The 72,089-nt window shown below is 40.3% G+C and overlaps 2 protein-coding genes across 2 annotated transcripts in view; both read left to right on the forward strand.

Moving 5' to 3' along the window:
- Nucleotides 1-33,556: 33,556 nt before the first annotated feature.
- LOC119013012 (transcobalamin-1-like) lies at nt 33,557-36,256 on the forward strand. Its single transcript, XM_037087313.1, has 5 exons — nt 33,557-33,713; nt 34,618-34,718; nt 34,923-35,064; nt 35,588-35,724; nt 35,852-36,256. Exons 2-5 carry the CDS (start codon nt 34,658-34,660, stop codon nt 35,911-35,913), a joined length of 402 nt encoding a protein of 133 aa, XP_036943208.1. The 5' UTR covers nt 33,557-33,713; nt 34,618-34,657; the 3' UTR covers nt 35,914-36,256.
- A 15,622-nt stretch (nt 36,257-51,878) lies between these two features.
- LOC119006625 (ATP-binding cassette sub-family G member 4-like) overlaps nt 51,879-72,089 on the forward strand; it is a 28,470-nt gene continuing 8,259 nt past the window's right edge. The window contains exons 1-6 of the mRNA XM_037075531.1: nt 51,879-52,018; nt 65,740-66,002; nt 69,042-69,159; nt 69,849-69,981; nt 70,150-70,200; nt 71,480-71,625. Coding sequence (XP_036931426.1) covers nt 65,753-66,002; nt 69,042-69,159; nt 69,849-69,981; nt 70,150-70,200; nt 71,480-71,625 — 698 coding nt within the window. The 5' untranslated portion in view covers nt 51,879-52,018; nt 65,740-65,752. The remainder of the gene's footprint in view (nt 52,019-65,739; nt 66,003-69,041; nt 69,160-69,848; nt 69,982-70,149; nt 70,201-71,479; nt 71,626-72,089) is intronic.

Consider the following 72,089-nt stretch of genomic DNA (forward strand, 5'->3'; position numbering starts at 1 on the left):
TTTACAGCCAGCATTACTGCCTGTATGTGTGCACATCCAAGTTCTACATACTGTATCGAAGCTAGCAGGCAAATAAAGAAAAGGAGCCTGAAGATAATGGACACATTCTCTATGGCGTCCGATCAGTGGATGTTAGAGAGTGCTCAGCTTGCCACTGGACTTCTGAACCAACATTTGATCTTGCATGTTTAAAGAAAGACAGTTATGTTACAACAGACACATTCCATCTTGAACTGCACTGGATAAACACATTAAGAATGAAATGAAAAAAAAAAATGTCACAAGGTGTTTGTTAGTTATTCACCTATCAAGAGTCCCTATAGGACACTGACATACACGTGAGGTGATTGTGTCATACATTAAGAAGCGTAATGAGATATTCTGACTAGAGACGCATATACACATGTTAGAGCTTTTGCGGTGTATTATCATTCAAGAGCTTTCTACACTGGGAGAATTTACCAAAGTAGTGTAATTAATGTAGCTCGCTACACTCTCTTTGCAGCACCATCAAGTGCAGCACTTAAAGTAAAGAGTCACTCACCGTAAATCATTTGTGACTGCTTGACATGCTAAATGCATACAACATAACATCCCAGGCATGTCATTAACTAACGTGTGCCTGAACTCGTACTGGCAAACTCAACTGATCCGACTTGTTTAAGTGGTATCACGGATGCACGGAAACGACATATAAGGGCATGTCTGATTTTTACATATATGTGAAATATACACTTCAAAATCATGCAGCTATTGCTCGTAAATGCACAGTATATCATTTCTACCACTAGAGGTCTCTCAATCAAAACCAAACTAAAGATTTGTGGCGTGGCCTCCGTAGGCTGTGGCGACAGGTGACCGAACGAAACACACACAAAAAAAGGTATTTCGCTGAACATCAGTGAAAACTTTTGGGAAAATGTACATGCAAAAGTCCTGTCATTCCTTCCAAAGGTCTAGTAGTTTTTAGACAGTTTAATGCAGAAACGTTACATATTATTAATCCCCAGTCCCCCAACACACACACACACACACACACACACACACACACACACACACATACAGGCAGGCACCACCTGCATCCAACCTCTCAAAAAACCTCCTGCTGTCTGCCACACCCTCCTAAACCCGTCTCCCTCCTTTCTGCCATTATGTATAAAGTCCGGGTGGAGCCCCTGCCTCCAGGATCTAAGCTCCAGGCAAGCCCCTCACATCACAGCATGGCTGCCCCACATTCCTCTCACTTATCTGGGGTAGCTGAGCACAGATGGCCCCCTGAGAGAGGTGCAGATATCGAGTTGGCAGGGAGGCTTTGGGGAGGTCTGCTGGTCGCCAAAATAATTACCTGTCACGCGGGGCGATAGTTTGTGGCGAGAAGCAGTCATTTTTTACACCATGAAATAAAGTAGTCTTGGGGATGGTCTTCTTATCCACCCACCCTAGCTTTGCTTTAATTTACTGCGCTCTCATTCGCCTATCTTTAATCATTGCACTTCCTCTTGCTGCGCTGGTCTCTCACATTTCTCCACTATTCATTACCAGCTGTCAATCATCTGTCCGACCAGGCAGGCTTACACATGAAACTCTCGAGCAACTACAGGCGAGAAGCATGGTTAACAAGACGCAACAAAGGACAGAGAATGGCCAGATAAACGCTTCCAGCCTCGTGTGTAATATGAAACAAGCCTCACACACCGCCTCCATCTGTGGAGCAGTCACACACTTTAGTTTGCATTACTGGATGTTCAGGCTTAAAGCATCATTTCGTCCAAAACGTCATCTGGCTCAGTCAGTGATATACAGTGATGCTGTTTAACAGACTGTATAAACGCTGTATGTCATTGATTCATACTTGACTGATCATCCAAACCCTGATGTCACATTTTATGTGCACATGAACGCAGTTAATAAAGTTCACTGCCAGATAGTGTTGGGGCAACTTGTAACAAAGCAAACTGTTACAGAGTACTCAAATGACTTTTTTTGTTACAGTATTTCTGCAATTCAAGTAATACATTATTTAGTTATTCTTTTTCCTTTTGTGGTCACAAAATAGAATAAAATCCCTGAAGCAGTGTCTCTGTTTCTGTTCCTGCTGCTCAGCGTGAATGCGGAAGTTAAACCTACAGTTGTGTCAGTGCGCATGTAGCTAGCATGTAGCTAGGTGGCGGCTGTAGCTCAGCAGGAAGAGCAGGTCGTCTAGTGATCAGAAGGTCACTGGTTCTTATCGCGGCTCCCCTGGGCTGGGGCTGGGCCGCGTGTCGACGTGTCCTTGAGCAAGATACTGAACCCCAAATTGGTCCTGATGTGCAGTTGGCACCTTGCATGGCAGTCGCCGCAGTGAAATCCAAGTTTAATGATTTGTATGTGAGAATTTGGTGTGAAAAGCCCATGCACTTTCATCAAATTTGGGCTCTAATATATGTGAGCACTTATAATTTGCAGTTTCATTAGTTCCATGTTTAGATATCACATACTATAAGAGCTGTGTTGTAATTGAAACAGCTGTGCCTAATATCCAGTTCATTGCTGTTAGTAGAATAAAGAGCTGTAAATGCTATATTGCATCTGTCATTTCTATTAATAGACTGCAGAGTTACTGATTGTGGGCTGTAAAGAAGCCTACGAAATGACTCAATGTAGTGTCAATACATTCTAAGGTACATGTACAGTTGGTTACACATGGTAAACAATAGGACGCACATGTGCAACGAGTCACAAAGACATTTAACCATCACTTTTGGTAACTCTAAAACACTCTAGATAATGCAGTAATGCAGCAAGTTGCATTCTAATGGCAGTAATCTTGTAACGTAATGAGATACGTCTAAAAGTGCATTATCCAATTATAAATGTGAAACAGACACATATGAACTAAGCAGCCAACATATCTAGCAATGATGACCTGCGAGCATTTACGGCATCACAAAATGAATACGCATGATTGGCAAAAGAACCAAAATATCTCCTCTGCCAAATCTCTATTTCTCTATTTCGCCCTGCTACACTAATAAGCAGCATCAAGCTTTTTACTGATGAAATGTCTCAGAAATGTCAGATTAGGTGACAAATTCTTGGTGGAACAAAGTTACCGACATATGGACTAACAAGCTCCACACACCCACACTTACAAAAAGTCAAGGTAGCATTAACATTATCCACAGCTAAACTGTTTATTTTTAGTTGGTTAGATCTTACAGTCATTTCTAAGGACATTTGGAGAGATAGATATCAATTTAGATTTCATGATCTGGGTGTTGCAGAAGGAGTGCAGGGTTAACGATGGTGACAACTGTCTAATCCCATGATGTTCGCTCAGAGACTGATACTGTGTAAATGTCACGTCACTGGACATTTTAGCTGCTCGATCAACACATGCAACAAAAAAATCGCGCTAAAATTTCTCTGATGAAAACTGATTGTCCATTTCTAATTAAAAGTGAAAGAAAATGTGCAAAAATGTACAACAATCAAATAAATGTGATTAACATACTTTTATCAAAGTACGTTACAAGCCTATAATAATCTAATATACAGAATAAGAATCATGACTATAGCTTCATTTATGCTTTTTGGTAAGGACAGTAGCATAGACATGAGATGACTTGGGACGTTGGGAGCTTACGAACTCTGTGCAGAACTCTCTTCCAGCAGACAGAAGATGAGACAGGCGAAAAGCCGCCACACGACACCGCCATGAAGCGGCGTCTGATGAGTCAGGCTTAAGACCAAATCAAAAGAAGGTGCAAAAAAAAAAAAGAGCACTAAGCAAAACACTAAACTTTCTGTTTCTGTGAAGAGTCTAGTGTGATGCATGATGTTACAGATTTTCTCTCTTGTTTTCAAAAAAATTCCAGTTGACGGAAAAATACTGATGATTGGCAGAAAATACGAGCTTTATCACAGCGCAGTCCAAAACTCTTCGCTATCACATTTCAGAACGCTCCAATCGACAAAAATCAAGATAAACGTTCTTCAGGCAGAATGTTCCAGATCAAAAGCGGCCTCCCTGAGCTGTCAGAGCGGAGTCCTGCTGACTGACGGGCTGTGGGGGGGGCGAGGGAGGGTGGAGCAGTGGAACAGGAGACGGAACGCTCATACCGGCTCACATGCACCTCTCACACGCCTCACGACAAAATAAACATTATCTGTGGTGCTTGGCCCCGCGCCAGCATTCAAAGACAAACAGCCAGCAAAAAAAGAATAAATAAATCCATCCATCTCCATCAGCCCCTGTCACGCCATTAGGCCGTGGCGATAAAGTTTCCGTCGACCGACACTTTTTACTAAACATCTCGCCTCTGATGATTACGCTGTATTTACTACAGAGCTGGGTGGCATGCTGACTTCCTGTTTTTATTGGCATGGCTTTCAGCAGCACCTGTTTCCACCACAGAAGAGTTTGACGAAACCCGCCGTTCACTGCCCGCCATGTTTTTTTAAAATAATTTTCCAGGACTCTGAACATTGAAATATAAAATGACTTTTTAGTCAAAAACATCGATTTTGACTAAAAATCGATGATTAAACTTCGATTTCATAGGAATTTTTATTTTCATCGGCCATCTAATAAATATAAATCTTGTATCCACCCACCTTTCAGCTCAGCTTGTGCTCACTGCCAAGGGAAATACTTCGTTAGGTTTTAGCTGTCTAATGCTTCTTCACTAACTGGCTGCAAATTTTGTCTGCTGTTTGGTTTGAGTACGCATTTTCTGTCCAATAATCACCTTCTTAATTTTATGAGGATACCAGGAAGCATCATAAAACTCCTTGCTGTGAAGTATAAAGAGCACACTGTCGGAGCATAATCTAAAGTAACTGCTATCTACTGCTAATCAGGGCTGGGAGCTGAACCCAGCAAGAAAACCTTGGTGCTGTATTCCCTGTCATCAGATTGGCCTCCAACTTGTTGGTTGTTCTGTCACAGTCTGTCCACGCTTACTGAGAGCTGTCAATCCAGGTGAACCTCTAGCTCCATGGGGGGGGGGCGACTGTAAATAACAAATAAATATTCACAGCAAGTCCCTCTCTAGCTGCCTGTTGTTGCAGAAAGTCTGTGTAACTTTGCAGAAGCAAATAGAGCTTCTGTAAGCACAGTGAAAGCACAGTGTGTGTGTGTGTGTGTGTGTGTGTTCCATGTGTATATTTGCCATTGTTTCCCTAAAACGGTCACCACAACAACTTTATAGGGTGGTAACATGCTCACGTCGATGCAGCGATAAACGTGATCACGATATGTTTTACCACTTTCTCATAACGTATCAGTATCATATGTAAAAGCATCAGTTTTCAAAGACCCATACTGATCAAACCAGGTGCAGGTGGCTGGCCAGCAGCTCAGACCTCTGCAGTCCCAGGGGATCAAGCCTTGGGCCTCCCCAGCCCACACAGCCCTCCACCCGCACCACCTTTGGGATTCCAGCTAGTTTAATCATATTTAACAATACTGCTGGTTTACTTTCTTTTCCGCCAGGAGCCAAATGTGACCGGCCTGTAATTGCTTCCATACCCCCACCCCCCCCACCCCACCCCCGCACTGTGCGAGTGTAAATAGGTTAGAATGGCAGGTAGCTGGGGCTCCTCCTATAGAAAACACAGGCTCCTACTGTAAACAGGATTTTTTTGTTTGAACCCCATGCTCCCTTCAAACTCCCTGCCTGACACCTAATATATAACGTGTGTGCGTGTGTGTGTGTGTGTGTGTGTGTCTGTCTGTCAGTCTCTGAGGAATGCTTTAAGAGACTTGATGGATTCTACCCAGAACATAACTCCCTTCACTAAGAAATACACAAATTTGATTGAATTACGATGTAAGGTGCCTATGAATTTTTCCTACACACTTTGGTCTTCTGTTCTTTTTTTTTTTTTTTATCAATCTGAGGGCATGTTGCTGCTCTCTCTGGGGCCTTCAACAACATTAGTTTGGCTGGAAATAGCCGTCTCCTATTTCCCAGAATTACCGCCGTGGGTGGATGTTGAAAGCAGTTTGAAAAACAGCACCTCTCATGTCTTTGTCTTTCCTGAAACAAGACACTGAACAGGAAAATGTGGCAAAGTTAAGCAGGGTAACTGCTTTTGAGATGTGTACACTTCACCCAACACCTTTCACTGCTAATAAATTATTGAAATTCTGTCATTATGTATTTCAATTTCCTGCAGCTGCAATGACATTCTCATTAAAATCCACATTCCTTTACCACACTACTTATCAATAGGGTTTTTTTTTACTTAACAACATGTTTTATTAATGTGACAGATTCGTGCTTGTAGGAGGCCCCAAGGACAGAAATCTATGATTCTGAGGGGGGAAGGCAAAGGGCTGAATCCACCTCTCTGAAGAACAAATGCTCTCGCTGCCGGCACACACGGAATGGAGTCTATTCATAAAAATCCACCTCTTCCTTACCGAAGTCATGCTCCAAATAACCTTTAAGTTATCTACCCACAACCCTCTGTATCTGATTACTCCTGCATGGTCACTTGGTTTGAGATTTCACATGTGATTTGTCTTGTTTCTTGCATGAGAGCAAGTTGTATATCTTGCTGTGAACACCGTTTGATAAACACTTCAAGGCTGGTTGAAAACAGTAGAATTGTTCACAACAAGATCTAGAGATTATTATCATAACCATGTTGTTATATTTGAGAATTTAGTTATTTAAATTTAGTTATTTAAGTTTTTTTCAATGCAAGCATTACAGACCAAATCTCCTCCAGCTTGGTAGCTTTCAGCTTTCTGTTGGGTTTATTTTCTTTTCAGAGATCCTTTATTGATTTATTTGGAAAGCTGGTTTACTCTGAAGAGGTTTCAGAAACTAAACCTCGTAAGAAACTCAATTTCTATCTTTTGTTGTGTTTTTGTTAATACCCAGAGGGTGGAATTTTTTTTGTTGAACTCTGGATTCATTATTTTTGGTGAGTATTATTCTGAACCTGGCTAAAGCCTACAGTGGAGCTGCTGTTGTAAAATACCCCTACCTTTTCAAAAAAAGAAATTGAAAATGTAAATGACAGGCCATCAAAATCTGCTGATGTTTACAAATCCATATGAGAGTCTAACAGAGGCATTAAATTGAAATTAATCAAATTGAATTGGGGGATTGGGGAATCATGACACCTCTGTTTTGTGAAATTAGCCTTAGGAAATCACTTAAAATGGAAACATTAAATGACCCAAATAAAGACTAGACAGCCCTCTAGAGAGGAGGCTTTTTTGAGGATCTGTTCCTTTTTAATACTCCTCAGTAGACCCAGTGGTGGCGTCAGAGCTTGGGGTCAGCCAAAATCTCACAATATATTGGTTTGTCAATAGAAACCAGGACTTTTTTTCCCCTCAAAGGGCGCAAGTGTGTAAAACCTGCAGTGAAGCTGTCACACCAGGAGACTTTCATTGGTCTGCTTTTAAATCAGAGTGCGATCCCAAGGAAATAAGTTCATAGTGGACAATTCAATACTTCGCACTTAACACTGAGTGCCAAATAAAAAGCAGTGTAAAGCAGTTCTAAAGCATTGTGGCTATGTAGAGTTTACAGATCAGGCAGCGGGCAGAAATGAAGGTGTTGAGGTCGGCTTAGCATTAATATTAATATTAGTCTTCTTTGTTGGCCCAGTTAGCACCATGCCTGTAAGGTTGGCAATGTCATGTCAAGGTTTTCCACTTAAGCCCAGAATGAAATGTCTCAATTACTCGACAAATTGACGTTACATTTTGAACACACATTCAAAATTGACATTAGAGTCATAAGTCGTAGTGAACCCCTTTGTCATTATTTGATCTGTGTAACTTATGTGCAAGTGCGTCCACTGTCTTGTTAGGTACAGCATCACCACTTGGACAAACACACAGAGTCCTGGAGTAAACTGGCAGTTTGTTTAGTTGGCTTATGATGCTTTTTTCCCAATTCTATTCAAAGGACAGTACACAATAACAGCAATGTGAATGTAGACAAATATGCAATGCAATGACCAGAAACCACCACTGTCTGAGAGAATCATTAGCAGATCTACTCATGATCATGACTAAAAATAACAAATAGTTCCACATGTGGTTTGTCCGGGTGTTGCCATAGCTAGCTTTCCAAGCTTGCGAGCAATTTAAATTGGACGATGACTCACATCTGGGAGTGGCACTCTTCAGAGAGAACCGCCATGAGGCTGACGTTCTTGGAGAAATATTTCAACAACAATCAAATGGACTGCAACGAAATGTGGTACAGCCCCTTTAACATGATGTGTAACAAACCCTTAAATTCAGCTTAACCCATACTCCGTCCAAGGTCCACATTTTAATTTGTCCTTTGCTTTATGACCAAATTCCTGAAAAACTAACAGCATTCCCATCAGCTTCAGCAGTGCTCCAACTGTAGACTCTCCATCTTGTCTTGACAGAAGTCACTCTATAATCGCAATCTTTCCCTAACCCCAACAACTACTCATTGTCCAGATGTTGTAGGAAGGAAGTGAAAAAGTCTTTCTATTGAATGTAATCTGCATTCTTTTTCCATTACAAATGTTCTTGTCTGGCAGCTGTTTTTGTCTGCTTTAGTTCCCGGACAGGTTTAGATAACTTAAAACTCTAACTGTTCTGGCAAAAACACTGAGTGATCAGAGAATTAGTGTCCTGGGAACAGCAAGGTTTAAGTTAGAGACAGTGATACCAGTGCAACAGACCAAGGACTGGCATCTTCAAATTCTTTGTGGTATTTGTTCCAATCAAATCTTAATGACAAGCTGGAGATGGCATAGCTCCCTTCATCCCTGGCTCAGCTTCAGCCTAACCAAGCCAACATCCTCCCAACACCAGGAACTCTGGCCAAACACAGCACCGCGGCTTGCACCCTGCACCAAGGCCAGTCCAGCGCAGTCTAGCACAGTCCAGTCCAAGGCCAGACTCACTGGGGAATTTCAGCTGAATTCAATTTCACCTCTGGCCTCCGTCGCAGCAGCTTGAGCCGTGGCTACACAAAAGGCCAAGTTTCACATTGAACGTGAGAACCCCCTCATCTCCTGACCCCTATTACCATATGAATGGAGCAGAAATCCAAATGGAACTGGGAGCACAGAGGGAGCCACAGGAGTGAGTCTGTCCAGGCAAAATGGCTCATTTTGAGAGTGCTTGGTTTACCTTTTAACGTTCGCTGAGAGTACAAATTTGTCTCTACATGGCTCTTTGAGATGAGCATACATGCGCGGATGTCACCCAAAGGTCATCTGGAGGGGATGTTACAGCTGTTCATTGTTTTGAAGCTTTGAAACCAACCCTGCGACATTATTGATAAGTCTCCCCCCAACGCTTGGGCTGAGCACTCTGAGCATTCTTGGCCATTAGCTCATAACATCACCCGCACTAAATCCACAACAGGAAAACCTCCAACTGATCAATGCAAGAATCAACACCTTTGTGTCTGCTTAGAGGCCTCTGACTCTTCGCATCACCTCAGCACTTCTTTCTCTTTGACTATAGAGTAGATCCATTTAGGTTTTGCCAGAACTCACAGTGTTTAACCTTGGTTGTGCTTCTCTATTCACCCATAATGTGCTCCAATGGCACGAGAGACTGGAGAGCAAAAAAAAAATACGCCACAGCAAAAACAGAAAAAAAAAAAACACAGGACAAAGTGTTACAGAGTGAAGTCTCTGCCAAACTGTACAAACACATCATTAGAGTTCAATATCATACAACAGCAACACTGTTACTTGTCATTTTGACCAAGTAAAGTACGTCTCTGCTCAGTTAGTGCATCAGTTCACTGGTGTGGTAATTGGCCTAAAACATATGGCCTGGTATGGAAACAGCCCATCACACATTTTATGCAAGACAATATCATTCTGAATAAGGGCTGAGTGATATAGCTTTACAAAAATATACACCACACAGTATCTATCTCAATATTGTGAAATCGCCTCAAAAGCACTTCACAGGAAGCATATCAGCATACAGTAATCCTCACTAGGTATTTAATAATGTTAAACACTCCATGCATCTTTTTCTGCATTACAATTTTAAAAAAAATAATCTCTCTCTTTCTATATATATATGTGTGTGTGTGTGTGTAAATATAATATCTATATTGGTTCATGTAGAACAAAATACACAGATATTGATGTATCTGTGATTTGCCTATATTGGCAGATAAGATTGGCCAGCTGATATATCGGTCAGGCTCTACTTTTGGTAATTTTCACGAAATATGAACACAATAACACATTTGATCAATGATCATCAGTAATGTGGATACGTTGACTCAGTGGGTAGAGACAAGTACAAGTTCAGAAAATGAAATCACTTTACTGTGATGAGCTTTTAACACCAGGAAATCTTATGACATATCACCATTTAACAATATCCATAATCTAACACTGTACAGTCTCATATCACGCTAATGTATATATCGTACTGATAAACTGGGGTGTTGTAATAAAATGTATGATATTATAATAAAATGACTTACCTGTTGTAAAGGTTTAGGGCTTTGTGTTTTATTTTTCATCTTAATGACCAGAGTTTATCCAAAAATGTTAAGGTTCTTTGATCCACCAAATGTGCAACTGCCTTTCCTTTGTCAAAATGTCACTTTGTATTTTTTCCTTTCTTTTTTTTTTTGTTACTGACTCAGTGTCATTGCAAATAAGGATTACCCCTCAATGATCAACTCTGTCTAAATTCTGGTTGAATGAATGAATGAATGAATGAATGAATGAATGAATGAAAATATATTTTTTGAATCAGCTTCTGCCATGAGCAATTAAAATCAACACAACATCTTCACAGAGTTTTGACTGATTTCTGTATTCCTTTACTTTTGTGCTCTTCCGACAGGTTTTGAAAGGTGTTTCTGTACTTCAGTGCAACAGTCAGGATTTAGCATCATTTGAATCAGAACATGTTCACAGTTGTTGGGTTGTTTGGTCTCAATCATACAAATCTGATCAAGCCACACCCACACAGTAGTGAATGTTCCTTTTTTTTTGTCTTGACTTGACTGTTACTAATTGTGTCATGAGTACTTACTGTTAGAGATACTTATCAACACTTAAGATTTGAATCCCAGTTTTTTTTTCTGAGCTTCAAAGCCATAATGTAAAACAGTCATAAAATAATATATAAAATATAATTCTGCTGCCAACTGTTAAGGAATTTCTTTTAGTTTTTTCACACAGATTACTCAAAATCACATACGTGCTGTTAATACTGATGGACAGAATAAATAACGTCACAGCCTTAGTAAAAAATATTACTTGTCGACCCTTCCAAGAAAAACATTTTTTCAAAGAAGTTGTCTTTTATTTTAAACTGCCAGCTTTAATCCGAACGCAGCAGTTGGATGCTGTTAGCATCAGTGTTGTCCTCCTTTAACCCCGCACCGCAGATGGGGGAGAGACGAGGAGAGGTGAATATGAAGGCGGGGTGGGGGCAGCAGAGCCGGCTGTGCTGGTGGGGTTTAGGCCGAGGACGAGCAAGAAGGCAAACAGCAGAGCGAGTCTGACAGAAGCTGCAGCCACACCCAGGGAAGAACTGAGCATGCTCTGTAACCTCACCACTGCAGCATCGGGGGTGCTTACTGTTATATAAAAAAGAATAGACTGCACATACAGGCCAAACACCAGTGTGTTGTCCAATGCATCAGGATTTGTCCATACATTTTTAAAGAGCAATATGAATATCATTTTATTTCAACTAGAAAAATGTCAAAAAACATACAGAGAGGTGGCTAGTCAGAGCTAACATTTGACCACCAACAAAAGTCAAACTGATAAAAAATAATGGTAAATGGATACCAACTGAATACTTCTACAATATGTTCAGTATGTATTCACTTGTGTTCAATAAAAGACTAAGCTCTGAGCCACGTGGTAAACCGTTATCCAAACAACATGAGCTGCTTGTCTTTGTCCTTCAGCGTGAGGCCATGACTGTGGCAGCCCCGGGAGGGACACTTGATCTATAACTGGGATAAACGACCAGGAACACAGGTCACAGAACAGCACCACCAACACCATGGACCCATGTTCTTTTACTTCTGATCTGCAACACAGGCCCGTTTCTCACCTGTGTCAATTCAAGTCTTCTTCTCACTTTTATGTGCTCTGCTGAGCAGCCGACTGCCAGGATTCAGTCCAGATAAGCACACGTACGTTCAGCGTCTTTCACTAAGCAAGAATAATCAAAATGGCTGCTGAGCACAGGGATGTAAATTTGGGGTTTACCATTTTAAACTGTACAAAATTATACTTCCTCCTCTGCTCTAAAGGCTGAAGCAAAATGTTTTTAACTTGAATCCACACACATACAGTGAGCAGTTTCACACTAATGGGGCAACATATTTTCACTTCAGCTCGCACAGATCACTCACAAACCACAAGTATTCCTATCACACCCAGTAAAAAAAAAAATTCCCAGTTTTTGAGACTAGTCCAGAAAAGTCCACCTAAATGAAATAATGACAAAAATTGCTGCAGCATCTATTTACGTTTAGACATTAGGATAATGTGATAAAGTTCTGACAGATACACTTTTCCTGTGAATAAATTCAGATTTCTTGCTTTCAAGTGTACACACATACTCGCAGGCCTCCTCCTGTTTATATTATAAAAAAAAAAATGAAAAAAGTGAATCAAAAGTGAACATCCAATTTCAATTATCGAAATCAAAAGCAGAATCACAGATTCTCCCAAATACTTATTTTTCTCTCCACTCTCACCTACTTGTTTCACAAAAGAGAATAAGCTTTTAAATTTGACCCTGTGGCCCTGGTGTAGTACATTCCCAATGAAAGTATTACAAAATTACAGCAGACGTGACACTGTACTATTCTGTTCTATTTTTATGGATTATGAAAATGTAATCGACAGTTGTCAGGGTTTAAAATCGAGGATCTGTTGATCTTTACATATTGAGATTCGACCGTCGGAACAAAGGCAGGACAGGAAAGTGTTTAGTCAAATATGTTATCCAAATGTTATCTTAGGATTCAAAGTCAAATTGAATTGAGGATTTGAAAATATATATTAAAAAAAAAAAATTAAAAATGTGTAAATATACTGTAATTACTAGTTTATTAAACTCATTTAAATCATAGCATAATAATATGTTTTATTACCACTGCTTGTAAGTAGGACACTACAGAGAAACCACAGCTGAAATATGAAGACAAAGCTCCAATACACATCAGCTCAACTACATACCATGTAGTTTTGATCAGTCTGTGTTGGTAATAACTCAGATGTAAGTGTGTATGTCCTAGGAAAGTAGACAAGCAATGCAAGCAATTAAGCACCAGAATGAAACTCATCACTTGAGGTCACAGCTGCGATACCCAAGGTTTATGTGGGTAAGTGTCAAACTTTAATTACGGACTACATAGGAATCAGGATAGTATTTTCCAGTGAAAGTGTTCAGGACATAAGAGCTCAGATCAGCTTCTACTTCTTTATTTTTTTTTTAAGCAAGAAAATTGGGGATTATATGTGGCCAGAGTATAATAACAGTGGGGGAACACTAACATCAGATAAAAGTTCCTGGGTCTGGCTCAACCAATCATGACATGAGGTTAAAATACCATTATGAGGGGTCAGGGATTACATTTTATTTACATATCCATATCAATCTTATTACAAATTCAAACTGCTCGCTTAATTTTTTACAAATTCTTTTAAATTCCATTCAATAAATTCATACAGTTCATTCAATTAAAGTCAAATACGTCCCCTGTCTCTCTCTTCCACTCCGGGCTCAGAGAATACACTTCAGCAATCAAGCAGCAATGGACTGTCCATAACTATCTTATCATTTATTTAAAAATCCAGCCAATGAGACAAAAGGATCTTAATCTGTTTGCAAACCACAGCCAGTTCATCAGTCCATCTGATTCATTCTGATTGAACAGTTAATGCTGATCACATCTATCGTCTAATGACTAACAACACTCATCCTCCATACTCCATGTTGAAGCTGCTCCTTCTTATACAAGTTACTTTTCATAGCGATTTTAACCAATCATGCGAATCGCTTAAGCGATGGAGACAAAATCATCCATCCCCAGTCCCAGAGGTCCCCAGCGTAAATGACACCTACAGAGCCACCCGTTTATAAAAGAGTTATATCAGAGTAAAACTCTCTAGGATCGTATGTCAAAAACACTGGGTCGTTACTGCAGATGATACTATATCTATGCAGTAAGTAAACTGAACCTGGACGTGAATGACGGTTTGGCGGCTGAATTCATGCTGTTGACTGCCTGGAGGTCATACATAAATAAAAAAAATATGTGTTGAATGTTATGTGTTATTAATGTATAAATATACGAGTATACTGACCAGTCCAAATTGAAGCCAACTGTTTCTGTTCTAACTGCTATATCGTAGGCAACTGGACATGTTCGAGTTTTCCAGTTGCCTACGATATGGCCCTTAGAGTTACCACGACCTGGATGACTGAGAGCCTTCATCAGCCGTTTCTGTTGTTTCATTTCGTGTGAGCATTTAGGCAAGTGATCAGAGGCGGAGTGAGTAGCCAGACAGGGCCCTGCCTCTCCTCCTCCTCCTCCTCCTCCTCCTCCTCCTCCTCCTTCTCGTGCATCAGAGCCTGTGGTCATTATTGCCCTCCAGACTGCTTTTATCATCTCTATAAATCTCTGCTGGCTCAGACACGGCGTAATGAGGAGACCTGCGAGGCTGTCAACCCGCGACTCTCACCCCCGCTGAGAGCCGACGGAGGGGTGCGAATAAAGGTGGAGGGAGGCTGAGAGATGGACATAGATGAAGAGCGGGAGAGAGTTAAAAAGAGAGGGCAGGAGTCACACACCCACCGCCGCCACCCACCCACACACACACACACACACACACACACACACACACATACACACTCAGACAATACCTTATGCTTAGAGGCTTGAATCTGGAGAAGAGTCACAGTGGTCAGCTTGAGAATAATTGTCTTCCAAATAAAAAGCTTTCAGCACTTAAAGAAAGAATCTCTGACATTTCCATATAGCTGTCTGTTTCTCTCCTCTCGATCACTGATTCACCTGAGTCGACCTGCAGCCAGTTCATCCACGTTCTTTTATATTTGCTGCTCAAAGGCCGTTCCTGGCCTAAAATTCGGTGCTGCACAGGAAGTGACGCATTCTACATTACTGCTTTGTTTACAAGAATCAGAAAAGGACCTGGGCATTTTGTATGAGCAGCAATGACCCCAATACCAGAGCAAAGATCTGAATGCCACTTACAGGAGGAGGTGTTGTGCCAGCTCTGGGATTGACTGACTGAAGTGTTGACTGGGCATCAGAAATGTGACATGAATGTATTGGTTAAAAAAAACCTGCACATTTCAGTTTTGAATCCTTTCACTTTAACATTCACTAAACATGACTAAATGAGCAACAATCAAAGTGTCATTTCAGTATGAAACACAGTTAAATAAGATTAATTCAGCATTGGCAGAAATCAATTACAACTGAAATCAAATACTGCTGAATTATGATTGGTGCACATTAGTACGTTTTTTTATCTTTTTTTTTTTTTTTTTTTTTAACAAACCTCTGTCTACTTCAAGCCAGTGAAAAGAGCAAACAAAATACAAAAATATGAGGCATTTTCAAGTGAAGGAACCAAACATTTCACTTTATCGTTGCGTAATGACAAGCTAATCAACATTTTTTTTTTTTTTTTTTTTGCCAACAAGAACCATTGTGGCCAGCAGTGACAGCTACAGGTTAGTGCTGGATGCTATATTGCAGTGTTTTATAATATAATTATAGCAGAGTCACCATGTCAGCAAAGTCGCAATATCTAGCTTACGTTAGCTAAAGTTAGCCAACATAAGCTGCTGGTCATACCAGACCAAGTAAGGCTGCAACAAAGGTATGTACTGCAGTGTGTTTTTTATTGCTCTTGAGTAACTTTTCTTTTCTAGGAGAAATGTTTTTTTTTTTCTTTTTAAAGTCTTTAAAGCTGTCAGATGGGTGCTGCTGCAGCCTGGCGGGTGGGCCTAACGGGCCTGACCCCTCTCACTAGTACAAGTGGCCCATCCTACATGACCAGGAGAACATAGACTTGTTTTATCATTAACATTACCATGTAGACATACAATTAAAACATAAAACTCATATTTCGGGCAGATTTGCAGTGAAAGTGAAGTGCTGAACAACCAGTCAACACATTTTCAAATTAGTTGATTTTATCAGCAATATGACAGAAAAATCACAGATACTGATAAATGGAAAAACGGTAACCCTATCTGAAAGTGTCATAGTCAACCAGGCGCTCCTTCCTTGAGACTGTAAACTGTCAAAGGAAGGCAAACAGAATTAACATCTGGAATTAAAAGGACCAGCCAAAACTAAACTCCTAGCCCCGAGTCCAGCCTCAAACATGAGTAAACTTCCGCTACAGGCTCCAAAGTAAACAGTGTTTTGTTTGCACATTTTTTTTAAAATTCATTTATTTATTCATTTTTAAATGTTGGATTTTCTATGCCACTGTTATTTTTAATATTGATTGTAGTATTGCTATGAATCATGTTGTGCAATGAAAATAAGAAGAAAACTGTACCAACCAGATTTAATTGAACCTTTTCATGGGTAATTTGTTTCGTCTTTTCATTGATTTGTTCTGCATCGCTTAAAAACTTTACGACTTACATATCGGTGTTTGTGCCTTTTTCCTTTACACGTCTTTTGTTATTTTTCAGCACTCCATCATACCCATCACACCTGCCAGTAACAGATATTCTGTAGCAATAATCTAAAGCACCGTCTTCAGTATGTCTTACTGTAGTGCTCACACTGTGTCTGCATAATAAACAATTAATTCATCATCATACAGTATGATCAAGATTATCAATATTATTCAGAGAAGTATATGATGCTTGGCAGTGTGGGGGGGTCTGGAGGGTCCAGTTCTACCCTGGGCCTCTAAAAGATTTGGGCCGGCCCAGCAAATAGTAATTCTGCAACCTTTTTATGTTTTTTTGTTTTGATTCCTATGTTCTGCTGCCACAAGGCCCACGTCACCAAATGTTGACTGTTTTGAATTTCTGACAAATTGTTTTGAGGTTATGATTATAATCTACATCCTATACACAACCTGCCAACCTGCCAAAAATCCTTTCAAGGATGAACTGTCCGTCTACTGAGAACATCTTTTTTTTTTTTTCTTTTTTCTTTTTTTTTTCTAGGAACTGCGTGTACACAGCAGGTGGCTGGTACAACAGCTCGGGGGAAAAGTAACAAACAGCTCTGGAGAGATAGACCAGCGCTGACCTCAGTGACAGGGTCGTTTTGTGTTTGTGTGTGTGTGTGTGTGTGTGTGTGTGTGTGCGTGTGCGCGAGAGAGAGAGAGAGACTGAGTGAGGCAGCTGAACTCCTCTACCTCTGCCGCTCCGAGTGCTGTTTCTGATGTCAGACAGGAGAGCCTTACGTCGCTGCTGACGCCCGTGCAGCCGGCAAACCAAACACACTCTCTGACAGCTGATACATAGTATGGACTTTGACCTGCGCCGAACCTCACAACAACAGCCCCGTCATCCAGCGTCAGCTTGGCGCATCCCCCGGTCCAGTCTGATGCCCTCCCACACTGTCAGGAGCCGTCTCCAAACCTCCCACTCTTGCTTATGTAAGGGGATAATCCTGTGCAGTCGTTAAAGTGATGCACGGCTCTGGAGGTGCAGAGGCACATACGTAACTATTCGCTTGCCTATGGTGACATCAGTGCATTAACGTTTGATAATCATAATACCTCACTTAGGATTATACCTCCCACAACCTTGACTGTCTCTAAAAATGAGGCGGAATATTTGAAGAGCTCCTCTGACATTTTAATGACCCCTGCTTCTCCAGACTCCCTGGCTCTTTCTCAGACATCTCAATCACCTTCCCCTCTGGTTAAAAAAAAAAAAAAAAAAAAAAAAAAAACCTCATTTCACATGAACGCTCGCTGTGTGGCTCCTCCAACAGAAACAAAAAGACAGCCTCTCCATCATCCGGCAAACCATAAGCTTCCCTTTATCTTCCCTCCCTCATTAAACTCTGAATAACTCAGCAGAGAGGCAGAAAAGAGGAGAGAGAAAAGTGATTGAATTCTGCTGGAGGAATAAAAGCCCCTTGAGGTTGCCATTTTGAATGTGTGCCATGTCGAGCAGGCTGGATCCAGAGATCACCGAGACAACGGAGCAGGGAAGAATGGTCTATAGACAGAGCTCCAGGCCAGCTGACCCACTGTAGATAATGTACCATGGATGTCATGTCATTGTACTGAGACGCTAGAGTCATGATGATGACCCATCGTGACCTCGGAGGGGAGGTGGACAGGGGCAGAGGGGGGGCTCTGAAAGGGAGGTCAGAGGGAAATCGTGGCACCAGACTTGATATCTCTATTCAAAAGCTGCACTGGCAACCTGGTCGGACTGAATGCAGCCCAATTATTTGAATACAGCAGCGATCCTGGGAAGGGGAAGGACGCAGAAAGGGGACACAAAAAAAAAAGAAAAATGGGTTTGACATTCAGGCAGGCGAGGCTGAGGGAGGTAACAAGTTCACGGCCCTTTCAGAGAACATGGCCGCCTGCTGTGTGATGGATCACGGAGCCTCAGATGGGCCATCGGGGGTGGGACCCAGGCTGGAACGCATGGGAACCCAACTTTCCCCCCGGGAAGAAGGGAGTCATCCTGACGGTTAACTAAATGAACTCCTGGTGGTTCCGATAGAGGCAGCTCTAACAGCTTTCACCATATGGAGTAACAATACTGCTGCTGGTAAACAACAAGACTGATGCATCTGACAACGCCTCCATGCACACGGATTGATACACTACATGTATTTATTCCTAAATACAACAGACAGAAGAAGAAAAATATGACCTGAATCATGCTTAAAAATGAGTGCAGATGAGCTGAAAAATAAAAACACAAAGCCATCACAATAGGAGAGATAACAGGACAGATCCTTTAATTAGAACGGCACTAGAGTACATACCTCGCCCAGTTTAATTTAATCAAGGCCCAATATTGTACTTGATAGCCCTGAATCACTCTAAATTTGAAACTATGTACTTAACCATAATTTAATCCATATGATCCATATCAAATTATACCCACTCATAGATACCAGCTAACTAAACCTTAAGATGTGTTGTTATATCTTAAAGAGAATATTTGTTGAGATCTGCACCAAAAGTTAACAGGGTCTATTCTGGGCTGAGATCCATCCTCCATCCCAGTTTTGTGGAATCCTGTTGACAATCCAACCAACCGACTAACAGCTATGGGTGAAAACATGACCTCCTTGGTGGTGGTAATTAAAATGAGACACACCTGATTAGTGAAGGTTTAAAGGGGTACTACAGTAATTAAGTAATGGTGTTTTAGGGATTTTAGGGGAGACATGTTGAGATATTCTGACTTTTAGCTTTTAGCCTTTTGAGTTTAGGGTTAACAAAAGATGGATCCTCCATTTCCAGTAATCCAACACATCAGTATCTTCATCATCAACTTCATGCTGGTAGTCCAGATTTTCTGTCAAGTGTAGCTGTGATGTGTTTGCTTTAGTTCTCAGAAAATATTGGGGCAAAAAAAAAACAAAAAAAAAACAGACTACTTCAAAAAAAGAAAAGTCAAAATTAGTGTTACACAATTATTCATACTATTATCGGATTTGCAAAATGCTCAGATGCAATTTATACGATAAAGGTAAAATGTGTGACAAATCAGCATTATATTGAAGTACAGCAGTACTTTGGCTGGTCTACAAACTCATTTTCCAGATATAAATGACTCGTTTGCTTGGTACAGAATCCGACAAATGTCACATGAAATGCCATTGAAAGTAAAAATTATGATACAAATGGAAGCTAAACGTAAAATAATATTGCAATAAATCTGTTAGAATAAGTGCAATATGATTGTGTTTTTACACATCATGCAGCCGATTTTAACACTTTTACATCTTTTTCACCAAGCATGTTTTCAAAATTTCCATTCTAGAAGTTCTGCTGTACCCAGCGCGCACTCACAAGATACCAAATAACTGTTTCAGTGATCAAACAGTTCAACTCAAGTGTAATCCATCCTCATTTACTGCATGTACAGACAGTTTTGTGAGCACAAGTGCGTACGCAACGGAGGTATTCCGAGAAGAACCCATTGAAACCATTGCGAGCATGAGGATGGAGCAGAGGGGATCAGCTGCAGTATGTCTGGTATGCCAGAGATGACGACAACATCCCTTCTACTGTAAACATGTGTAAGTACCGCTGGAGGTGGCAGGAATGTAATACTGACAAAACATCCATCATTTTTACTTTCAATAATAACTGCGACAGACGTGATGAAAACTACCCACAAATCTGAAGTTAGCCATCGCACTTTTTGAAATTATTTAGTGGTCAAAGCACATAGTGTAGATAGAAGTATGGATGTGTATCAATTGTGGCTATCAATAAATTGTTATTTTTTTTCGAGCTAAACATTTATTATTTCCAGCTACTCAGGTGTGAACAATGACAAAGCTATTGGTTTTGAATTGTTGGTCAGGTTAGAAGCTGTGTGGTTTATGTCACGTGTGTTCCTCTGGGCTGTCTAGAACATCAAACTGGACTGGAAATTAAAATAGGACATAAAAAGAGCTGCAACAGTTCGTCCATTTAAATCAAATAGTTGCCAATTATAAAATGAAGAGTTTATTTTGACAGTTTGAGTATTTTTTTTTCACCTTCTTAGATGTGAATATTTTCCGCGTTGTTTTCTCCTCTGACAGTGAGCTGAATATGTCCGGGTTACAGACAAAACAAGACAATTAAGGACATCATATCAGGATCTTTATCCATTTTCCGAATTTAATAGATTGAAGCAATTAATTGAGAAAATAATTGACTGCTGAAATAATGAAAATATGATAAAAAAAATAATCCTAGGTTGCAGCCCTGAAACATTTATCAGTTAGCTGAGAAAAAAATCACCACATTTATGAATAATGAACATATAGTTTAGTTGTAAGAGTGTCACGATATACCGATATTCACGATAATTGTGTTGAAAAATAGTACGTTACTGAATATATACATATATGCATATTATAAAAATGTAGGAATAAAAAAGTGCCTCTTAAATCCTATCCTTTTTTTTCTCTCCTCGTTTGTTAGAGATGAGGCACATAATGCACGTTAAATACACATTAATGCAGCCATGAAAAATTCTTCCAAGCAATTTTTGTTCAGTTATGGTTACAGACTCTCTAACCCCCCCGCACCACATCTATAGAGTGTTGAGTCTATTTCTTTTTCTTTTTCTCTACAGATATTGCGATCTTATTGTTATCGTCAATCGTCAATCCAGGCCTCAATAATCATGTATATAAAATCTGATATAGTGAACCTACAACTAACATGACTCAGTAAAGCCATATGACACAAAAAAATTACTACAATTAATATAATAACAATCTCAACCATAATAATAATAATAATAATAATAATAATAATAATAATAATAATAATAATAATAATAATAATAATAATAACCTGCAACTAAAAAGTCACTCTTCTCTCCCCTATAGTACCATAGTATCTGTGGTGCACCTGGAAATAATAAACCTGTCAACTACACGTCTCCTGGGAAGTCACAGCTGACACTTCGTTGTCAGTGGCAAGGCATGCTGGGATAGCTAATGGGACAGGCCCTCAGGGGTGCCTCAGAGAGAGGACAGCACTAGACAGGTGAGCTGTCTGACAGCTCTCGTATGAAATAAACAGTCATCAGTAATAACCTCACTGCCTGCGCTGACTTAAAACCACACACTGATCTCAGCAGTTGAAATCACAAATGACTAAATGTTATTAGATGGTATAATTCCCCCCAAATCCAATAACATTATTGGATTTGGGGAATTTAAGGTAAGGCCAAGTTGATCAGTTGAAGGGAATAAATGTCATGTAATCAAACATCGTTACGTGCGTGGTTTTGAAAATGTTAGATAGGAAATCCTCTTTGATAGGACAATTAAAAATGAAAGTTTTATGGTAAAAAAAACAATTGAGCAACCATACCTGACAACTTAAAAGACCTTTCTATCCACTTGTCACCCTTTCACACACACCTCATTCCTTACGCACCCTATTAGTGAGCATATGTGGACACTAGAGACATATACATTCAAAACTCCCCTCACAAAACTACAAAATGAAGCACGTCTGCCGCAACCCCCCCCCCCCACCTCCTCGAGAGAGAGTGAGCACCTATCCTTCGGTACATCTCTGTGATTTCTCCCTGACTGTGACCACGTGGCCGCATTCGGCGAGTTTTGTCCTCAACACGTGTACGCATGTGAACATCTGAGCTGGTCAACTCAACACTTCCCATATGTAGTGCTGAAGGGAGCAGGTGGGGTTTCAGTACTTTCACTCCACTGTGGGTGACATCGGTCGGATGGAGCTGACAGTCTGTCATGCAGTCTGTCAGTCAGTCTTGTTACACAATCCCTCACCAGATCACCCACTATTTTTAAATTCCAAGTACAAGCAGATGTAAACGCACTATGTGCACAATGTACATTACACAGACAGGAGTTTGGCAGCAGAAAAGGCAGGTAAAGGAAAGAAGTTGTTTGGTGTTTCCTGGGCACTGACCTGGACAGCATAGCAAACACAGCGCCGGTCAGCCTCTCATCTTGCTTCTCTTCTCAGATTTCACACTCCAGCTCCTTCCTCACTGCCTTTTGAAGTTCGTCCCTCCGCTGCTTCTGAGGTAAAAGTCGTTGGCAGAGAGGAGGGAATGAGGGAGAGGAAGAGGAAGATGGGAGTGAAGTCTTTCTCTCTTTTCTTCTTCTTCTTTTTCTTCTTCTTCTTCTTCTTCTTCTTCTTCTTCTTCATAATTTCTTTACTTCCCCCTTGTTCTATTTTGCACCAGCTGAAATCTGCACCTCCTCTTGCTCTTCCATAGCAAAAAATCTCTCCACACACTCACTAGTGGGAGAGGAGGGGAAAAATAACATTGCGAGAGAGAGAGAGAGAGAGAGAGAGAGAGAGAGAGAGAGAGAGAGAGAGAGAGGGAGAGAGAGGGAGCGAGGGAGAGAGAGAGAGCGAGAGCGAGAGAGAGAGCAGCAACAAAAGTCTGCTCAGTCACCTCGTCTCCCTCCTGTTCAAATTTAGAGGCTGGATCTCAGGCTGCAAGGCGAACTCTACTGGGCATGCCCACAACCGTGAGGCACACTTTGTAATGAACACTCACTTCCTCTCTTGGTCTTGCCTTCCCCCTCCTCCCTCACAGCTCGTCTCTCCCTCCCCTCCCCTTCACTCCCCTCACCTCTCCCTATAGCTCTCGGTTCAAGCAAGGATCAGGAATACTGCTCGGGCCAAAGTCCACTCAGCTCCAAGGAGTGAGCCCACGTTCTCACACTTTAAACACAACAGTCTGAAAAGCAGACTATATTGTTACATAACAAAAATGTGACAAAAATGTACACATATGAAGCAAATGTACAGCTGAAAAACAGATGAAATCATGAACTTCCCCGCCTGCCACAAAAGAACTATATTGTCGCCCAGCTGCGTATTTCTAATCCATGTAACTCAATCATGTGCACATCAGATGGCTGTCTAGACTGCAGTGATGTAACACCTAATCCAAAACTAAGGGACACGTCGCTCAAAATGGCAAGGCAATCAAACACAGTCAATCCTGATAATGAAATGTGCTCGTGTCAACAATTTCCTGCATCCCTCCTGCCTGATAATAAAAATATTATCTGGGCATCCTGTTGTAAGTCTGGGTTCCCGTGTGCACTGTTACTGATTCCCCTGAGGCACACAGCAAACACTGATGAAACTCAAGCAGACACATCTGACAGGTATGCTCGGTATGTGGAGTCTGACGTTTTTAAAGCAGCGGCGTGTACAGCGATGTGTGACGTATCTCATTCGCTAGTCAGCCTCCTGCGTGTGTTATCTCAGGCTCCACACGCTGACCCAGATTCTCCCCAACAAACTATCAGGACACTGTGTATCCAAACCAGGCTATGGAATGAGGACAGTGAGTTCAGAGAGTGACAGACAGGGAGGGAGAGAGAGACAGGCAGAGAAAGTTCCCCCGGCATTTTGTATGATGAAAAAAAAAAAAACTTAACGCCATCTAAAGTGACAAGGGGCAATTCAAATAAAAAATGCTTTGGAGCAATATAAAGCCAGCCAGATTGAGGCTTGATGGAAACATAATGACTAAATGATTCTGCTGTGGATCCTCTGTCGAGACAACACAGCAAGTAATCCCTTAGATGTCCTGAGCAGCGAGTAATCCATCTGGAGCATCTGAAGGGTGGAGATAGGGGCCAGGTGGAGGAGGAGGACGTCCAGACGGCTGTAGGCTTGACCCTGAGAGGTCAGAGTTCATGGGAAACAGCGGGTCAATATGAAGATGAGAGTTCAATGTCACGGCTGGGTAAGCCAGAGCCGCATGTGTCCTGGTCGAAGGCTGCTGATAGAGTGATGGGGGGCGAAAGTGTAAAGGGATCAAAATTAAAAGCTACGAAGTCTCAAACAAAGGGAGAGAGGGGCCAGTCAAGCCCGGAGGAGTCAGAGTCAAGCTTCATGCACAGATATATTGTCAGTGTTGATTTAACGGTGGGAGTGTAAACATGGAGGGAATGCCATGTCCATAGAATTTACTCAGCAGGATTTAAGGGTCTGACTTATTGAAGTGGAGTAGTGTGTGTCGCTCAAACGCATCTAAAGGCAGAAGTCTTTATACCTGTTCAGAAGGCCACTTAAGGTGGGTAATCCACACACTCTCAGACGGTCTGCTTTTCAAACATTTACCGAGATTGTAAAAGACTCTTTTTTTTCCTTACAGTAACAAATAGTAGTTTTGTTAAGAATGAAACAAAAAGACAGCGTTTACCATCTCACGTATTTAAAAAAAATACAATGGCACTCAGCAGAACACATACCTCTGCCAAGGCCCAACAGTCCCTTTCAATGCATTCATTCATTCCAGGCAAATCTAATATCACTTCACAAAAAATCTGTTATGTAATCTGCTAGATTTGGATTTTTATTTTGATCAGCATCAAATTCTACTCATAGATACCAGCTTGATTATTTCCCCCCCAAAATGCATGCATTATCCTCTGAGAAATTAGCTAAAATATTGACAAGTGCCTCGCAATGTTAAAAAAAATCAGAAAATACATTACTGGATCTGCACCAAAAGTCAGGTGGGTCTGTTCTGGACCAAGAACCATCCTCCATCGAAGGTTCACGTAAAGACGCTCTGCAGATTTTGTGCAATCATGCTTACAAACCAACCAACCAACAAACCTACCAACGGACACGGGTGAAGACATAACCTCCTTGGCGAAGGCAAATGACTAAACTGATCAATACAATGTGAAAAAAATGGATCTACATCTGGTACATCTGGGGTGTTATATTACCGAAAACACAAGTCATGGATGGTAGGAACAGAGAGGCAGAGATTTCCCAAACAACACGTTGTGTAGCTCTGTGTTTCAAAGAAGCAGACCAATCCAACTTCCTCTTTTGAGTCAGGTTCAAAACATTGAACTTACATTGGCTTTGTCACAAAAATTCGTAACAAGTATTCAAGTAAACAGTCACTTGCCCAAACGATAACCATGCATGTCCACTTGGTCTGAGGAGGGCTGCACAGTTTATCGAAAAATAAGAAAAATCATGATAAGGCTAGGTTAGTTTGTAAGATTAGTCTGACTGAGACATGAGTTCAACATCATCATACACATCAAAAAAATTTTAAGTAAAAATGAAAATGTTGATGCAAAAATGATCATACCCACTGATCGTGAATCAAATCACGATCACAAAATCTGTCAATATAACAGCATTATGGGTTGGTTGTTTTTACATTTCCCATACTTGACCAATTCAAGCTTAGTCTAAACTATTCTCAGTCTAACTTGGTCGGCTAAGGCCTCCGTTTGACGTCGGGTCAGTGTCAAAGTCTGATACCTAAGTTTATCCAGGTGGACTAGCTATCAGCTCTGATCACATGGTACATCATAACTTACATTTTTTGAACCAGGATACACAATTAGTTTTCACATGTCCTTTTCCAATCTGGCTAAACTGCTCCACTGCAACAAATAAAATCCCCTTTTTCAACACAGAACAATTTATGTTATGTACCAAATGCTTGCTGGTCTGCAAGCCCCTGTCAGAGCCATCTGAGCCTGTGGCTGCAGACCACACTGGCCTGCTCCTCTCAGCTCAATACTGACTCATTAGCCCTCTCACCCTGGGTCTCTGAGGACCTGTGACCCCCACTATTGTCTGGCTCGGGCCTAACCTGATGAGAGCCCAAGCCCCAAACAAAGCCCTGTCATTAAGTCAGACTCGGCTGCCCCCTCGGCCACAACCTGCAGCCCCTGCTGCCTGTCTGGGATGAAATGAAGTGGGTCAGACAAACACAACGCACCGTTCATCAACCTTAACCCCCCTCACTCCCCCCCCCAACAAGCACCAGCCGGACGCCCCCCCCCCACCATATGAAAGGGCAGGGAGTGACAAGCTGTTTACAGGCAATAGAGGAACAGTGTCCATCCACCTGCTCCTGTGCAAACACAGATGCGTTGAGGTGTATTGGTGAAATACAGCGAGCCAACACTAAGTGCTCAGTGACGGGAGGTGAAAAGCAATAATGGTGGAAAGTCAGTTGTTTGTTCTCGTTCCCTCGGTCAATAAACCAATAACAAGTAGCTGAAGAACACACAGACATGTTGAACTGGCTAAGCAGTGTGCTGCCTGTATTTAAATATGATACCGCCTTGCATTGATCCTATGTTATGAGTGCAACAAAAGAAATAAATCCATATACAGCACAACGTTGAGACAATGATTTCATTTCTAATGGATATGAAAATATTAAGCAATCAAAATCAATTAAAATATCTTACCATTATCATAACATCGCAGCACCATTCACCACTCCATTTTATATGTTTGACTAGAAGCTGCCGTAGTAATGAAAAAGGAAATTGTTCTTTTAATATTTACAATTAAACACATTAAAAACAACCAATACATAATCTCTTTAAGCACTTAGGATCAATTTTGGCAGAACAGGAGATATGTGGATTAAAATCTCCATTGCCACAGCCACTGAAAATAAAATATATTTTCAAATATAGCTGAACACTTAATATGATGCAGTCAACTGTTCCTTTAAAGTTGCAGTATCTAAGAATTGGCCACCTGTGTAATTCATACTCCCAACAAACACAGGTTAGCATACCACCAAAGTGGGTGCTCGCTACTTCTAACTGTAGCTGCATTTAGGCAGTTAGCTCGTTAGCCGTGCATCTAGCGGTCCACACTGGGAGCTTGGGGACGGGGGTTGTTAGTACTGACACCACATGTGAGTGTAAAGTTCTAAAATGTAAATCCTTCTCAGGCTTTACGAAACCTCTCTTTAACAGACTCAAACTGCGGAAGGACAAAGAGCAATGACACTGTTCAAGCTGGACCAATCGTGACTGGATGTGAAACTTGAACAATCCTGCACAAACATTATCACCCACTCATTAAACAACTGATGTGCTGAACGGGGTTAAACGCTATCATAATGACAAAACACCCGAGGCACCATTAGCAACGTCTGAACACATTCCTCCACAGCACACTATCGATCAGTCTTCTCTTTACAGTACGTGATTTAATGGCTGACGAGACACGTGGTGTAAGCTGAGGCAGTGCACGGGACAGTACGATGACGGTGACTCTGGTCAAACTTTGAAACAAGTTTAAAATTGTAGACTTTTATAACTTCTGAGACAGGAGGGTGATCCAGACGTTGATTCCTCTTGTGTTATGCACTGACTGTTTAACAGCATGTGCAGGAGTAAACCCACACATGGAGCACTAGCATCACCCTTTGGACTGATGTCATACTGCAGCCGGCCTATCAAGAGAATGTTTCAAAATCCCAAGGTTATGTGTGGCTGTGTGGTGGCAGTAAACAGCATCTCTGTGTCCCCTGCTCTATATTACATAGTGACTCCAAGCAGGTTTTTTATGTGTTAGGTGTTCATAAAATGAAAATTAAGTATTAACTTCAGTTTTGGGTGTGCAGTTGATGTGCACTTTTCTCCCACAATGCACAGCACAAGGTAATGAATGGGGCTGTGCACGGGTCTGCCACGTGTCGGCGTGAAAATTCTTCAACTACAATAAGAATTTAAACTAGAAACCGTACCTGTCATACCTGTCTGAACTCCTTATTCCAACCCGCACCCTCAGCTCTCAGAATATACAATCCTCCTGTCTGTCCCCACATGTTAAAAGAAGTCAGCAGGCTCCCTTCTTCCTGGACAACCTTCCTGTGGACATCAGACACACGGGACACTGCTGAGGCCTTCACATCCAAACCTAAAACACACTTAGTTGTTTATTCTTTGAACCACCCAGGTCTTGACGCGACAGTATCACCTTCAGGCAGGTTGGTCTCAGTGAATGTTATTTCATTGTCTACTGTTATTGCTGTCCTGAATGAATCTGTAGAGCCTGGTTAGTGTTGCTGTTTGAGCTGCAGTTATTCGTCAGACTGCTGCTGTTGTCACTATACAGCCCCACTGATGCTGGCCAATAAAATCAGCTGATATTGGCCTCTGTATCACTGTATACTGCTGGCATGTATGTTGTCCAATATGAAAGCTCATTATAATGCAGATCATGACGATTGGGGTAATTTATTATTATCAGATCCCCTAGTGAAGATTACTGCATCACAGACAACAAAGTTTATTGCCCTGCCTGTTTGATGATCACACCTGACCTATTATTGCAAGAACTGTGTTTTAACTGTTGGCTATATAAGAAGATACATCTTTTACTCCCTAATATACGCCAAAAGTGTAGTTGCAACAGTCCTATAAGCGGGCCTCAGAGAACACATGCACTTCTATTAGCCTCCAGCTAATGTAAATGACCTCATACTGCTCCCTTATCACGGCCTATAAATTGTTCTATAATCTTATAATCGCAAATACAGGATCGCTGTTATCAGGCTGAGTGAAATGATTGATCAGAGCGGTCATGACCTACCTGCTCACCCCGGGTGGACCTCCTCCTGGCGGGGCAGCTCAGCAGCTCTGAGCAGCTTCACCCGCCGCTTCCGCTTTTATAGTCCGGATCCTGCAGCACGGCGCAAATTGAGGGAATGGATTTCCAAGACAAAACCTGCACCTGAATTGATCCGACCTTGGAAAAATAAATAAATAACAATAACAATAACACATTGTCGTCGATGACGCTCTTTGTTAATGCTGTTGTTGGCTGGGCCCGAAGAGTGATTCACATCCACACAGCCAATATCAGCCGGCCGCGCTATTAACAGACGCTCCTGTCATTAGGCGGAGAAGGTTATCAATCCCCACCTTCCTGACTCGATAACATGAAGGAGTGCAACTGATGTCACTTCGTGGGCCTGAGGATTAAAGTTCATCAGCCGGTCGGTATGGACATGTCCCTGGGAATGATGACGCACTCAACAGAACTTTTGCTCATTAAGGCCCGTTCACCTGCGCGCCGTCCACACGGTGATATTGGGTTTTTCAGTGCTTTATTGTTGGAAGGCTCCACCTTCTTTATTGGGAAACGGGCCGCGATGATTATTCAAACGTCTTGAAGACTATCGAGCTGCCACAACAAGGCGCAGAGTCGACTGTTTGGAAGTTATAGCTGCGCTCATGCTGTGAAAAGGAAGGAGGGGCCCGGCCGTCTCCAGGGGGCCCCTCACCGATAATTAGCGATCAATCACGAATTAGTTTAAAAGCTGGAAAAGAACACCGAGAGCACTATTAGATTTCAAAGATTCACTGCTCTCCAATAATTGCTTTGGATTTTTTTTCTTACAGGGAACCAGTGTCTTCCTCTTTGTTTTTCTTATCACTACCATCAAGAGGTTCTCACCACCAGTCCTCAGTAAAATGCCTACTTATTTATTGGATGTCTATAATGTATATTAATGAACATACGTTTCAATTTGCTAAACTGAACGACAGAGCTGTAATTCTGATCTTCTGGGCCATGAATCATCCTCCTGGCTATCATGAAGTTGATGGTTCAGCTAGATAATAATCAACTAAATATGATATGTGGAAAAAAGTATGGACAAAGGAAGATTTAAGTATGGCATCAAATTTTAACCCATGGAATAATGATCAAGTAAATCTATGTTCATAGCTGATAAAATATGTTCCCAGAATACCAGAGGCAAAGAGTACTGCATGTAAAACACTGGTATATGCAAAAATAATCATAAGATAGTCAGTAAAACATTGTATTTACTAGCAGAAGCAGATGCAAAATTGTATGATCATATTCACTATATTTTGTATCGTTCCATTCCATTAGAGCTATTTTTTGGGCCACTAGAGGGCAGCAGACACAGGCTGTAAACACAACACTGACTTGGTGGAGATGCATATCATCGCTTTGTGAAAACTGAAGGGCAACACCACCAGTTTTACACATTGAAGTGTGTTTACAGGAGAGTTCTACAGCACGTGTCAAAAAGGTGGTATAAAGCCTTTAATGGCTCCAGAAGCTGCATCTCACTCAACAGTGGCCGAGTGGCATTGTGGGTAACGTAGCACCAGGTTTGGAAGGCAGTCCAGTGGTCTAACATTACACTCTGCTCGGACTCATTATAGACAGTCTAAAAACACATGATCAGAGTCGTTACAGCAGAACATAGATACCACCTTTTTATTCCACACAGTCTTCTTTCTTTTCAAAACTTGGTGCCAAGATTACCCACAATGCAACTTTACCACTAGGTGACTCCACTGGAAGCAGTAACAATCCTCACTGAGTTCAATATAATTCACATTACACGGGGTCATTTGACTGTCATTAAAAAACATGATGATAACCTCTGGTAAAGGCCAGAGTCAAACTACTTATAGAATATAATTAATATACTGAAAATCAATACAGGGAAAAAACTTCAAGGGAGGTGTTGGTAAGAATCAGAGATGAAAGTATGTGGTTCTTTACTTCTAATAAGACTTTTAAACACATTTTTTTCTTTGTATTTAAAAGTTCCTGCACACTATGAAAAAAAATATGAAAATATGTTTTCTTCTGCCTCAGAAGAGGCCTCACTGCCATCTCCTGACCTCCCTGTAAGCTTTGCTTCACCTGCAGGGCTGACAAAAACACTTTTATCGTTCTTATTAACAAATGGAATGCGGTGACATTGATTAAACGCCTAAACTGGCATTTATTGAACAGAGACTGTCAGTGTCTCTTGCTGATTGTTGTTTATATCCTGTCTTTAAGTACAATCATCCTGTCTTGGTCAAAGTTTTTCCCTTCTCTTCCTCCAGTGCTCATGATGTTCCTGACTCGTTGTTCCTCATCTGACCACCAGGTGTCCTCGGTGTGCTTCACTTTTGTACACCTGCCTCCCTCCTCAACAGCTGCTGTTCAGTTATATAGTTCTTCTTCTCCCATATTTATTTTCTTCATAGTTTACCTCGTTCATCCATCATTCATTTTACCCTGTTGACCCTCTTTCTTCTCCTTTCTTCTTAACTCTTTCCTTTATTTCATGTTTCTACACTTTCCCTCTTTCATTCCTTCTGACCTTTCTCCTTGTCAGGTTGGGGTTAAAAAGGGAAAACTATGGAAGGGAAGGTGGACCCAAACGCAGTTAATGGAGGCAACATCAGGGAAACAAAAGGCGAGCTTTATTTAAAGCTGTTACAAAAACCAAAAGCAGACAAAAAGGACAAAAGGCAAAGTAGCAAACAAGAACCAGACAAAGTAGCTAAAGAAAACAGCTAGACAAAGTACAAATCAAAAAATCAAAGTTCAACTCAAAACATGGAAAACTCAAAACCAAAAACATACCAAACGGGACAGGAGCATGGACAGGAGCGAGGAACAGGAAACAGAAAACAGAAAACAATGACCAGGCAAGGAGTGAGGGGAAAACAGAGACTAAATACACAGACACTAATGACATGACGAGGAACAGGTGAGGAGAGAGAGGAGGAAGGAAGCCAGGTGAGATAACGAGGGGGAGGAGCACAGAGGAACAGACCAGGAGGGAACAAGACAACAGACAGAGGGAGCCAGAGGGGAGAACATAGGAGAACTTAAAGGACACATGAAGGCATGGAAAAATCAGAACATGAGACACAAGACAAGGAAAAAACAAAACACAGAACACAAGACATAGAAAGAAGAAGGACATGAAATCAAAACCCAAAAACCAGACACAAGGACAATGCAACAGGAGACATGACACTCCTTTCAACACTTCCTTCTCACGTTCTTGTCGTGCTTTGTTCTGCTTTTTTCTAATCTCTGGAAATCAAGAAGAGGATTGACAAACTTTTGTCCCTTTTATCTGTAGTTTTTTGTGAGGGTCCCGTAAAGTCTCTAGATTAATGAAGGGCACATTCTGATAATATAAAGACGTTAACTGTATTTTAGCCTCACATTTCTAGTACCCAGTCTAGAAAATTCAGCCCTTTGAAACACCAAACAAATCTGAAAAGGACAGGATTACCCAAAAAAGCAGAAGCCACTTTCATTTGGGTGTTACAATGTGACACTTACACTGTGATGGAAGTAATTCCTATTTTCTGAGAACTTCAGCTCCATAGAGTGGTGTAGGGATGACTGCCCAGGGGTTAGCATGGCCCTAGTTCCTTCTGTGGGATTTCTGAATTGGATTTTGGGATTTTTTTAATATTTGAATAATACTGAAAGTAACGTCTGTCACAAACCCAAGTTTATGACTCTTCTGTGTGACTTTCGAAATGTAAATTAAATTTCTTGCAGTGAAAAGCTAATGTTAGGCTACAAACAAGCTACATCACAGTCACATGACTTAAATGCCACCGCCGCTAAGCGTCTTACTACACAATTACTATACATTTTTTCTATAAACTGATTAATGTACAAGTTGTAAAGTACAAGTTGTAAAGTTATAGTTAGAATAGTTTGTAACTAAAGTGGACCTGTAGAGACGGACTAGTGAGGAGATGATTTATTAAGCAATTTTAAAAGTGTATAGACATCAGTTGAACTTATATAACAGCCATTCAAATTGTGTTTATAAATGAGCAACACAGTACTTTATAACCAATTGCAAAGTCTGAACATCAGTTGAACTTTACAGTCAACAAATTTTAATAAAATAAACAGTCAACTCATGTTTAATTTACTATAAATAAACAGTTCATTCCTGATGGATTTTATAAAGTGCAACCAGCCTGTGTGTCGTCTGATAGGTGAAATGTTCGACGGTCACTTGACCTCACTCAAACTGATCATGTGGATTTTGTTGTGGTAAACTTTATTTTGGAGAAGTGAAGAAGTGAAATGGTGAAAAATGAATGGAATGTAAATGTGTGTGAGTTTGTTGTGCTATTACTTCCTCCAGTGCTGTAGGTGTTTTTTAAGACACTCTCATGGAAAGAGTCACTACCTCTTCCTCATTACTGTCAATGAATATTTACAGTTGCTCAATGTGTCCACTCTGTTGTTCATTGTTACCTCACGTCCGATTGTGTTCAAGCATGTGATTACCTTCGGTTTCTGGATGATGTGATGTGCGGATGGGCGATATATAAGTCAGTGATCAGCAGTTCACCCACCAGCACCAGCAGCTACTCAAACAGGAAGGACCTTCTGCTGAAATCAATCAACGGCTCCTACTGATACGTCTGTCAGAGGTGAGAAGGGAAAGCTTTATCCATTTGATTTATCCATGTTTATTTCAGTGGACAGTTTTTTCAGCATTTTTGTGTTTTTGATGTTCCATGAAGATGTAAAGGATGTTTGACGTTGAATCATACCCATATGACAGTGTTTCTAATCAGTTGCTGTACATCCCTTAAATAATAGTTCTCCTCATGCATTTGGTACTTTATGGAGCAGCTGTTAATGATAGAAGCAGAGATGCAAGTGTAGTGAAAGGAGATATATACAGGCAGCAGATGGATGATTCTTGTCAGCCTAGATTCCTTTATTAAAGTTGGGAATGGCAAGATTGAAACCAGCAACAGCAAACTTTATTTTGAAAGTATCTCACTAAAATGATCCCACCTCCTCAGGTCTTCATTATGTTCAGCCAGCATGTGCTGTTAGCCCAGCATGTTGCTGCCAGGCTAATCATAGCCAAATACTTAAGGTCTCATTCATGTGTAAGAAACAGCTATTATTATTATTATTATTATTATTATTATTATTATTATTATTATTATTATTATTATTATTATTATTATTATTATTAAATGACAATAAACAACGAACATGGCTGTTGTTAGCACTCACAGCTGTCAGGTCAGCAAACCATGCGCAATGAGTTCATTGGCAGAGTATGTAGGCAAGCCGGTCGCCTGTCCTGTCTCTTCATACAGGCCAGATGAGACAATTTGATGGTGTTATTAGGGGCCTGCAACAGCCACAGATACTGGATTTTATTTCTTCTCTCTGAGAACGTTTGATTTATTGGTTGTTGTCAGGATGTTATGAGATTCTCTCCAAAATTCTTGCGTGAACACATTCGACAATCACACAAGCTTTGTCGAGATTATTTAAGTTTCCTGAGGTATGTTTGTGTTCATGTCTGTGAAGGTAACATTTCAGGTTCAGAGTTTGGTTTCTGGACGTCAGGATGAAGACCCCTGCTCTGCTCCCTGCAGCCCTGCTGCTGGTTTCTCTGATTGCAGCCGCAAGTAAGCTTCAGCTTCACAGCAGTTTCTTTCAGTATAACTTCATGTAAAAAATCCCTTCTAATGGTTTTCTTTTCCTGTTTTCTTCTTGAGTGGACAAAACAGACTGTCCACAGAGGTCAGGTCATCAGTCTGTGACAGTATACAATGTTTTTCAACTCCCTATTTTTTCTTCTATACTAACTTTGACTTCCCCCTTTTTTTCAGGTTCTGATCTAACGCCCTTTACTGTCCTTGTGACAAACTCTGTGACACCCACCCCTTGCAAGAACTACAGCGCTGCCGTGGTCTTCAGAGGGATCTTGTTGGGTGGATTGAGGAGACTGCAGAACTCAACCAAAGACTTCACGTCAGTTCATCACATAAGCTGTTTCTATAAGCTGAAATGCTAGTATGAGTTAATAACATACTTTTTTTTTTAAATTTAGATTAATACCCTCTGCTATATTTGTTCACCAATTGGAATTATACTCCTACAGAGGGTTCCCTCTCTACAGACTATTCTAAGGAACAGGGACAACGCTCTTCTTTCTTGTTATCAGTTTGTGTTTCAAGGACATTTTTTATGTATTTGGGCGTCACTCAAATTGGAAAGTATCATGAGACAACTTCTGCTGCGAGCTGATTGACTCACCTTGCTTAGTCACACTTCCTCCAGTTGAGCAACATAGAGTCAGAATGAAGACGAGTCAGATTTTTGCCTAACCTTGCTTCTTCCTGTCCAAACTACAGTACTCCATGTTTGGCTGTACTCTGCGGGACAGGAACAGTCGCAAATCATGCAAACTGATGAATGCCTCGATCATCAGGTGGCATTTTCCCGGTTTAGTCATATCTGAGACCCTCAGCAATCATTTCCCATTGTCCTGCAGGTTCACCTACACAGAGGATCCAAACTATGGCCCGTTCCTGCAGAGTGTCAACGGTTTGCCTGGAAGTCAGAAGAATCGTACCTACTGGGAGCTACTGGTAAAGAAAACCGATGGCCAAACCATCAGGCCTGATGTTGGTGAGTCAGCCAAGAAGAGATGTATCTGTCTGTCTGTCTAATGTCATTTAATGCACAGTCCAAATCTCTCCCTCATTCTTATTCTGTCTGTAAATGAATTCATAGCATCTGTGGATCTGGTTTGCAGGTATTGGATGTTACCTTCCCAACAAATATGAGACAATCATCCTGAACTACAACAAATACTGAGGAACCAGCAGCCACAGGACATCACCACGAGATCCTAGGAAGAGTCAGATCCAAGTGTGTCATTCTACTGTATTTATCTAATGTATATATCATTATTAATCAACTAGGACGGATTGGTCTTTGACGTCCAGTAAGAATTCACATCTGAGCACATGGCCCTCCATGTTACGAAGCCAAGTATATGCATGGAAACAAACCATATTGTTGTATAACTGAGATGGAAACAGTAGATACATTGTGTCTTGACTTTCTTGTGATTGTCTTTATGAGATTCTACCTTCACCTGGAAATCCTCAGTTCTGGAACCTGGTCATTAAAATGTACACTTGAAGTTATTAGCTCATTTATTGTCTATGGATTGTCTATTTATTCTTATTTATCATATCTTCTGTCAAACTATGAGTCAACAAAGAGGGGAAAAAAAGTCCTTTATCTGTGAAATTAGTAAAGTTTGGATTTTTCAGTCTATTTTCTGCTACAGTCCAGTTTCCAGGAGAACATGTTGGCTGTCGATGTCTCTTCAAACGGGTACATTCAAATATGTACGTGTCACATTTATTTATTGCCATTCGAACAAACTGTGCCATATGGAGTTCAGAACAGAAACAGGTATTTTAAACTACCACATGACATTTTCCTTACCTTAACCAAGTGCTTTTCCACAACATAAAAAATGTAATTGAAACTTAAGTATGTAATGGACAAAAACATACAACAATATTGTACAACATACATTGCCTACACTACTGTGGCAAACACTGTAGGTTGTTTTGTTAATAATGCACACTGGTGAAGATGATTACCTAAGCTGTTTGTGTTTTGTTAAGTTGCAGTGTGTTCAGCCCTCTGTTCCTCCATATTTAACACACACACACACAGGGGTTATAAAAGAACCAGCATGGCAAGTGTCCCAATATCAAAACATCTTCCTCTAATGAGAATGCATTGTTGCTATCATGTCACTTGTTCAACATGTCTTCTGTTCTTAGTACATCATAGTAGATTGTGTCCTTATGTATGATGTTACATCCAACAGCAATGTGAGCTCCTCAAAGAGGACAGATCTTCTGTTGAAATTTTAGAAAACTCAAATACCGCTTCTCAATTTTCAGAGATTAGAAAAAGCAGAACAAAGCACGACCTAGCAGAGCACACGGGAGAGTGACTGTCGTACTCTGATTCAACAGGTTGTCAGAAACACTGTTCTCACTGTGTGCATAGGCAAGTGTCTGCTAACATGTTATATCAGCTCTATGAAGTGAAAATATATGACTGTGTCTGTAGCTGGTTTTGCTGCCACTTGAGGGTCAAAATACCTTTAAGTCAGTGAAAATATATATATATATGTGTGTGTGTGTGTGTGTGTGTGTGTGTGTGTGTGTGTGTGTGTGTGTGTGTGTATGTATCAGTTATTTCAGTTTGATAAAGAATTGAAAAGTTACATATCACACACTGACCATTATATCATTTGTTATCACAGAAGTGTGAAAACCTCAGGGACACTGTAATTTTTCAACGTCTTACATATAAAACATAGCTTTGATGACTTGATATATTGTAAACCATTACCCAATAGTGTATAAAAATAGAACTTGAACCATTTTCTCACATGTGACGATTTGATGTGTGAAGGTGACTGGATGACATGAGAGGTTTGTCTTATGTATTTCACAGTTGTTCTTTTTTTTTAATTATTTTTTTTCCCAGCCATTGGGGACAGTTGGACCATCCTCAGAAGTTACAACATTTCTCACATGTGTAAAACAACAGCTCATCAAGATGGTTCATACCTGCACTTGAGTATGACAACATCCAACCCCAGTTGCTTCGAACCCTCCCTGTCATCGCTCATGTTAAATGCCGGTATAGCCGATCTCACAGCACATCCGTACTCATTTCACTGATTGTGACCTTATAACGGTTCTAACAGTCATCACAGTATTCATGTACCACCATCAAATTTCATATTGATCTGTAGACATGCAAAAGAAACCAATTTATGAATTTGCCTGCATAAAAAACATTGAAAGCTGAATAGAGGTTTACCGGCTGTCCCCTCGCCTTCTGTCGGGTGGGTTAGGGTTAGGTGGACTACCATGTGCCGATTTTTATGAACATTTTTAAGCATAAAAAAATCTGAGATGAAACAGATCATTTGAAGCAAAAAATGCTGCTATATCAGAAGAATGTTTTTACACTTAAGGTAATAAAAGCAAAATCAGAAGAGAAAAGATTGTGCAGACTGAGAGAACAAATCATATTGTACCCTATTATTTACTCTATTATTATCTAAATCACATGCACGTCGGCCTGGTCTGAGAGTGAGACCATCCAGAAACCGTGGGATGCTCGGGAGAGACTTGGGCTGATTTATCTTTTACCATAATAAATCCTGTGTACACTGTTTGATTGGGCTTGTGTTTTTAACTCTGCTCAGCCCTGATTTTAATTAAGAGCCGGTGTGTTTAAGAGCCCTAGGCTTTCAAACCAAGGTAGTGTTGTCAGGTGTTTTTTTGTTTGTTTGGTTTTTGGTTTTTGTTTTTGTTTTTTTAATCAAAACGTATTTTTTATCATTTGAACCACTTGTAGACTGCTTTGAACTTTGCACATATAGGCAAACATTCAAACAGAATGGCTCTGTACAGCTAAGTGTGTTGTTTCACAGCACAGGGGAAAGTTCCAAATGATCTGGTTATTGTGCTCTGTGACTCCTTTACTGTAAGTATTTTAGCAGACTGTTTACACTGTAAACACCCCATTTCACCTTGCAGTGTACCTCCTTTACAAAGTCAACTTATGATTAACAAAAGGTGGTTTACCAGTATCCATTTACCAAGATGGGATATTTGCCAGTCTTTTAACTTAGGCAGAGCCCAGCCTCTGGGGACAACAGACACCATGAAATTCAGGCTCAGGATTAAATGTTGTTTCACAATCTAAATCATTATTACTGTGAGTCGTAAAGGTAAATGTGTGTGTGTGTTTGGCAAAGTGCAGATTTTGATCACTCCAACAGTTCATTTTGAAAATGTATACAATCCTGCAAAATATTCTAAAAAGCAAAAAAGGGCTTTGAGTAATGACTGGTACAAATGAAAGTAGATGGTAGTTATTTGGCCAAAACATGAATAACCTCTGGTAAGGTCCTTAAAGACCTTATGATTTGCATTGTCTTTGTTTCACTCTTACTCTGACTCATTTGCTCCAGAGGCCCGAATACGGACGTCACACCCAGGCATCACAACCATAATCATCAAAGGATTCAGTTTGTTTTCCATAAAGAACAAACCAGCAAACAATCGGCACACATTCAGCGAACCTTCGAAGACAGTAGGGAGCCTTCACAGAATTTTTAAAGGGTCAGTTCACAGTTCAACATTTATCTTTAATGCCATCTCGCTGTTCTCTATTAAAAATGTGGGTAAATGGAATTTCATTGGAATTTTAATTGCACTCTGTCCTACTGCTGAGACTGCTGAAACACACTGGACGCTGTATATTGAAAACACAATCAGCAGTTTCCTTGACAACTTCACCTTCAGTCAGCACACGAAGGAGTACTTTATTCACTCAGCATTAAGTACAGATGCATGTTGTTTGATGGTCACTTGTAAAATACTTGATACAACACTGGCTCTGGTCTCATGTTGATGCACTCTGGTTGCCAACTCTTCACCACCTTGTAAATTTCAGGATGATTTTCTCATTTGCGCTCGGAATGTAACATCCAATCCCTGCAAACAAGACCCATGAAGTTTATTATAATCTGATATGCTGTCAAATTAAGAGAGCCTGACAGATTGACATTTTCATTGTGGACTTACCAACATCAGGTCTTATGGTTTTGCCATCTGGAGTCTCGACCAGCAGCTCCCAGTATGTACGGTCTTTATCATTTCCCGCCACGCCGTTCACACTCTCCAGGTAAGGGCCGTAGTTTGGATCCTCTGTGTAGGTGAACCTGCACGACCGAACAGCGGAACAATTAATGTCCACATAGTACGAAGAAATCATGAAGAGCAGGGTTTCAACAGGAAACTGTTTAGGAAGGTGGTGGGAGAAAAAGTGCCCACCAAACTGCATCTAATCTGAGATGGCAAGATAGAGGGTGTAAAATGAAAGGTTGAAAATGGCTACATACGTGGATCTTATCAGGAAGTATTAGGAAGAGAAGTGTGGAGCAGGAGGAGAACATTTCAAGCAGGCCTGTAGCCCTCATGGCTACGCTAACAGCACCACTGCAGCGCCCACAGTACCTGCTAACCATCGGCAGCAAAAAGTGAAAACCATGCACTACTGGATTTTAACACCGGCCATGATGGTGTTACCCTGAGCTCTGTGGTAGAGTCTGCCACACCTTGCAGATTGTATTTTCTCTGTGGATCACTGTTGTTAAAGCTTTAAAGATATTACAGATCACTTCATCATACTGACTCAGTTTTATTTACAGTTACAAAGTCAATTTATGATTAACAAAAGGTGGTTTACCAGTATCCATTTACCAAGATGGGATATTTGCCAGTCTTTTAACTTAGGCAGAGCCCAGCCTCTGGGGACAACAGACACCATGAAATTCAGGCTCAGGATTAAATGTTGTTTCACAATCTAAATCATTATTACTGTGAGTCGTAAAGGTAAATGTCTAGGCTATGAGCTGTTTTAATGTCAGCAAGCATCACAAAAGGACTGCTAGTGTTGCATGTACACGGCACTTCCTGTGTGTGAGAAGGTCCATATCAATAAATAATGATAACAATAAGATAGTTTCAAGCTGACGGTCATTCTCAGAGTCTGAGAGTCTCACCTGAAGTTTGCATTGGAGGCCATGAGTCTCTTCAGTCCCCCCAGAAGGATCCCTCTTTCAACCAGCTGAGTGCTGAAGGTCACAGGAGGGATGCCTAGTAGGCTGTTCTCCACCACCACCTCAATGGGAACTGATTTGCTTTCTGAAATATATGACCAAAAATTCAATTCATAGACATTATTGTTTATGTGTATATTCAGTAGTAATGAAAATCATTTCAAATAACATTTTGCGAATCATTCCAAAGCTTACCTTTAGTCAACGTCCCTGGAAGCAGCAGCAGCAGCAGGGCTGCAGGGAGCAGAGTGGACACCATCATCACGGCCGCTGGAGCGACTCAGCTGCCAGCTCACAGTCACAGTGTTTTATTCGCGTCGTCACTGTTGACACACTGGAGCAGAGTGAACAATGTTGATCTTTGTCTGACAAAAGCTGATAATGTATTCCATTAATCCAGCTCAAATGTCACCTTGATTTTCCGATATGAATTAATGTTTGCACTGTTCTAATTTGTAAACTGTACTATGAGCGATGACATTCATATGTAATGTGTCATGATACTCTGCCATCACCTCCCTACACTGGTGTTCTATCAAGGTATCTTGACTCTCGGACCAGATTTAAAGTGGCGATGACTAGTGAAGACAGTTCAAAGGTTCAAAGAAAGTAATGCATTGTAAACCTTGATAATGTCCTTGTAAGAAAATGCTACAAAATGTGCTGTAAACAGAAGCATGACATTGTTGTAAAGCTGGAAAACTTGTCAGGTGGAGGTCAGGGTGGATGGATGGTTTCTCAAATGTGCCTTTTCACGAACTTATACAACAGTCATCTGACCTCTCCTTATGTTTATGATATTCAACACTGGTGCTCTCAGTGTGTCTGTGAAGAGGCTCTTCAGCCGGACTCTGAGGAGGAACAGGTGTCTGAGACATCAGTTAAATCGAGTTATGCCATTTCTGCGTGATATTTTCCTTTCAAGTCTGTTAACATCTTCTACTGTTGTTGAAAACCAGTGTCTTATTATTTAATTTATGATAGATTTTGAGGCAGGCAGTGCTTGGAAGGTCATGCTCTCTTATATCGTTTTATATAATAATATTTTGAAGCCGTTACTGCACACAGTGTTTCTGCAAAGAGTTTTTGAGCTGGCTTTCACCAACCTGTGTGTCAGCTTTCTGTGGACTTAAGTTATTAAAGAGCATTAAAAGCAGACCATGTCTATGTGCTCCTCCTTGGGACAGTGTTGATATGAAGGCACAACTTGCAGCTCGTGCATGTCAGGCATAACAACACAAAAGTTACTTTCTACAGGTAGTTAATAAGTGAAGCAACTTCACAAAATAATAATGAGTAACATGTAATACTTTTTCTTGTTTCTGAGCAACTACCCCATCACTGCTACCATCTACAGAGCAGTGACATCAGTGAAGTGAGACGTCTGCACAGAGCTCAAAGATACTAAAAGACAACACCCACCCAGTTACTGTGTGTTCACCCTGCTGCCATCTGACAACAGAATGGGAAATGGACTTGCATTTCTATCCCACTTCATCCAGTGTACTGTCCGCTCAATGCTCAAAGCACTTTACAACACTTGTCACACTCACCCATTCACATACATTCATACACTGATGGCAGACGCTGCCATCTGAGGTGCCAACTGCTCATCTGGCGCAATTTGGGGTTCGGTCTCTTGCACAAGGGAGAATCAGGGAATAGAACCAGTGACTGTCTGATTACTGGCCAATCTGCTGTACTACCTACGGCTTCCCCAGAAGTATATGCTGCCATACACCAGACAATTAAAGCAGCTGCATTCGTCAGCATGTGAGAAACACTCCACAATAATCATTATAAACCCTGAACCACTGATTATCTGTTTTTATCATGCAGCCTAAATGTAGTGATATTTGAAGGCCTCAGAGATTCAGCAGGTCATTCTGACCTCAGACAGAGAACATACACACTAATCTGTTACAGATTTCTGTAACTGTTGTTTGCTGTTCCCTTAGTGAAAGTAAGTTAAGGTGCTGATAAACACCTGTGGTGCTGTTACTGAGGCCTTGTATTAGATCTGTGTATTATCTGACCTGGCAGATCCAGTTTATTTTGCAAAATGCAAGTTATACCGGCAATACATATTTTGCTCTCTATAACATGTTGCCCGACCTTTGTGGCTCCAAAGGAGGTTAATCTGACAAGTAGCCTCCAGTGATGTCACTCAGAAGATAACATTGTTGCTATGTTTTTTGAAAAGGAAGACAAATGTGTGCAATGCAACCAAATGACATCACTGCAGACAATTTATCAGATTACATGAGCCCTCCTCTGGAGCCACAAAATACTTTATACCATGAATACAAAAACACCCTTTACTGTGAACGATTGATGAAGTTACCCTTTAATTAGAAATGATCCTGTCTTGTATGTGAGGTTTTATGCCAGCAGGGGTCTATATGGGTCTGTAGGACGTGTATCACTGCACTTTTCAGATAACCACAATACTTCTTCATAATAATCCGGCATGTTGTTGTTGTAAATGTGATTTGGGAGCATAAACCACAATGTTCAGTATCATAAAACAAAACTTGGGCTAAAGACCAAGCAACAGCAGCAGATTGTGAGGACCTTCATTCACATAAATACATTTCCCCCAAGCCATTTCCTGCCTTGTCATGTTGTAGTGATCATTGATGAGTGACATCAGATTATATTTGAAAGAGTCAACTTTGAAGCCTTTTTTGAATAACTTGAACCCAAACACAAAAACTGTTTTATGTCATGCCAAAACTATCAGCTATCAGCTTACCTTTGTTGGGTTAATGCTATTGTAATATTTGATAGTCTCTAAGATAGAACAAGTAAACATTTCTTCAAGAGCCAAAAACACTATTATGTACAAGTGGGCATCAGATTAGAAAATGTGTTTGATTTAAAGTGAGCAAATGACAATGAAATACCATTCACACTGTGACAAACAGAGCACTCCGACACTGCCAGTGTGCTCAATTTATCTTGTTTTCAGGAATTCAAACCAGTATTTTCAGTATTCAGTTTGGTTTGCAACCATGTATTCAATATAAGCAAAAGAAGTGAAAAAAAGTGTTTAACATGAGATACATTTATTTATTTACAACAATGAAACTACCTTTAAATATAGTTGAACACTGTTATAATACAAATAAACAGACTTCTGATTGCAGAAGAGTGCTGTTTTAAGTTGGGTTTAACAGTGTATGCTTTGTGAATCAAATCAACATCCAAAATACAAAACATTTTTAAAATCATACTGAAATTATATACTATCCAAAGAACATTTTACTTACGTTTATAAAAATGTCAAAAATACAGCTTAAATGCATGCTTCACAATGGGAAAAGTCTATCATCAGTTAGTCTTTGACTGCAATAATACTGATGCTGCCTGTCGCAGAATACACAGTCAAAAACTGTCTTCACAGTAAAGCCACTGACTAGTTTCTGAAATACATTGCTAGAAAGTTAACAAAAAGATATTGATGCAAAGATTTTGTTGAGAAAACGTCTGTAATTATACAAGATATATGTCAAATAACAAACAAATCTATGAAAAAACTACAGAACCAATACTTCTTCTGCTGTTAATTGTCACTCATTTTATCCAATTTAATAAATGTAACTGAAGTATTTAAGTTGAATGTAACATTGTAATCTTTTCTAAAATGGCATTAAAGGGATTTATGTGTGAAAAAAAAGAAAAAAAAACATTTATCATTCACAGCTACAGCTACAGATCATGGTATTTGACATTAGAAGTGTGAATTCCTTTTTTTTGTATTTGCAATTTTTTCTTCAGTGTTGCTGGAGGATGAGACTGAAGTTTACAGTCTGTCAACAACTATTAGAGGGTGGACTGTGATCCACTGCAGCCCAGAAATGGACTCTATGGCCCTCTAGTGGTCTTTCTTAAACACAGACAACTGACCACACAGACAGTGCCAACTAACCTCCAGTCATAATGCTGCAGCATGAGCAGATCAAGGACCTGTTATTTTTTTTGGAAATATTCTTATTCATGAAGGAGGGCAGAAAATCTACTTGTACAGATGATTAGCCACTAAGATGGTGGATTATTCCTATTCTTAAGGAAAAATGTGTCAGTTGGGTATGAATGTCCCAATGTTACCTGGAGACTGGACCATTTGTTGCATAAAATGCGGTGACTACATGTCATGTTAAGAAGTTGGTTAAAAGGTTGTGTCTCAAAAAGTCACTGAGAAATAGATTACCGGTACTTATGACCCCATGGCTGCCACTTAATGACAATAACACTGACTGTTGACCTTCAGTTAAAAATAGATTTTACTTTACTTACTCTTTCTCTGGAGTTGAAGACAAAGCAGGATCAACAGATATTTCTTGATAGATGAGAAGAATAGGGAAGGTGTGTTTTCTGAGCTATTGGATAGATGTGACCAGCATGGCCCCAGATAATGACAGCAGGAAATTATGAGCTAGCATGTGTAAAGAGGAGTGATGAAATAAGGTGAGGTGATGTGAGGATGTGAAGTCAAGGGTGTAGGTTTGATTTTGACATTGGTGGGGACATAGCTAGTCACACCCCACCTCCACCTCCACCTCCACCTCCACCATGCGCCGCCGGCAAGGGAGAAAAACTGTATACATTGTTAAGCAGTGTAATGACACAAATGACAGACGAAGAGGCTGTGTAATAATGATGTCTGAACTTCACTTCAGTCATAGTGCATTACATTACATTATAGTGCAAACCACTGCATTAAACTTTGCACTATACATTGATTAACAATAGCTGTCTACAGCTTCCTTAGAAATAGACCACATTGTATAATTAACCACTCTCTATGACTGACTGTGGAAATATGCAGGCAGGCAACATCACATTTATAAAGTTAATAATTACACATTTTATATTTTGTGTAAAAAAAAAAATTACATTTGAATTACATTACAGTGTTACAGCCTATGTTGAGGTCTCACCTGTGACTCCACCTGGCCTCTCCCTGAACTAGGCCTGCAACCAGGAAAGATTGCTGCAGAACCCTTATGAAATAACACATGATGTCAGCCTGACATTAACTTTGTACGATGCAATACCTACTGTACATGAGCAGTCAAGCATATGCAGTACAGCATTTAGTATAGCACTATGTCAAATTTACCTGTAGCCCTGAATCTTTCCTATATGAGCTACAACCTGGCCGGGGTTCCTCTGTCACCTGAATAATAAAATATTGATGCTATGAGCAGTGACACAGGACGACTCAAATCAAAATCAGTAGTATTCACTAGGCCATTCACTATTAGCGTTAGCCTATGAGGGGGGACTATTTTCCTCAGGCGACTTACACTTTGTTTGGTGAAATAGCTTCTAATATCTTCCACCTGGCATCTTTGGACATGTGTTGCATGAGAGCAGGGTCGACCTCCTCTCAAACAAATTTCCCCGTCTGCGGGACATTAAAGGATTTCTGATTCTGATTCTGATTCTGAACACTGGCAAAGCCCACAAGTGAAACAACTTGGACAACCTGCAGGGAGCTAAGCAAATCAAAAAACAGACCTGACTCAAAGACCTATTTGGGAGGCGGTGCCCAAGTGGGAAAGGATTTAATCCTTTGTGTGCCGCACGAGGCGCATTTTTTTCCTTCAGTGTTAATATTGGTGTGGACATTTCAGCCATCGTTTGAGATTGATATGGACACGTCCATACATTCCATATGCAATTCTACACATTTGTGTGGGGTCTTCCTGGCTAAACTTTCACCAGGGCTTCATATAAACCCACCTGATCCTTCACACTGGGCCTTTAAGGCAACAGCAGGCAGCCAGGTACTTCAGCATGAAAAGCATGTTCAGGGAGGACCAGTTTTACATTACATTACATACTTTTCTCCTCTGTTCAAATATTACAAAGCTACTCCAAACGACCACCAACTAACATGTTACAACTTTGTGTTCCAAATCCAGTTTTTTCCTCAGTATTTTGTATTAATAATTGAGCTTTAGCAGCACTAACTTTTGAATATTATTTTTTGGATAATAATGTCTTCCAGAACTACTCTCATCAAAAAGATTCCATCACCATCGGGCAAGCTTTAATAATTGTATGATAGAGAATCCTCTCATTATTGCAAGAGTCAAATGACTTTCTACTAGCCAGACTGGGTCGGTCCACACAATTCCTCAAGGCCACAGTAGCAGAGCAACCTTCATGCTTCTGTCAGAACAATAGGGCACATTTCCACCATGGACGACAAACTCCTCTCTTAAAAATAAAGAAAGAAATAGAATTCACACCACCCACCGACTGCCAAAAGGGTCGAGTGTTGTTTTCAATGCCGATGAAGACAGGAGACATTTAGAGATGTCTGATGTGGAGTGTAGCGAGAACCTTTTTCAAACTGCAGCTACCTACAACATTCAGTTTGTCACCAGGACGGCTACATCTGTTTCCTAAACTCAAGCATGTGGTTTTGGTTACGCTGTGTCTGCCTCCAAAACATAAGCTGTGGTTACAAGAACAATATTTCTTCAACCTGACTGACATTATTTTGATAAGAGATACCTGCGTATCTGTATACATGGACACAAAGCAATTGAGGACTATTTTGACATGTGCAAAGTGGTTTCACCTGCTGTGAAGGGTCTGATTTGCTGGAAGTATAACCACAGAAGAGGAAGAATGAAATTCTATTCATTCATTCATTCATTCATTCATTCATTCGCACTGACTGTTAACAGAATTTTCAAGACCCACTCTGTGTCCTGGGATCAATATTTAGGTTTCTGCCATTCTGCATAATGTGGAGTGATTTTTAAACAGGGGGACAGTGAACAAGGACCTTTTATAGCTCATCAGTAACAGCCTTTACACAATCCTTAGATCTTTTACAATCTCAAACAAAAAAGTTATATCAGCGACAAACCAGTTGTGTTTTGCTACCACCATGTTTTTTGTTACCTCCACATGAGGCTGAACGTTTATTCCAACCAGAATGAAAAATGTTTTCATGGTCATTGGCTACTAGTAATTTCGTAATAGCTGATCGTCAAAGTTTTACATCACCCCTCTTGATCTAAAAATTCATTCAAATCAAGTCAAGTCTCCTCTGATTAAGATGGCTACATGATGTATTTTGATTGTGGCTGGGTTATTATTCTAATTCTTTGTGAAATCTGACCAGCCAGGTCGTTTGTGGAGGCTTGTGAAAGAGTCAGGATAGAAGAGTTATGCTAATGTAGCTTGGATTTAAGGCTGCTAATGCTGCTGATGCCAAACAACAGAAAATCAAGTCTGTTGTGTCCACATCTTTACGGAGACCTGTCTCCACCACAACACCCCTGAACAAGCTGTTGGACTCGATGGGCGGACCATGTTCCATGCTGACAGAGCGCAGGACTATAAGAACGAGGACAGGCGAGGACAGGTGGACTCTGTGTTGACGTCACTGATGCTTGGTGCTCACACGCAGTCAAAGACAGTGTTTACCGTATCAAGAAGGCTAGCTCCATCCTGGGATGCCACCTTGACCCAGTGCAGGTGATGGGAGAGAGCAGGATGATGGATATTGTTGCTCTTGCTGGTGGACAAGTCCCACTCCCTACAGGTCATCACAGCACTGGGCAGCTTGTTCAGTGATAGACTGATATACCCAAAGTGTGTGAATGAAGAGAATCACAGGTCCTTCCTTCCTGCTGCTGTCAGACTTTATAACCAGCACTGCTCCCAGTAGGATTGGGGTTTTTATTGCACCGTGCATCTCACTGTGCACTGTGCAATAAAAACTCTACAACATTACCCAATTCTCATTTTGGTCCTCATATTCATTATTTATTAATAACAATACACTCCCCACTCTTTATAATTACACTGTTTATTTTTGTACATGTATTTTGTTGTATATACAAGTCTATTTCTATGTTTTACATTTCTAATTATATTGTATATGCTTTACTATTTACTATTATTGTTTTATTGTTATACAAGTGCAATGCAATTAGCAGTCTGGACTGGGAGCTGGAAGTACTGTGTTGGTGTTAGTGTGTTAGCACAGGACATAGATGTCATAATGTCGAACTGCTTTTTTTTTTTTTTCACATTCTGTTGATACTTTTTTCTGATGTTTTCAACCAAAATTCTTACATATTGCAACTTTAATATTAGGGTCCATGTAATCACACCTATACAGTATACACAACACAGACTTATAGCAAAACTTTAATGTACATAGAAACAATAAAATCAAGTTCAACAAACCATAGTCTTACCATAAGGCCAAGTTTAATCAACCCAAAGAAAGGACCACAGAGATACTACACACCACTGTAGGTAGATAGGTAGGTAGGGTAAGACCACAGCAACCCCAAATCCAAAAGAGGTGGTCACGTTAAATGTTTTGGCCATAGCTGAGAAATTGCAGCTAGATATATCACACAATCCCCAAAAGCTGTATAATATCACAAACAAATTCTTTTTTTTTTTTTTTTGCACTGCAATCTCAGAGAGTTGAGCCGGGCCAGAGGGCTAATTACTCAATGTGTCCAGCAAAAACATTTATTAGTAATTCAAGGAACTTTAACACCTTTATTCCTGGGCCTTTTAAATCTGTAAAGATCATTGAGGACAAGCGCTCATTTTCACTGATTTCTAGAGCATGAATAAAAAAACAGAATAGGTGAATAAAAATTTAAAAACTAAAAAAACATTTACATGCTGAGTAGTTTGAAATCAAAGTCTTAAACTGACCAATAGGTATAACTGTGTTCAATTTAAATGTACATTGTAAAATGTGTATGGAGCACTGAAACTGAAAGCAGTTTTCCCAAATGTAGTGTTACAATCACTAGAGCATGTTGAATAGTGACTCTGGGACCAGTTTAATACAGTGCTGATATATGGAGGCATGTTGCCCTTCAAGGTTTTAAAAAAACAAACAGGTTTTCAAAAAAGAGGTTTTAAAAAAAGAAACATCAGCTGTCAAGTCTTATGGTTAAAGGGGCCCAACCAACATTTTCATGGAGAATACAATGATGAGTAGAATAACAGTGACCAGTAATGAATCTAAGGGTGGAGTGATAACCCCAGTCTAGTGGAGTAAGAGTGGAGACAGAGGCTTGTCTATAGATAACATCAGATAAAATGACAGCTTCAGTGGTCTGTTTCCTACAGAACAGGAGGACAGTAGCCCTGTTTCTGTATAAATACCTAGCTTGCTAACAAGTATGTAAATATAAAATTAAATGTGAGTTTCTAATCCAACCACATGCCCAAGTATTTGTATTCAGAAACCCTTTCAAACTGCTTATACATCACCGTCACCTGGTGCTGCCCCTCAAGAACACACCTCACCTAGATGGGATGTGACTGTATGACCTCTCAGTAGATACTGACACATTGAATTTGAGAAATGTCCACTTGCAAGCAACCATCCAGTTTAAATCCCCATCCACTGCAGACGTCACCTGTCTGAAGGGCCTCATCATCCCTGTTTGACACCAGGTATGTTCAGCTGGAGAAACCCTCCCCTGTGGCAATGTAGACAGACAGTTAGAGATGATTGAGAGACAAGTGGGGAGCCAAGGGGCAGAGGGGGGAGAGGGACAAGTAGAATAGTATGCATCTGTACATTGTATGGTGGTGTGTATGTTTACAAGTACGAACATGTCAGGTTAACATGTAGTAGTAGATCATGTCTCAGAGATACGTGTTCCTGGTTGACGAGTCGTGGCTTGTTGCCATTTGTCACATTCCCAAAGCCTCTGAGGAATCTCCAACTTCCACAGGATGTGTCAGAGCGCACGCACACACACACACAGGCACATACACAGGCACACACACAGGCACACACACACACACACACACTCTCTCACACACACACACACACACACACACACACACACACACACACACACACACACACACACACACACACACACAGGAAGATAGGTATCTACAGAATGTGGCCTTTAAGTGTAAAGCATCAGTTTCATCAAAAAGGTTTTATGTTTCAGTGACTGTCAATGGATTCAAAACAAGTTAGAATTCATTTTAATTTCATTCGTTTTGAAGCTGATGTAAAGTTTTTCTACACACATTTTCAATAAGAAAAACACACATTGAATTTGTTTGGAATTTAATTAAAAAATTATGGTGGTCCATTTTCTGTTGTATGTTTCAACTTCCAAACGTTCCTCCCCCCCACCTGTTTCACAGACGAAGAAAAGGAGGATTAGAAAGAGAGATTATCGGGGTGGAACCTTTTTTTTCTCCACCTGTTCTTAAACAACAGAAAAAAACGCTTTCAATCAGATCTAGAAATGGATCACCACAATCTATTTTATTGTATCTTATTCTTACTTGCCTCTCAGGGCTTCTGTAATTTTGAGTCAAGGTCCACTCAGAGTTTTCAGTCACATCTTTCTCAGCGGATGGAGTGATGCTCAGCTGCAGAACAAACGGAGCAAACTCAAACAAACTACTGATGAAGAATGACAGATGTGATTGAGAGCACAGGAGGTCTCAATTTCACAGTATTAACTTAAAGATCCTTTTTACTTATTTAGATGAAAGTACTCTTTTTAAGGTCATTAAGGATTTTTTGTCAGTGTTAAAGATGTCATTACTCTAATTTGCCTTAAAAGTATTCATCAGCCTATCACTTTAAATAGGATACATTTAAGGCATTTAGCATTTTGTCAGCCACCTTAAATGCAATGTTCATAGATAACAGAGATTAATTTAGATAATAATGATGTCACGTCTACTACTCCTACTGCTACTTCCAAATAATAATGATAATAATAATAATACCTTCACATAGCCTACTTTAATCTGAGTCAATATCAGTTAGCCCTAACTTTGCGCACTTTGAAGTAAGGACTGGTGGGAAATAAGCCTTCACGCTTTACAGGTTATAGAAATGAGGCTTACATAAACATAAGCCTACACCTGTCACCCATGATGAAGATTTAAAATGGCAGAAATCCACAATTCCACGAAGCAGAGGAGTCAGTCTCTCCGCCTTGTGACCCGGCGCTGACAGGCGGCTCTGTACAGTAGTCCAGTGTCCCTCCTCGCCCCTCCCCCTCCCTCCCCGCTCCGCTTCGCTCCGCGCGCCTCTGCTCTGCTCCGGGTCTCGTGCAGCGCCGCTGTAGATGCGGCAGACTGGAGGCTCGCGCTGTGTGACAGTGAATGCAGCAGCCGGGGAGGATAGCAGCAGCAGCACAGCAGCAGCAGCACCCTGACAGGACAGCGACACCCAACCGGACAGCAGCCACTGTGAGCTCCTTTTCTCTTCCTTTTGTTTTGCGAGCTCCTGACAAGTGTTGCTTCTTATCTCATCTGACTCATCTCCCCCCTGCAGGGGGATGTGTCGCCGTCCAGGCTGTCCCCTGTCCACTCAGACAACTCTGTGTAATTATGTGTTCTGTGGATGTACGCAGTCTTTTATTTTTAACATAGCATTAGGACACAGTGTCGTTTATTACATCCAAGTGAAGACATTGAGTATACATCGCCAAATGTAGCTTCAAATGTACATTCTCACTATGATTAAACTAGCCAGCCACCAGTCAGTCACTGTTTATAATTTAACTTCAGACTTCAAAGCAACAAAAAAAAAAGCAACACAAAAAAACAGCAACAAAGAGGCTATTATGTGTCTGAGGAGTAACTGTCCACAAGATGACTCGTAAGACCCAATGAGCCGTGAGGCAGCATTTCTTGTCTCAGACATATCAAATTATGTTTGAGTTATTTATTTGTGAGATGCAAAAAGTGCTAAACCCAATTAATTCAACATACATTTACACAAAATACATGCTCAAACTCCATACAATAAACATTTAGTGGCCCTTTAAGAATGAAAGAAAAGAAAATACCTAAAACAACATATGTTAGCTCTTCTCTGAGTCAACCCTTTATTGTTGATACAATCTCTCTCAGCTGAGATGCACAGATTTGAATGCTATCTTAAACCGGAAATCTCTGAACTCTTTGAAGAAAATGTTGTGGAAATTATTCTGTCGAACAATTCAAAATAGTTGATAACAGCGTGAAGAAGTTGTGGTTGACGTGGAATCTGGAACTGAATTACCAAGAGTTACTGAAAGTGTCAGTTTAAGTGTTAACATTAAGTGAAGTTAGAGCTTCATTTGAAATAAAAGTGCTGGAAGGGGTTGAATTTAGCGCAGGTTGAAGCACTAAAAGGAGTTCAGCTGTCAGTGGTATAAAAGAAAAGTTTCCACTTTGTTGAAGTGGAAGTCCTGAAACCAAAATCTGTACTAATTCTGGTGGATAAACTGAATGTGATATACATTATACTGCATATCATTATATATAATTGTATTGATATTTTTTACACTGTTTCAAAACATATTTTTGGTATTCCTGTACTATATTTTCTTGCTATTCATCAGCCGAAAGATATACTCATTTATCTGTAATGAGTTAATCGGCCAAGTAGAGTGCTGCAGAGATGATGTGCTTTTGTGTACCAACCCTGTAATTAGCAATCGCTCTTGTTGAATGGATAAAAAGCCTATGAGATTTTTGAATTGGATTGTGGATAATTGTCAAAAATAAACTTTATGATACTTTTGTTCAGCATGATAATCTTCACAGATGGACACCACTTCAATGATTTTCGAAGCATAAACGCAACCCCCAGAGGTAAAATGCTAAAGTTAGGGTTAGGGTTATAAACAAACATCGAAGTCACATTACTTTAGCATCACCACCACTAAGCATCTTGTTACACTATTCTATACATACATCTATACTTTACAATAAATTGATCAATCTATGAGTTGGAAAGTTAGAGTGAGAAGGGGTTGCAACTAAAGTCAGCCTGTTTAATTCTGTAGTCACATGTAGACACCTTTTTGAGACACTTGATAATTCAAATGAGGGTATTTATCGAGGTATTTTATGCCATGGAACAAAACAAGGATATTTCATTAGCTTGTGTTAACCACAGACCTTAATTCAGTTTAATTTAATTTAATAAAAAACCCATTCAAACACCTATTGACTCAGAGATGATGGAAGCAGAGGTGCCAAAACTTATTTACAGTATTTAGGACTCATTTCCGTTGTGCTCTATATATTGGTTGGGCTCTAATGTATTTTATAAACTCGGTGTATTCCCAGTTGTTTATTTATTTTTTTTGTTTTTTTAACATTTAAGCCATCTTCAAACTCATCCAGTTATCATGAAATTACCTTCTGGCAGTGAAAGAAACATCTTTTCATATTTGATGTTATCTGTCTTGTGAGGATCACTGATCTACATCTGTGCCAACATTGAAGTCTCTCTTTACTCAATATGTTATCACTCATTAACTGTTAGGCTGGGATACTGTAAATTCACTGTAAAATGTTACTTCTCTTTAAACTTTCACAGTGAGACCGACCCTCCCCCCCTCTACTTCAACTTCAGTCTCATGAGTAAAAAGTGCTGCTGTAGCTTACGGAGCTGCTATGAGCTGTAGCTCTGACTAGGAATGTACGTGAGCTTGTAGGTTTCTTTTTTTTCTGTCAAAGCCTCTACAGTGAATTAGCTCTCATTCTTACAAAGTCATGGGAGACCAGAACTGTTAACCCACTCCCCTGGGTCTGATCTTCAAATCCTTACGTTCAGTCTTCTCATGTTATGTAAGAACAGCCAGTCTTTCCTGGAGGATGCTGTTCACTGGCAGAACAATCAGACGGTATTTTGGACTTAAAGTCAGATGTGTAGCTTCTTTTCTGCATGCTGTTGTGTTATTTAAATGTCGGTGTTCAGTTGACACATCAGTACTTATTCCTGCTGCACATACTGTACTTACACAGGACTCACAGCAGCCATGTGAGTCATCTTTGAGCATGTTTTAGAATTACTCATCACCACTGCCATCGACCAACACAGAGCCTACATTATATACAGTAGTGTTGATGGACTGTCTCAGCCATGTTGTTGGTGAATATGAAAGTTTGATAATATTAAGAAAAAAATCCCAGAAATTGATATGATGTCAGCTTTGTGATTATTTTATCAGTGATGTGGAAAATGTGGTCTGCAGCCTTAGAGAATTAAACATATTAATTAATCAATCAGTCACATTTTATTTGTATAGCACTATTCACATATCAAAGTAGGGCTGTAAAAAATGCTCCAAAATGACATTTGAATATTGCCTCTAAAAAAAACCACATAGGTTCGAACCATTAGAATATCTGTATTTGCGCATTATGTCAATAACAGGAGGACAAACTAATACGTAACATAACTAATTGTATAGGTATTTCAAACCGGGCGGTGAAAAATATAAGTCGAGATGTGGCTGTTAAGTTGGAGATCCTGAATACAATCGAATCTCCGTTTTGTTTTTTGTTTTTTTAATATATATTTGAATATATATTCGAATTTAGAATATTCATTGACAGCCCTATTTCAAATTAGGGACTGGGCCGATCTGATATAATATCAGTATCGGCTCTGTTACCAGCGAAATTTCCGATCCAACCTGCAGAGATTTCCGATCTATGAGCCATGTCTGTGCTTTAACGTTGTCTGCTGAGCCCTGAGTTGTCTGCTGAAAAGACTCAGAAGTGTTTGCTGCCGGCTAGTTTGCTAGCTGGCTGCAAACTGTGGAATGGACTTCCTGAACAGAGGTGTGGCTCAATGAGACAGAGAGTGGTGAGACATGCCAGTCTCATGCCAGCCCGTTAGCAGGCTAGCATTGAGCAGTGCTGTGGCTAGCCAACTTGTCCGCTGTGTGGAGATATTGTATTCTGGAAACACCGCAAAGCAAGACAGCAACATGCAATGTTTGCAAAGCCATTATTCAGAGAGGCGGAAGCTCCCTTGCAACGTACAACACCATTAACACAATTAAATATTTTAAATGGCAACCCGGATGCGAGAGGACGCTAGCGTGAATATCGCCGCTTCTCAATCTATGGCAAAACTGTTTTTTTCTGTTGAAAAAAGAAAGCCACGTTGTCCTTACAAGCTCCAGGCTGTGCTACCAACTCTGAAGGCTGCACACTTGAACAGTTGGCTCCATGGACTCACCTTTCTCCGCTATTCAGCTGTTAGCCCCAATGATCAGCTATTAGCCTCGATCAGCTGTTAGCCTAGCAATGCTAACTTGCTAACTCAACGCTAACACGGAGCCTCCAGACACAAGTTTGTGTAGATGGAAGATGCTATTCCCTCCAAGCTGACTGACAGGCACTCCATTTATGCTCTGTTTTGTTTGTTCCTCTTTGTCAAGTGTCCTTGGGTACCCAGAAATATAAATTGAATTTATTATTATTTAAAAAGCACCACGTGAAACACCACAAGGAATTTCTAGCCAGAGGGCAGAGAGACGAAAGGCCAGGAATCACTTCTGGAGTCATTCCAAAAGTAAGGTAAACATTCAGCAGACAACGTGAAAGCAAAAGGGATTACCAAGAAGTTGCTCAACTTGACCAACCATTATCAGTGGTGGAAAACGCAGGATTTTGCAGCTTGACTGAAAACTTGCAGCCACAGTATAGTTTACCATCCAGGAGATACTTATCAGAGACTGCTCTACCTGAACTATACGAACGAGTGTCAACCAAGTTAGCTGAGAAGTTAAAATGAGTTCCAGCCCTGAGCTTTACTACAGATATTTATTCTTAAGATGTCTGCCAATGTCATACATGCCTGAAGAGAGGAGTTCATTTCAGCCTCATATAAAATCAACAATAATGATATTAATAATATCAAAGCAAACAGAGCTCTGGTATCGGAATAGTATCAGTATCAGTAGATATCCAAAATCGGGATCAGATTGTAAGTGAAAAAATGTGGATCGATGCACCTCGATATCAAAAAAACACAAAGTGCTTCACATAATGAAGAAAAGGGGATACACCAAACATTGAGACAACCCAAGACCCAATCAAAAAGCCAGGTTGCTGCAAATGATAGCCCACACCATTAAAAGAGAAACGTCCACCAAGAAACGACAGTATGTGTTTGGTACTGTGCAGAGTTAACTGCACTGAAAAATAGAGGGTATATTTCATTTAGTTTTCCTGACAGACATTAAGGACCAGAAAGGTCAGGAACTCGAGCTGATCAGGACAGTCTCAACTCGTATTGACTCCAATGGCCCTCACCGTAAACCCAAGTTCCATGCACTAAATAAGCTAGCTTTTCTAAACAAACGGACCCTCATACAAAGGGTTTAAACAGACTCATTAAAGCTTGTTGAGAAGTCATAGTTTGTACATTGATTCATTGTGTGGTTCAGTGGTTCCTTTGGTTATTGCTGTCACTCAGCAGGACGTCTATGGGCTACTGGGTGGAGTTGGCATGATCTCACCGTGCCTGCTTGGTTTTTTCAACAATCAGTCCAAAGACATTCGGATTGTGAACATTAACAGTTGTCTGTCTCTATGTGTCAGCCCTGTGATTGACTGTCAAATTTGAACACCTCAAAAGTGCCATATGTAAGATAGTTGATTGTTGAGTCTCATTCCCAGGTTGTCAAATACTGTCTGGATTTGTGGCCCTTCAGGACCAATGCACCCAGGAGTACACATGTGGATGCAAGTACATTTACTATTTACACAATGTGGGTGCTAGTTGTGAAGATGACAGCTGCATAAATCTGAAACTAGTAATGTCAAAGGTGAAAGCTAAAATATAGAGTGTATGGTTTAAAACACACACACATACATACATACATACAGACATACATACAGACATACACACACATACTCTACTACTACTGTAGAAGGTTATGAATAGTAGGGTTCTGTTGTTTCAAGAAGACTGACTAGATGGTAGGGTTAGGGGTTAGGTAGGTCTCTCCAATTGCATCCAGAGGCACTTTGGTCTGCTCCTGTCATGTTATAAAGATGGACAATATGTCACAATATCCCCTGACACGAATGTTGCCGAATTGCGCTGGTGAGGTCATTTGGAATCTGTACTGTAGTGGTCAATCAGCTGAGCTGTGGCATTGAGTTCCACTGAGTTGAGTACACCCACCCACTCAGTCGTGATCATGAACAACGATGGTCAGTGTATTCTGACTTAACCTACCTCATCAGTTTGTGGTCCCTACATTTTCTAGAATGACCCAGAAACATCACACCCAACACCCAACCTGAGTCCCTGCTGCTCTTAAAGTCTGTGTACAGTGGTAGACTGATACTACATAGCTGTTCAATGTTAAGAAATGAGTTTTCACTCTGATCATAAATTGTGACCGCAAACACAGTCTGCAGTTTACTTTCACTATTAATGAAAGGGGGTTTCATAGCCTGTCACTGTAGCTGCACACACTTCACTTACCCTGTGCTAAGACCTCAGTTGTTTTTTCTCTACATTGAGAACCAGGGTCACTGTTAGGAATTTAACATCCAAGACACTGAGTTTTAAAATCCCTTCTGTGCATTGAGGTCAAAATCAAGTTCTTGAATTATTCAACACCAAATCAATTTTCTGAAAACATCCTACCACCCTTGTGAAATGGTAAGTATGTAACATCATTTTCAATACAACCCATGATTATGTTTGTCTCTCTCCAGTAGAATTTCCTTAAAGATGCACTTTGTACTTTTGGGAAAGAAATTTTAAGAGAATGAGAGAAAAATGGAAGAAAAACATCAGCTTATGTTTATGATTGAAATATATCAAATTAATATGTTTTAGTTTGTATTATGTTATTACGGTTGTAGATATAACCCTTCTGAGTGTAGAGCGTGCCTTTGGACAAAAACTCAGCAATTTGTACTTTTAGTTTAGAGCAGAGAAAGATAGTGGCTGAGGGTTCTATCTTACGCTCATTTCAAGTGTCACTGCTAGCTTCAGACTGATGCCGTTGTCATTTTCACATTCGGCAGCCATATTGTGTAGAAAGCAAATGTACTTGTGACCACCTGTGTGTCCCTGGGTGTGTTGGTCTTAAAGGGAGGTGGTCAGGTGGACTAATTGAGGATTGCTATCTTGGGGCAGCATGTTAATACAAATATACATATATTGTTTCTGCTGCTGAAGGATCTCTGCAGGTGATGTCATTAATAGTTTCCTTATTAAGGACCTATTTCTCCCCTCTCATCCCCACAGTCATTGATCAGGATGATACTTTTCATGACCTGTCCTGTCTGCTCCATGGACTGAGATGTGCTCACACACAGAGGGATGCAGCAGCACTCCTCCTCCTCCTATGAGTGTAGTTTTTCATATAAAGACAAACAGAGCTGTTGATGGGACTGATGATTGTGAAATGGCAGACAGAGGGCCCAGCAGCCAAGGATCACATCCCTGTCTCTCAGTGGAGACAAGTGCCACTGGTTAATATGTGTCCTGGCTCGCATGGTTCTTAAAGGGAACAGGAGACGGCACTTAAAATGGTTTAATTATTGATTGTCCAAAACATGCGCATGACTAATTCAGAGTTAAAATACAATCTTTTTGAGCTGTGCACCTCAGTTTGCACAAAGATTATCTGCTGTTTAACTTGCAAAATAGACTTGGACTAAATATGTCCCTTAGTGTGAACACAAGGCCAAAAATAAAGAAAATAATAGCTGTTTCAGATCTGATTGGCTTAAAGGAATAGCACAACATTTTGACATTCATGTATGCTGTTTTTTTAATGAAAAATTCAGTACCATTCTTAGATCTGCTAAGTATTAAGAGACTCATCAGTGACTTCCTGGAGGCTCCCAGCCAAGAAGCCACAACACAATCATATGCAGAACAACGTAGTGAATTTTGTTCTCTGCATTCAACCAATCCATGAGGAGCAGTAGGCAACCATTATATGGCTCCTGTGGACCATCTTCAGCTCTATACCAGTGCCTTGGTGAGAAGCATTGGCAGGAGAATTAACATAAGAATCTAGTTTTTGATGGTGGATGAAACAGCAGCCTGGCCGTCATTGCCTGGAGCTAAACAAACACTACCCTTTGCACAACTGAACTAGCACAGGATGTTGCATGATTATTAATGCTAACTAGTAGGCAGTCTGATCAAGCTGCTGAATTTGACGAGCCAGGAATGAGAACATGGTGCAGCCCACTAGGTCACCATACATGCTGCCATCCACCACCATGCTGCCTGCTAAGGTTCAGACATTAAATTCACCCATAAGCATTAAGTGCTCTACCAGGATGGGTTTTTTTTTTGTCTTATTTTCAAAGCAGCATACAAAACCGTGGCTTAGACTTTTGTTCTGAGTTCATTCCAGTTAAACTAGGCAATTGGCATGATTCTGTATCATCACTTTGATGTCTCCATTTAGCTGACCACTTTATTTGAGTCTAATGTGCCTTTAATCCAGGATATCAAGTCTTAGAGTCAGATACAGGTGTAACAGTACTGTACTGTAGATAATCTGAAGCAGTGTGATCCCAGGTCACTGAGTTCTCTGCCTCTCCTGTCTCCCCTCTCTGGACCTTCGCTCTCGTCCAGAACATTGCAGTCCCATCCAGGTTGACTCGTGACATGTTGGCATACGTAACCTGTCTCTAGATTTCCATGCCTCCTTCTTATCTGGACCTTTTGACACCAAGAAAATACTTTTCTTTGGCTTCTCTCTCCCTGCTGTCAGTGAAATGTGTCCGTGTGTAGGTGTGATCAGGAGGGCAAGTGAAGGAGCAGTCAATTCCCATACATTAGCTTGGCTTGGTGCTTGGTGGTGTACCTGAGTCTGCAAATTTTTCCCAAGCTGGTAACTCAAGCCCCCTCCGGCTCTGAGCAGATCAAGGGTAGAAAAGAAAGTTGATTTTAATCCCCAAGGGGATTAAGAACCCCATGAGTGATTAAATGAGACTTCTGTCTCAAAAAGGACAAATTACTGTACCACCTCAAACTTGGGAACCATTTTTACAGTGGTCTGCACAGAACAAAGTAGATTAGACATATCTCCATTTCGATGATCATTAATCACCTTGCGATCACAGGGTAGATTGCATATTTCGGCTGCTTAGAGTCCTGCCAGGACAATGGAAATGGATTTTGTCTGATGTTGATCATACCTTAACTATCTTTTCCCAGGAAACGTATATACATTTCCATTGAAGCTGGACTAATTATGAACTATCACCAGCATAGGTGATCAGTAAACTTAACTGAATATACAACGTACAAGGTGAAAAAATTGGCATCTTTAAAATCACAAGGATTTAACGAACAAAACAATGATTGAGTCCTTTGAGTCCTGCTACATATATTTTTTTAAAAGGAGTGATGAGGATGAGTTGAGGAGTCTCACGGCCCGAGGAGTGAAGCTGCTGTGTGGTCTGGTGGTACGGCAGCAGATACTTCTGTATCGGTTGTCAGATGGCAGCAGGGTGAACAGACTGTGGTTGGGTGGGTGTTTTCTTTTAGTATTCTTTGGGCTCTGTGCAGACATTTCAATTCACTGATGTCATTGTTGTACCAGTGATGTTCTGATTGACACTCAATCCAACTGACTAAATTGATAAGGCTTTTTCGAATTGGAGGTCCCCTTAAGTGCCTCTGGTTAAAACTTACTAGAAGACAGCAAAAGCCACAGAAACAATCATTGCATGATTACTCTGTTGCAGTATTCAGTAGCTATTGTTTTGATTAACTGATTAATAATTGAGTGGGTCAAAGGTCAGACATTGTTCAAAAATGCTCATCAAAGTCATAGGTAGTCATAGTCATAGTTCAGTGTGTACATCTCCTCCCATTAAAGTGCTTAGGCTTGACAAGTCACAAACAACAAAGGTTGGTTAGTTATTTTAGAAGCATTTTTGTTGTATTTGTTGAAAACGGTCCGACAATGTTAACATTCCAACAAGCAATCGATAAATGAAATGCTGTGAGAAAAAAAATCTGAAGAATCTGGTGCTTGTGGCTGTCACCGACCTCTAACAAAACCAAAACATCAATCAGATCTAACAAAATGCTTGAACAGCCTGAATCTGCTTGTTTTCCTATGTACCTGCGCGCAGACTGCCTCTGCACTCATTGCACATGACCAGACTCCTTCACAAGGCTCTGCGGTGATATATTGCTAAAGCTAAGTGAGTCAGTCGGACAAGAATGGCAGAGAAAGTGCAGCCAAAATATCCTAATGCCAACATACTTGCTTGACAGCAGTGGGTACAAACGATACCCACATTTGTTGTTTACATTGATTATGGTAATGTTAGGAGTTTTCTTAAATGTGAATAACACATGAGGCAGTTGGATATGGTTAGCGATGATCTGACATCATGGAGCGTTGGTCATGACTGTGTTTATATGATTATTATCATTTTACAGAGTTTATTTATGAATGTGTTAGACTAGAAAGCAGCAGACTAGCATACATAATATGGTAGAACTCTTGTTAATGCTGTCATAAAATGAACTGAACAAAACAATTTGAATTAGCAAATTGTTTGGTAATTTTGTTTTCTTTAGTGTGTTTGTAAATATGATGTAACCTAGATTATAATTGTATGACCTGTAATTGTGAGGCAGTTTATTGTAGAGTTGAAACAATTGGTCAGTTAATCGATTAGTCAGTCGGTGGAAAAATGATCAGCACTCACTTCCATAATTGATTAACTCAACTTAAAGCAACATTATTTAGTAATTGTAATTTTGTGCCGTTTTGCTTCCCCCACAGTTTCTGAGTGCAACACCACTGTGGTAAATACAAATCCCAGGTGGGTAACAATTAGTCAGATGTGATGTTGGTGCTCACTACAAACTAAACTCATGACACCATAACAATGTGATGTGTTGAAAACTTGCATGTTGAAGTAAACATGTACAGTGTGTAACCCTGTGATCTCTCTCAGTGAAGTTACGCAGAGCAGAAAGAAGAGACAGAGACCGTTCATCCTGTTACAAGCCACTGTACCATCAACATTTTAAGATTTACTAAAGCAAAATGTTAGTAAGAATATTTGTATTTATAACATATTTATGCTTTTTTGCCTCGTAATAGTTAACAGAATATCTGGGTTTGGACTTTGGGTGAAGGAACTGTTGATGGGAATGTGTCACTATTTTCTGACACTTAAAAGACAAAACTAAAAGAAAATAACTGGCAGACTGACTAATAATGGAAAGTCTCATTTTAACATTAGCAGCAACAGCCCCAAATCTATCGAAAATGACTGTGAAATATTCATTACAAAGTGCAAAACGTTCATCCTGATTGTATCTGCAAAAAAATATGAATGTTTTCATGTTCGTGTTGAGGAACTCAGAATATGTGGTTTAGCCTGGAGAGAGCTTTTCAGCTTGCTTAAATACCATCCAGTGAAAGCTCCTCTCCATGACTTTTCACTCACTGATCAGCCTTCTGTGCTGAACAGACTTGTAAATCAAGGCTACAGCTAAAAGGGTTGTAAATCATATGAGACCTGGTTGATTGATTTGTTCACACCTGTGGGAGGCCAACAAATACTGTAAGTGATATCGAGCAGTCTGTGCTTACCAAGAAAATAAGGTTTCTACTCTGCTCTCGCTCTCCCCCTCTCTCTAAAACACGCACACACCACACACACACACACACACACACACACACACAATGTTACTTACCACCATCTCTGCATCATCAGCACTATGGAGATACTCAGAGGAAACAGCACTCTTGTCTCTTCAGTCTGTCTCTGTACTGACAGTGAAGCAGCGTCAGACTCAGGAGCAGAGCTGTTTGTCAGGAAATACAATTAAAGTAGTTGAGTTAGCCTTTACTGGGAATGAGTAAAAGAACCATCACTTGCTGTGGGACATGATCTTTGTATTGTTATTGCTTTCACCGCTGGTGGCCACTGACCATGTGGTTGTTGATAATATGACTGTAGCAACAGAATTGTGTGGTTAGAATTATCTGCTTATATCTGTTTTAATGTCAAAGACATCAGTAGGTGTAGACAGATTTCTTCTAGCAGTCTTTAATCTTAATCTCAGTCTTTAATGCTGCAAAAAAGCAAACCAAGGGACAAACAATGGTGCTAACTTGTGACTTTGTCATAGGAATTAGCAACTTTTCCAACCCTCCGAGCAACTTAATTTGTAAATTTGTAAAGTGACTAGCAACAACTTTAGTGACTTGTTCAAAGACACCGCTCAAAGTAGTCCAGTTGTAGTGATTTTCTATGGTTATGTGATGCTCTTGCTCTGACATTTTCTCTTCATATGTAAGATGTAAAAGTTGCTTGAGCTTCTGTCTCACTCTTTGTCTCTGAATCAAACATGTTTGTGACACTACGGCAAAATATTTCTCTGTATGGCTTCAACATGGCTTAAATTGATCCCTCACTGCAACCCACACAACACTCAAACTTTATGCAAATGAGTATGTGAGGACACCATACATATGCAAAGGGTTGTTGGACTGTTGGAATCCATTCAGTAGTTGCTATAGTTATTTCAGTTTGGGGGAGATGGACCAAGTACTTCCATCCCTACAGCCACAAAAGTAGTTTGGCTCTAAGTGGTCAATTTCTGCCTGGCTCTCTGCTCAAGGATGTAAATACCATAATCAGTGAGGGAGCTATAACGAATTCAATCAGTCACTGCTGTGTTTAAAATCAGTCTGGAGTAGACAGCCAAATCACTGTTCAAATACTTGAGACTCATTTTGCTACAACGCTGCATCTTACGCTTAATCTGTTCTAGTCTATGATGAACATTTGATGAACATTTGATTGGAATTCACACTCACCTCACTTTAACCTCCACCAACGCACACACACACACACACACACACACACACACACACACACACACACACACACACACACACACACACCAACTCTTTAGCCTGCAGCGACAGTAAATCACATCATCATTATGTGAATTATTTCTGTTTCCATTTGCATTCTTTGCATAGCATCATGACCTGTCTCCACAGTGATTGTAGAGAAATTAAGCCTGAGCTGTACATCATTTTGCCAGACAATGTCAATTTCAATAGCATAACGTTACTGTCCATTTTATACTCTCCTGCGACAATTGTCATGTCACTCTTATTGATCATAATTTCGTTTTGCCATATAACATTAACCTTGTGACTGAGCACATTAAGGCTATATTAATTTTGTTTTGTTTTTTTTTTTTTTACATTGGATTCATTTATGTTACATTGAGAGTTCCCCCTGCAACCAATAGCAGAGGCATTGCCCTTGCCCTTTTTATATATCCAGAGGTTTACTGCATTTTTGCACGTCATTTTGTACATGAAAGTTCTTTATCGTTGAAAAGTAATATGATAAATTCTGCTTGCCCCATACAACACATCATCACCACACTGATGTGTGCAATAAAAAGTTCCTGTGCTACTTTTTGACAACAAAAGTATTCTACAACAGTAAAATGTTCTGCCTTCTGCCAAGTGTTTGAACTATATTAAGGGATCCAAAAAAAAGGGTCTTTTGTTTTTATATGCTTTGTTGAAATATATAAAAATGTTATTGCTCAATATGTAGGGTATCAGAATTATTTACTCCCCAATATCGGTATCTGACCCAAAAAATCCATATCAGGTAGGGCCAAATGTGTATATACTGTATTATGTGTGTGAGCCATGTTCTTTTGGAGTAAGGACATTAACCACCTCTACTGAAGCAGATGGTTTTGAAAACAGAACAACTTAGCTCGTTGTTTTGGCCGTCCTTCCATGCCAACACTGGATTCTCCAGCCATGATTATGTGGAAAAAATGTCAGTGTTGCAAAGTGGTGTATAAGAGCATGCTGAGCTTGATAAAACATTGACATGCTGTTGAGAATTCCAACATAAAGGTTGTGGCTGTGTTTTTTTTTTGGCATACATTTGAGACTGGTCCAAGTTCCCTGTTGTTTTTTTCCAGAATTTTTATTAAGTGACCTCCAATTAGCCAGCAAGACACCTAATCCCAAATCGCAGGTGTGAAATTAGACATGTCATCAAATAATGAACCATGACTGGCCTCTGTTCTGCTTTCCAGTTTTTCCCCTCTGACCTCTATTACCTTTTAATCATTCTCTCTCCTGCTTCCCTACCCCTCCCTCCCACAGACAGAAACCTGGTATGGACAATAAGGCGTTGGAACCCGATTCTGTGAGCATCCCAATGGAGGAGGCCATTGTATGTAATGGAGGCAGCCAACCCCAGGCTCAGCAGCAGCAAGAAGCATCCATGCTGATCCACCTGAAGAAGGTTGAGAACCAGATCACTGAAGCACAGCGCTTCTCCCACCTCCCCAAACGCTCAGCTGTGGACCTGGAGTTCACTGATCTTTCCTACACCATCCAGGAGGGACCATGCTGGAGAAGGAGAGGTAACAAACAATCTATGTTCCTCACATGTTACTTTGTTGGAGTCAGTGTGTATTTTAACCAGCTCTCTTCAAACATCTATGGTCTGAATTGTGTTAAAAAAAAAACCCTATGCACCACAGTGCCAATAGAATGTAAAGTCATTTTCACAACATATCCCGCAATGCAATGGTGATGTGATAATGATAATGATATAAATGAGAGGACATGAAGCTACACCTGTTAGTGATAATGGCAAGACAAGGAAAACACCATCAGTGAGATGTAGCTACAGCAAATTAATTCAGTCCCTATTGTGTTTAAAATCAGTCTGGAATAGACAGCCAAATCACTGTTCATTGTGAGCACACTTATATGCAGCTATCCATGCTAGCATCAAAAGTAAACTACAGCCATGTTTTTGTGAAACAGTGAAGAGATGGGACATAATGATTATATACTGTGGACAGATGCTGCAAGAGAGGCTTGACATGTGTGTTTGGACATTGTGATACAGCTCACCAACTTTGGGATCTCACAGGGACCTATTTGAAGACCTGAGTATCAATATTCAGGAAATCTGCACAGGCATTAGTGTAAGGCTGTGAATGAGGGTTAGATGCTTTTATCCATGAGTCTGATGTTCAGTGTGTACTGTGTGCATGTTTGAGTGTATCCTCTGAGGTTTCCAGTAAGTGCTGCATTGTCTGAGATGGTTTAGGTCATCAATAATGTAGCTGACTGGGGGGAACCAATAGACGAGAGGAGAGGAGAGGAGAGGAGAGGAGAGGAGAGGAGAGGTGAGGTGAAATTGTGTGCCACAATTCGAGCAGGGTGTTTACACAGCCACAGTAAAGAATGTGACCCTGCAGTGTGTAAATGAAGGACGCAAGTGAGCTTTTAGTACCTTTGCTCCGGTTTCCAAGGGTTTTGACTCCTTTCATTTATCAATACTTTCAACTGATTGAATAAATATATACCAGCAACAGATGATGAAGTCAGTCAAATAAACATGTTCCACCATTTTACTTGTATGTTTTTAAGCTGACCATATTTTTTTTTTTTTTTTAAGAATGAGAAATAATCAGAGGAAGAAGTGGAAGGAGATTCTTTATCATCATATTCATACTCATTTTGACCGGATAGTAGTAGCCCTAACCCTAACCCGAAGGGCATAGCATTGAGCATGAGCATTACCTTAATCAACCTCCTTGTTGGAAATAAGAAAAATATTCTAAGATGCAATGAAGGCATGTCTGAACACTCTGGGTACCATTAACATACCTAAGCCTCAGCACAAAGTTCTTTCTTGGAAAAGTGACAGATGTTTGATTTAAAGTTCAGCAGCTCTTACAAGCCTAAACAAATTCAGTTTAAAAAAAAAAAAAAATGTTGTTTTTATGTTGTTAAATAACTTACACAGGGGCCAGTCAAAAAATAGCTGCAAGATGACAAGAAGACACCAGCGATCTTGCAGCAAAAAAAAGTATAACTTGTAGCTACAGTACATCAATATATTTATCTTAAGCATGTAGATGTATACAAACACGTGTACATATCAGAATCAAATATAAAATAAAATAAGATCAAAAAACTGTCAATTTTAAATCATCAGATTCCAAACTTTTGTATGTCCTCTTTTTTCAAATTTCAAATCCTAGTAGGAGGAGAAACAACAGAAGTAAGGAAAAATATAACTGAAAATTCAGTGATTTAAAGTGTGGTGATTTAAGACATATCCCACACAGAAATCACTATTAAATTTGTCTGCTATCATCCTGTTGAGGGTGACAGCATTCTATCCCAGCAGGCACTACACAAGTGCAGGTCAGCTCTGGGACACTAAAATTTGCTAGCATGGTGAACTGCTACAACTGAATGCTATGCTGTGTCTGTTGGGGGACAGATGGGACAGCAGCCTTGAGGCTTCTAGTTCCAAAAACATAAAAACTAGTTGTTGTGGAAATAGGGTATGCAATAAAATACTGCTCCCGTCATAGGTTGTAAACAATATATGAAAGTTGAAAACTGATGCAGGCTAGTGCTCAGTGTTTTTGGACTGATTTTTTTAGGCAGGTTTGTCATGGTTTGAGTCTGTGGTTCAGCTATTTCCTGGTTTATTCTAAAGTTCTGTCCTCATATGTCATGTTGCCTTCCTTTGTCCATCTCCCTGCACTTTTTAGTCCTCAGCTTTGGTCTGTTGTTAATCACCCCTTGTGTCAGTTTGCACTGATACAGTTAAACAAAAGGGACACTCAGGCCGGTTATGTGAAGCGATGTCTGTTTCTGATTACGACTGCTGCTGATCACAGCTGGATCAGCTGTAGAGACATCAGATGAATTTATAACAAAAATGCCATTATTTATATATAGTTTAATTGTACTACAGAACTAAAACTTTTCGAGTGATTTAAATAATCAAATTAAATTTTGCGTAGTTGTGCAAAGCTCTGTTAATGGAGAGATGCAGTTATATTGTTTCTTATAGTGCAGGCAATGTAATGTTTCCCACATTAATAAGATGTATTACTTCACCCACCAGCAGCTTATCTGACATTAATCACAATGTTCCGTTTCATTTTTAAGACCTGGACCACTCAATACACAGATTTCCCGTGGTGTTCATTGATAAACCTGTGATCCATCACTACCGTGATCATCTGCAGTTTAAAAGTGTAATCAAAGGGAATAAAGTTTCAGCCTACACTTGGAAATTAGATTGCGAGGAACTCAGTTCGTGGGTAGGTTAAAGTAAAGATATGATTTTTTTGTTTGCAGTTAGTACTCCCACTCACGCATTATTTCAGCTGCATTATAACCAAGTCAGTCCTTTATAACTGTTTAAATATCTTTGAAGTAGATGGCAAACACTTGCTGGATGATCACTTTATTTTTATTATTCAAAGTCTGATCTCTAACAGCTACATCTGCTTCACTGGTTTTGTGGTTTGTGTGAGTTCAGTTCCTATTCCACATTCCTTGCAGGTTTATCTCTCATTGGACGTAATGTTGGGATGTGATGCACCTGCTGATATATGCAATGCCCCCTTTGTTGTTCCCAGGTTTCAAAGCCTTACTGAAGTGCCTGTCTGGGAGGTTCTGCAGTCGGGAGCTGATAGGAATCATGGGGCCCTCAGGGGCTGGGAAGTCCACCTTAATGAACATTCTGGCTGGATACAGGTGAGAGTACCTAAAGTGCCTTCTATATAACAGTTAAGATTAAAGGTCAATAGTATGAGAATAGCAATTATTTCTTAACAAGGAAAGTGATTTGTGGACAAACCACCAAAAGAAGGTTGACAGCCCCAAAAAATCAGCTTTCATCACGAACACCTATGACATAGATATTTCTATACAGAAATTACAGCTTTACTTATCTGGTGTGTTTCCATGTGTTTATACACTGCCTGCCAAAAAAGTCACCACTTGAATTTAACTAAGCATATAGGTAAGAGCTTTCCATTGGGTAATTACTGCAGTGATTAATATGTTTCAGCTGGCAACAAGTTATTTAAACATAACTGATGGAGTGAGGAGCTTCTCATTTCTTAAGCAGCTATGTTAGAGGATGTATCCTGTGGTTGTGGAAAAGATTTTAGAAAGGTCCAATTATTGGCCTGCATCATGCACCAAAAACAACTGAGGAGAATGCTGAAACTATAAAAACTGTGTTAAGAACTGTCAAATGCGCTATTAATACCTGGAACAGTAGTTAACCATCAATCCATTTTTAAAAAATGGCTTCGATATGCTAGGGAACATCAAGATTGGACTCACTGTATTTCATGCGCCGTCTGTTACTTCCACTACAGTCTGTCTAGCACATTGAACTGTCCAGTATGTGTTTGTGTGTCCTTCCTCCTTCCCAGGGAAACAGGGATGAAGGGTCAGGTCCTGGTAAATGGGAAACCCAGGGACCTGCGGACATTCAGGAAGATGTCCTGCTACATCATGCAGGAAGACATGCTGCTGCCACACCTCACTGCACGAGAGGCCATGATGGTGAGCTGGCTCATAGCACAGCCTCAAAATGTTAAACTCATGTAAAAACTTTGTGTAAATCAGGTTAGTCGTAAAGAGGTTAATAGTTAATGTGCCAGTATGCCTATACAGCTGTGAAATACCTGTTGCATTACAACATTGTGACACATTATTTCCTCCTTACTGCAGGTTTCAGCCAACTTAAAGCTGGATGAAACTATGGATGTGAAGAAAGAACTGGTGAGATAAACAAGCAACATCTACTAGCTTTATACAGAGTAAAAGACGATACTGTATTTCCCTAAATAGCAAACAAGGCCTTGTATAAGAAGCAGGCCTTTATTTCTAATTCTTAGTTTGATAAGTAAAATTGGTCACATTTTAGTATGAAGCTTCATTTGATCGTCTCCTGTTGCCTTTTTAAAATATCAGTAGCTCCAGGTCATCGGCTCACTCTACTCACTCTGTATTTTTTCCAGTACCATATTCTTCTTGGGTAATAAATGTCAAAATGCCTCACAGCTTTCACTCCTGAACTTTCCTCTGCATACTAGTTCTTCAAAATCAAGAAATACTGGATCCTAATACATACCATATAATCATAATGTTACAGGTTTGAATACTACTTGGGACCTTGGCTACATGCCGTCCTCTATCACTCCATTGTGTCAATGCACATCTGTATACTGCCAAAAAAGTAGTGGAATAAGAAGAAATCTGTCCTGGCACATGTTCAAAATCGTGGAAGATTTTTTTTTTGCCAAAGTGTTTTTATTACAACAAATACAATGACTGCAGTTCCCTTCAGCTCTATCCAACATAAAAGTATATTTCAGCTAATTGTTCTCATATAACAGTCCACAATACAGCAGTTTTACTGGATGCTTCATGGATGCTCTCATGAACTAAACTTACAGCTACAGGCAGCAATTTTTTGAGAATAACTGGTGAAACCCACTGTATACCTGCCCAGCACCAAACAGCAGGTTAGCAACCAGCTGGTAAAGACAGCTAAACATTCTGCAGCTGAAGAAAAATAGTTTTTTATGAAGTGGTGGAGACCAAAACAGAGCTAAAAGGGGAGAAATCCCTAGAAACGAGAATAAATAAATTATAGTGTTGCTGTAAAATTGTAGCTAACTTGTTACCCAACTCAGACTAACCTAAAATTTCGATTTGTCCATATTGTTTTTCAGTTGACCCCCACCTTCTCAAGAAAATCAAATTAATGCTAAGTTTTATTATTGTTGGTGAGTCATTTATTTTCTAATATGACTTTCTCTTTAAGGTTCTATGTTGTTAATGACAAAATCAATGACTCAGTGATTATGTCATCGAGCATTAAAATACTTTTAGCCCACACAAGCCACATGCTGTCTATGGTTTGTATATTTGAATGCAGCACACAGCAACACTCTTAATCACTTTTTTATCTTTATGTCTGCATCACTTGTAAGCCATTGTTGTTCTTCGAAGAGGTTGTTAATCCCATTCTCTCTGTTTGACCTTCTCTGTCCAGGTGCATGAGATTCTGACTGCATTAGGGCTCCTCGAGTGTGCTCACACTCGTACCAGCTCGCTGTCAGGTGGTCAGTGTAAACGGCTGGCTATCGCTCTGGAGCTGGTCAACAATCCTCCAGTCATGTTCTTTGACGAGCCCACCAGGTGAGACAGACAGACAATGGTTACATTTACACTTCAACACTGTTTCAAACATATTCTGGAAGATCTTTCCATGCAATCAATATGTGTTGCTGAAAATATGTACAATGACACTCTCTGTATTAACCAGTAGACAACTGCCAAAGTCTCCAGAGGAAACAGTGTGGCAAAGCTGGGATTAAAATGCAAACAAAACTTTTGGAGTTCAGTTTTTCTACTAACAGTATACTTTGCCAAGTTCATTAGTTTCAAATATTGAGGGTACATTGGGGTAAAAAAAAAAATGTAATTATTTTGTTCCAGAAAAGTCTAACTTGTGGGAAGCCCAAGGGCAGTTTCAGTTTGCCCAGACAGCACATCTGGCTGCACATTTCAAATGTGTCTTGTGACAGTTAGACATATGGTGTTGGACTGACTTTTGAAACCTGAACAATTATACTCATAATTACAGTGGTGCCATCTGGCAG

Source organism: Acanthopagrus latus, chromosome 2 (genome assembly GCF_904848185.1).
Source record: "Acanthopagrus latus isolate v.2019 chromosome 2, fAcaLat1.1, whole genome shotgun sequence".
Lineage (NCBI taxonomy): Eukaryota > Metazoa > Chordata > Actinopteri > Spariformes > Sparidae > Acanthopagrus > Acanthopagrus latus.

Coding starts and splice junctions, on each gene's coding strand:
- LOC119013012 (XM_037087313.1), top strand. CDS start 34,658: ATGAAGACCCCTGCTCTGCTCCCTGCAGCCCTGCTGCTGGTTTCTCTG. Junction 34,719..34,922: donor TTCTCTGATTGCAGCCGCAA/GTAAGCTTCAGC, acceptor CCTTTTTTTCAG/GTTCTGATCTAACGCCCTTT. Junction 35,725..35,851: donor AACCATCAGGCCTGATGTTG/GTGAGTCAGCCA, acceptor TCTGGTTTGCAG/GTATTGGATGTTACCTTCCC.